The sequence below is a fragment of the Cryptomeria japonica genome, chromosome 10 (genome assembly GCF_030272615.1).
Source record: "Cryptomeria japonica chromosome 10, Sugi_1.0, whole genome shotgun sequence".
NCBI lineage: Eukaryota > Viridiplantae > Streptophyta > Pinopsida > Cupressales > Cupressaceae > Cryptomeria > Cryptomeria japonica.
In genome coordinates this window covers 421,290,951-421,363,039 of record NC_081414.1, presented here as the reverse complement: position 1 = coordinate 421,363,039, position 72,089 = coordinate 421,290,951, and the positions used below count along the sequence as shown (strand labels likewise).

The 72,089-nt window shown below is 36.5% G+C and overlaps 1 protein-coding gene across 1 annotated transcript; it reads right to left on the bottom strand.

The window, feature by feature from the left end:
- Positions 1-16,970: 16,970 nt before the first annotated feature.
- On the bottom strand, positions 16,971-57,919 carry LOC131034121 (serine/threonine protein phosphatase 2A 59 kDa regulatory subunit B' gamma isoform). The gene is made up of 2 exons (XM_057965511.2): positions 55,955-57,919; positions 16,971-17,916 (listed from the first exon to the last, which is right to left on the bottom strand). Exons 1-2 carry the CDS (start codon positions 57,191-57,193, stop codon positions 17,536-17,538), a joined length of 1,620 nt encoding a protein of 539 aa, XP_057821494.1. The 5' UTR covers positions 57,194-57,919; the 3' UTR covers positions 16,971-17,535.
- Positions 57,920-72,089: the final 14,170 nt, after the last annotated feature.

Genomic DNA, 72,089 nt, shown 5'->3' with positions numbered 1-72,089 from the left:
TGTTCTATCTTATCACAATTGAAACATTTCAAAGGTAGTTTTCCTTTATACTTACCTTTGCCTCTCGGTAACCTTCTGGCTAATAGTGCTTCAAACTCTTCCTGTTTTCTGATTTCCTCATACAGTTTGTGTACTTCTTCCATGTTCTTACGAAATCTTTTACTTGCTCCACTGTGATCTCCTTCAGAGTACTTATACTTTCTTTCATTGTAATCATTAGATTCATCAAGATGAAAAGAACTAAATGTAGATTCAACTTTATTTATCGAAGATCCACTATTATCAAAGTTACTTAACTCAAATGCATGTAGCTTACCAATAGTAGCATCTAAAGAAACTGGCATATTAGGTACAGACCTCAATTCATCAATTGCAGAGACTCTGATTGCATAAGCCGGTAGAAGGGTTCTTAACAACTTACTTGTTATATCCTTTTCTTCAATAGTTCCACCTGCTCCTTTGATTTGATTGACAATCTCCTTTAGTCTTGTAGTGTACTAAGTTATGTTCGCACCTTCAGTCATCCTCATAGATTCAAGTTGTCCTCTTAGACTATCTACTTTTGCTCTTTGAATATGTTCATCTCCTCCATATACTGATATGAGCTTATCCCACATAGCCTTTGCATCATTGCAGCCTTCTAGATCATTAAACTCTGAGTCGGCCAATACAGATGTTATTTCAATCATTGCTTGGATATGTTCTTGCTTTTCCTTTATCTATTCCATTGTCAATGGATAGGTGCTCGGTGTGATGAAATCATTCTCCAAATAATATACAGCATATTCTCCAACTCCTGATAGGTGCAGCTTCATCCTTTTCTGCCATGTAGAGAAACTTGACTTGTTTAGCTTCGGTGCATCCCTCTTATACATCTTTGGATCTTTGCCTCAAGTACCTTTAAACTTTTCTTCCGGTGTCCAAAGCTCTGATACCAATCGATAGTTCTGATACTTAATGTAAGTACAGATCCAATAGCCAACAAGATGAGAGGGGGGTGTGAATCATACAAACTTAATCTTCCATAAAAACATTAGATTCAACCTTGGTAACATATACTTCAGTAATATAACCAAAAACTGCTAAACATGCAAACTCAAAAGCATATAAACATCATAAACCTCATAACACCAGATTTAACGTGGAAACCCAAATAGGGAAAAACCACTGTGGGATTTTGGACCCACGAAGAAATATACTCTTCTAGAGTATGCTTGATTAAAAGCAAATCCTATTAAAGATTACAAACACATTGCTAGATGTGACCCGGTTAAGGGATTTCCCTCAGATCTATTAGGATCTTCACCTTGGTAGAAGTGACCTTGTTAAAGGATTTCAAACACTCAATCAGAATGTCACCTTGCTAGAGGGTTTTACTATTAAGACTGTTAGGTCCACTCGGTTAAGAGATTTTCTGTCACTTTCATAAAATAACAATAATAAAAATCTATTTGCAACTTCACATCTAAAATGCTAAAGCAGATTCTTATTTTCTCAATACAATCTAAACATAGAACTAATCTTGTCCATCTATTGGGCTTCTATACTCTGTTATTCAAACAGGTCTTCAAGCTTCTATGCTCGGTAATCACTATGTAGCATCCCTGTGCATACATTTGCCCACGTACATTGTTTATTAATAGTTCCCTATTTATAAACAATTCGCCAACCACTTAATCTCCTTGATCACATTTCCCATGATCAATCATAGCCATCAGATCTTCAAACTTTGACCAGGTTCAATGTATCCTTCGATCTAAAAACGTTTTACCCTGCCTTGGAACTTGCATACATTTATTGGAACTTGTGCTAGGGTATTGTGGTTCAATCTGAGTTGTAGATCTTCATGCCAATTTTCCTTTACCATAGATTCATTAACAAACTTCATGCATGGCATACCAATCATTTAATCAGTTCCAGCTCGTCAGCTTCCTTCATTAAATAACGCATGTAACCATTTAATGTATTCTGTTATAGCTCGGTTACAACTCGGTAGACATTCTGCCTTCATTAACCGATAGTGATAACCTTAGGGTTTACCAACTAGGTTCCTTAGGGTTTACTGACTAGGTTCTTTGCTCGGTAACATAGTATAGTATTAACCTTACAATTTACAACATATGTATGATGTTAAAACAATATAATCATCATGATCTCATCATTGTCTGACTCGGTAATAGTTGCCCATTGAATACCTTATTCATCCCCTTATTCATCATATTCTTTTTGTGTCTTTTACCGACATCTTTATACTCTTCAAATCATACTTCTCAAGATATGGCAACATCATACTGAATTAGAAAATCAATTTCATGACATCAATGACAAAATAATAATATCAAGACAGTAAACATTCTTAATCAGTTATATCCATAATCATCAACAACCTTCTCAATATCCTTATTGAAATGCCAACAATCTCCCATTGTCTGTTATAATGCCAAATGCCAACAGGACCATCATCTGCATCATCCTCAAGGAATAAGGAATCCTCAAAAGATGAAGAGGGAGGAGGAGGCAGTGAGGGAGAAGTTGATGATGGAGAATCCATCTGAGGAAGGCGCTCATCAAACTAGACATCCCACCTAAATAGGACCTCTCTGAAATCAGGATCAAACAACCGATATGCCTTAACATCCCCACAGTAGCCAACAAATATAAGTGGTCAGATCTTCCTCTCCATGGATTTCCTCTGAGCATCTAGAATAAATTCCCAAGCCTCACTACCAAAAACTCAGAATGAAGAAACATCAGGCTTGATATGGGACCACGCCTCCTCAGGAATCATCTATCACAATGCCTTATGAGGCATCCGACTCTAAATATAAGTGGCACAATTAACTGCCTCAGCCGAAAAAGCAGGTTGCATAGAACGTTATTGAAGCTTACAATTTTCCATCTCCCGTAGTGTTTTGTTCTTTCTCTCAGCAACACCATTCTGCTAAGGGGTATGAAGAATGGATAACTAATGTTGGAAACTATGCTATGTGCAGAAATCTATAAAAGCCTGATTCACATACTCTCTCCCATTATCTATGTGTATCCTTCGGATAGAAAGACCAAACTGCTTCTCTACAAATTTATTAAAGACTCAAAATGAATTAAAGACATAAGACTTATACTTAAGAAAGTACACCCATGTACGTCTAGAGAAGTCATCAATGAATGTGAGCACATTCTTGGCCCCTGAAAAAGATGGAGTCAGAAATGACATAAGATCAATGTGTACCAAATCCAAGGGTGCCTTAGCATGTGTGGCTCTACCTGTAGGAAAAGGATCTCGATAATGTTTGCCAAGTGCACAACCTTAACATACACCATCAGTATAGGATATCTGAGGAAGCCCAATCACAAGTGCCTATGTGCTCATCTGTTGTAAGTATTGATAATTGACATGGCCAAAACGCTCATGTCAAAGTCTGCTCACTGAATCAGCATGTGCTACAAGAGAAACACTTGAACCATCCGGACTCTCAAAGCCATCAAAACTGTATAACCGAGAATCAAGATCAGCACTGCCAGTATCCACAACCAAATCAGGATCATGGAGCTCTCTGATAACCACATCATGTGGTGAGAACTCAACTGTTTTACTAGAGTCAGAATGACAAATCTGATAAACAGAGAGGAGGTTTATCGAAATGTCAGGAACCACAAGAACATCTTGAATACAACCACCTATCAATGGAACAATACCTGAATCTGAAACTGAAAGTTGTGCTGAGTCGCCAATTGCAATCTGTAAAGTATCACTGTGAGCAAGTGAGGTAACAAGTTGTTGAGAGTGTGTCAAGTGGTGAGAATCCCATGAATCAATAATCCAAGTGGATGCAAAAGTAATAGCTTGTGCAAAAAGAGCATGTCCTTTCCTTGTAGAAGAGGAAGGAGAAGAAATATGATGTTGTTGCATGGCTTCCTCCAAAGCCTCTAATCGTTTCCAAAATTGGGAAATTGGATGTCCTTCCTTGCCACAAAAACTGCAAAGTTCTTCTGACTTCTTCTTAGTCTTGGAGGAAGACTCGCTAGACTTAGAAGATTTCTCTTGTTTGGGATAGGACTTCGGTTTATAATCAGACTTGGGTGGTGGCTTGGAGGTACTTTGACTGCCAGTTGAATCCTTCTTAGGCTTCGGTTTCTACTTCTTGTTCTCTTTAGATGTTTGTGCAACCAACGCTTTGTTCTTTGATCCTGTGAGAGAGACCAACTAAGATAGATGAGCTTGCTCTCAACTCAAGCGATCACATAACACATCAAATGAAGGCATGGTGAAACGTGCACCCAAGGCATCCATAGTAGAATAAAATGTAGAAGCTAATATCTGATAGGGACTGTGAAGCTTAGAGAGAATCAAGTAGATACACTCGGTGTCTGTCTTATTTTTACCACAGCTGTAGTGGAGAGATCTTGTGGTTTTAAACTTGTTCAGAAAGTCCTCAATGTGAGGAAAGGACTCAGGTAACAAAGAAGAGAGTTATGCCTCAATTTGCAATGCTCTGAACTCATTGATGGTACCAAAAAGATCAGCAAACTTGGACCACATAGATCGAGGAGTGAGAAAACCATCAAGGTGAAAAAGCAAGTTGTCTGAAACATGTAAGGAGATGATACCCATAGCCTCATCCATCTTATTCTTGTGCTGAAGAATCTCAAAAGGACGTTGCAACAGAGGTTGAGCCTCATCCAAACATGACCACAACCCTCTTGATATGAGAAGCCTCATCATACGAGCTTTCTAGAGATGATAGTTTTGTGATGTAAGAAGCTCAACTGAAGAATCTGCCATGTGTACCTGTACCTGTACTTGCTCGTGTTTTTTTTTAACTAAGTGATCTTTCAAACTAGACAGAGGATGAATAAGGGGTTTTTTTTTAGTTTTAGGTGTTCTGATTTTTTGAAGTAAATTATAGAAAGTAGAAAATAACACCCCCCACAAGATGAAAAACCAAACCCCAATACAATCAAAGAGTCAGAAAGAAAAGCAAGAGAAAAAGAAATTTATTTAGACAATATCTTGTGTACCTGGTAAAAATGTTGGAACAATGAACCCCAAATATGAATAGGGCTCTCTAAGACCTTTCTGACGCTTATTCGTTTGCCGAAAAAGGAGTCTGCTTGCCCAAGTTATGGCTCCCGGGGTGTAGAAAAGAGTTTTGACTTTGATGGCAAAAAATAGGTACAAAATGAAAAAATATTCAAACCTCACCTCCAGATCTGGATACTACTCGAAAAGAGATTTCCAACAATATATGATACGTCGAAAAAGGTTTTTGTTCTCCCAAGTTATGGCCAAAAAACCACCCCCTATCAAAGAGGCATGTAAAACAGGGACTGGTGGCTAGGTGGCTGAGCACTAGAGGCTGGCGAGCAGTAGTGGCAGACTGGCGAAGCTGGAGGTGGTGCGCTGGTGGCGGTGGTGGCAACAGTTGGCGGGCGGTGACCGAACCACTAGCGGTCAGCGGCGGTGGTTACCGTTGGCCGCAACAGTTAACGGACCACCGAAGCTATTGTTGGTCGTGGCGGCTAATAAATCGTCGGCGGCAACAGGCTCTACAACGATTAGGGAACCACTTCAGCCTAGGAATGCCATTAAATTGCCTAAAAACTTTTTTTTTGAAATTTTTTTGTGATTTTTTAGGGAAACGTACCCAAAAAAAGACAAAATCAAAAAAAAAACAGAAGTGGACAAACTTTATATGAAAATGGGGGTTTTGGGGCGCTCCGAGCACAAAGTTGAGGTCTGTTTGAGCCCAAAATACCTATTAAAAAAATGACACCCCCATATCCAACAAAAAAAACTTTGAATAATTGAAACCCTCAAAGCTCTAAAAAAACTTCAAAAACCAAGAACAAGAAGCAACAGATCTGAGCTCTGATACCATGAAGAAGTTGAGAAATCCAACTTCTCACAACCCAAGATCACCTATATGCAAGGAAACCTGTCACAAGAGAAGAATGGAGACAAAAAAGCAACAATGGCTCTAAAGAAGGAAATTATCCTTCAAAAAGAGGGAATAAAAAAAGAAATACAATACAATCCTTATAAGAGGAGATTGTGCAACCCTAAATGAAAATGTATTTAATAATTAGAATAATTATTAAATACATACAATGCATAACTAAGAGAATCTTAAGAAGGAATAAAAGGTGGCTTAATTAAACTAATTAAGTGAAATTGACCTTTTACTCTAACAAATATTATTCTTAATTCTTCTACTTGATTATTTATCTTAAAAGTAACTATCTTTCTATAGATTGATTAGTTGGGGATTTTATTAGGGCCTTCTCGTAAGAAATGAATAATATAAAGATTGCATTCATAGACAATAAATTACCATAATAGTCAACTATGAAGCATCTATACAAAAACATGAAGGAACATTAAATTACCATTACAAACATATAAAACAACAAAGTAAAAATACATATAAAATTATAAATGCCACCCCCTACAAACACCACAACCATTACCAAAAATATCATAAATAGAAAAGGAATCAACAAACTCCCTAATGTCAAAATCTTGAATTCTCTACCACATTCAACCCACTAACTTTTTAACCAATATTGTGTTAGGGTTTTTCTTTAGATCCCTTCAGACACTACCAACTATGGGATCAAGTGATGGGAACCTACTTCATGAAATAAATCCTTCATATGGTAAGCTTTGTGGATCTTATTTGCACAAAAAGATTAGAATTGTGAAGTCACTCAAGACCTCTAGACGAGACTTACTATAAATCATCATAAAAGTTGTCAATACATGAACCCTACATTTACACAAAAATCATGAAAAAATAGCAACTTACAATGTGCAAGCTTCAATTCTTCATTGCCCATGGGTATAGATCCTAAAAGAATTGAATAAATTTTCTTGACACGATCACTAATAATTTTATTCAACATTTACCACCACTTCTTCCTTAAAATTCAGCACCTCTATATCCTTGAAATGTGTAGGAAATAAAAAGCATATAATCTATACACTCTAAGTCACATTGGAGATATCTAGTATCAATCACTATGAAATCCTCCCTTATGTAAGCCTTATAATGTAGGGGACATCATTATCAAACACTCAAGACTAACTTTAAAAACTCTCAAGGCAACTATATCATTACAAGTGAAGATTTAAAGTAATATTTTATTCGTGAGTTGAGCTCTTCATAAAGGATCCCTTCCCTTCTAATATTGATGCTTGATTATCATGGTGCTCATTAAACTATAGGCCACCCAAATATAAAAACATAAAATGCAACAAAATACCATTCCATAGAAATTTTCCATAATGGCCAAAAGTCATCACATTATGTAATTTAACAATGTTCTCATGTACACTAGGTGAATGTAGGGAAACACTTTATATAGTAGAATATTACAAAATTTATCTTAGTAGGTCAAGATTAATATTAAATGTTTCTAATACCTTGACTCAAAAAACATAATATATACTTCTAAACATAAATAGAGATATACCAACAAAAGACACAACTAACAAACATAATATCCCCATGGAGATCATCAAAGCTAGATTGAGAAAATAAATTCTTCTACCAGTGATGTCTTAGCTACAAGTTTAGTAGTTCTTGGTATGGATGTTATCAAAGGATTCATTTCACATAATGTCAACATTGACATCTCTTTCATGTTTGTATAATAACTACATTCTCACTAGTGCTAAGGAACTTACCAAGACCATCACACAATATTACATTTGGAATAAGAGCATGACAGATATCGAAGCAATTGTTGACAACATTACCCTTATAAATGTGAGTGCTTTTTTCTCAAAAGACTTGAATGATATGAATTTACATCAATTGATAATTACTCATGACATTAAATATAAATTCATAATATTGGATAAATAAATTGTTAATACTTAAAGTCATGAGATTTTACAACCCACTATTGGATGTTTTGACACACAGTATACCTAAGAACAGATCCTCGGCCCATTTTGTTAATATCCTGCAATCAGGGCATTCCACGAGAACATGTTCCTTTGAGGCATTTTTCCAGGTTCCTTATCTGTGCTTTCACATTTTAGATATCCTTCTGCCAAACAGTTTTTGGAGGCATTCTATCAAACAGTTCACACTCCTTTCTATGCTTACACATTTTGCATACAAGCCTCTGTTTAGGTGGCGGCACTCAAGAGCAACCTCCAAAAACTGTCGTCCACACAGTCACAAGGGCTCACATATCCATTGGGTTTGGCTGTAGTGGGCAGGGGGCTCAAGGTGGGACCTCGGACAGTCACAGGTCAGTGTGTTTGAAGAGTTTTATATTTAAAATAGGCTTTCTTTATTTTTCTGCAAAATCTATGCACCTTTGTCATGGTTCCCTCAATGGATAACATACCAACAACATGCATAGTAAATGGGCAAGAAAACTCAGACTTGATTGAAACAAACCACCTACGGCAAGTGAAAATTGCTTCAATCAAAAAGGGGAAGTGGTTATGGGTCAATGCCAAACAGTATAGAGATATTTTAAAGTGTGGATTTGTCCATCTAAAATGGGAACAAACAAGAGGGAAACGGTCTCTTAATGTAAAAGCAGGTAACAATAAGCACAAGGTTAACTCAAGCAAGTTTTCTATGCAACAATGTGACTGTTGTAGGTCCAAAGACAACAATGACTTCAAGGATTTTGTCATGTACAGTCCCACTACAACTCCTCTCACCTAGTGCTCTGACCTTTATGTGCAAGAATTGATAAATGCCAGGCAGAGGTTAGAGATGTTGGAATTCAAAGAGCAGCAGAGAGACCATTCGCTCTTTGTTTTAATAGCAGCAAATCATACATTAGTGGATGATAATAAAATTTTAAAGGAGCAGATGGCAGCATTACATGAAGCACTTAGAATAGGAAAATTGGAGTGGGAAGACATGAAGGCGGCTTAGCAATCTTTGAAAGTTCAATTAGGTGAAGTTAAAGGAGTGTTAACTTCTAGTGCTCCCGAGGTGATAGGACAAAAGTCCCCACAAGCAGATTTACATGAAGTAAAAGGAAAAGAAGTGGAAAAAAGTAGTTTCCCAAAAGGTTCCAAAACATGGGCCCAAATTAGTGACAAGGCTGCCAATAAAGGGGTAGAGGAAAATGTGCTAGCTGGCAATGGACAAGACAAAGAGCTTAAAGAAAGGCAAGGTAGAGCAGCAAATGTTATTATTAAAGGTGTGAAAGAATTTGGGAGAGATGAGCATACCCTTGCTCTTGCAAGTGATTTTCTTAGAGACATGGGGGTTTGGCAAGGACAAATTTGTCAAGCGTGGAGGGTGGGAAAGATATGTGAGGAGAGAACTAGACCTAATAGTCATCATGTCAAGCATTCGTGACAAGCAAAATCTTTTAAGTAAGAAGCAACACTTTAGAGGTTCTCGCTTCTTCTTGGATGAAGATTTAACTATAAGGCAGCAAGAGGAAAGAAGACTGGAAGTGGCGAAGGTTAGAGCAGCAAGAGATGAGGGTAGAAGAGGATGGTTATACAAGGGTAGAGTCGTTATTGCCCATTTTGGTCCTTATTATAATTCAGCACAGCAAACTCAGAGCAAAGAAATGGCAGAAAATCTTTTTGAAGGAAGCGGAGCAGCAAGACCCACATGGGCAAATAGGAATGAAGACTTGGCATTGAGTCTTGTGGGCCAAAACAAATAGCAATCAATCTCCACCCATGGTCTCTTAAGCGTAGTTTGTTGGAATTGTAGAGGTTGTCCTTGGAGGCATGGTCCTGGGTTAGAACCTATTGTAGAAGGTAGAGACACATGAGCATGAGGGTTGCAGGACTCCGATGTTTGAGGGATATTCGAAAATGGCAGTATGGAATAAGGCAGCGGGAAATGGCAAGGGGTACGGGGGTATAATGGTTTTAGTAAGAGAAAAAGAAGGTCGTATCATTCAACTTGAAAGAGAAGATTCAAATAAACAGTTCCTTTGGCTCTAAATTTGTGAAAATGATAACAACATTAGAATTGTTGCATGTTATTTTGCACCGGAAGTCTCACAAAGTTACAAAAAAAATGGAATAGACCACAAAGACCCCTTTGCAGCCCTAAAGAAAGACATTGCAGTTTTTATCCAGCAAGGGGAAGTCATTTTGGTAGGTGATTTTAACGCTAGGATTGCAAGTGAACAAGCTAGCATTCTTTGTTGTTCAGAAGATTGCAATCCTATTTGGCTCACTGAATTAAGAAAGTATCAATGGACTAGAGTTTCAGAAGACAACAAAGGTTTCAACCACTTTGGAGAGGAATTGCTTAATTTGTGTAGCGCTTTTGATCTAATCATTTGCAATGGTATCAATAGATGGGAAAAGTCTTGAAATTTCACGTGTAATACTTACAATGGGGCAAGCGTTGTGGACTATGCAATTGGCTCTCACAGTTTATGTGAGAAAATGGAGGAAGTTTTGATCAGTGAGCAACACTGGGATTTAAAGTTGGACCACAAACCAATTTACTTAAGTTTTTCTTGGGCTGAAAAACAACGACAGGGGATGAATTCTCAATTTCTTCCTCAATCTCAGTCAAAGGGCAGAATTCTTTTGACCAAAAAAAATGTGATATCTTCAAGATAACTCTCGAGAGGCTTTTTATGAAGGAGAAAATTTCGTGTCATGAACTGCATAGTCATGAGTTAACCAATTTAATTCATAGTGCACTAGCAGAGTGCAAGAGAGCAAAAAATAAGAAATCAGATACAAATTATATTCCGGTCAATGCTTGGTTTGACGAAGAATGTAAAATGGCAAGGAAATCTCTAAAAGAAAAAAATCAGAATTAAGCATTAAAAGTTACAAGCAAATTTTAAAAAGAAAAAAATCTGATTACATGATCACAAGGAGAGAGGAGCTTATTTTCCTTGGTAAAAATAACCCCAAGTTATTTTGGAAAGGGCTTCAACCGCAAAAGAAGCAAACGGTAAATAATATCTCATCTACTCAATGGTTTGACTACGCAAGGCCGCTTTATGAGAAGGTTTCTAAGATTGATCCCCCCCCTTGGTCAATACTGCGGCAAATTTGTTCACCATACAAGAGATAGAGATTGGAATTAAAAAATTGGGTGTTGGAAAAGCAAAAGACTTGTTTGAGCTTCAAGCTGAGTTTCTAAAATGGGGTGTGAAAACTCTCGCTCCGCACATTATGAAAATATTCAATGGCATCATTCAGCGTGGTTTCCCTAAAGATTGGACAACTAGCCTTCCTATTCCTCTTTTCAAGAGTGGTGATGTCAACAACCCATCCAACTACAAGACCATTATGATTAATCCTCTATTTGCAAAACTTTTTGGCAGCATGATAGAAAACAAAATTAACAAATGGGCAAAAGTAGAAGATAAACGTGCAAAGAGACAAGCTGGTTTTATGCCTAAACATTCCAGAGTAGATCACTGCATTACTTTGAGGCATATCATTGAGAAGGTTTGGGAGAAAAAGGAAGAAGCCTTTTGTTGCTTTGTTGATTTCAAAAAGGCTTTTGACACGGTCCCTAGAAATAAGCTTTGGCACAGGATGGAGGAACTTGGGATTCCTTTGCACCTTAGAGCGGTTGTCCATAGGCTTTATGAAGAGGTCAAAGTTAAAATCAAAAACCTCAGCTGGCATCTCTGAGAGCTTTAGGAGTGATATTGGGGTCAAACAAGGGTGCCCCCTATCCCCTACCCTCTTTGGTTTATACATTGACAAGCTTGAAGAGTGGTTGAATTCACAAGATGGCGATGGTATTCACTTGGGAGAGCATGTGATTAGGCTTATCTTCTATGCGGACGATCTCATTTTGATTGATAAATCTATTGTTGGCCTTCAAGACCACCTTTATGTTCTTGAAAGATTCTGCAAAGTGGTTGGGATGCAAGTCAATATCAACAAAACTAAAATCATGATTTTCTCTGACAGAAGAAAACAAAACCAGCATAAGTTTTACTTTGAAGACAAAATCCTTGAAGAAGTCACTGATTACAAATATCTTGGAATTGACTTTGGCAAAAACTTGAGTTGGGATTGTTGTAAATAGAAGAGGACTTTGGGCGGTTGGAAAGCAATCTATGCCCTTCAAAATAGATGTAGAGAAGCAGAGTTGTGGGATTGGAACACTACCCAAACTCTTTTTGGGCTTCTTGTGCTTCTAGTGGTTCTTTATGGTTGTGAATTGTGGGCCAATAATACTTCAGATTTACAATGGAGGCAAATTGAACAAATTCAGAAACGTTTGATTACAAGCAAGTTCAAAACCAAAAGCACGACTCCTTATGATATCATGCTAGCTGAAATTAGGGCTGTCCCAATTGAAGCAATGGCTATGATTCGTCTGGTAAGGTACATAAAAAGAATTCAACAAATGAAAAAAAGCAGATGGCCTAATATTGTTTTCAGCGATATTTTGTGCAAAAGAAAGAAGACTTGGAAGCGGCAAAATAAAACTTGGATGAGTAAATGGAATATATACTTGAATGCTTGTCCCACGACCAGCAAGGAGATTAAGATTTTTGTGATGGATAAGTTTTGTAAGTGCATTTGGGGTAAAGGACTAGAGAGAAAGAAGCAGTATTATATCAATGAGTTCAATCCCACTTTTGACCTTCATCAAAAAGTGTACATTGGTGCTAATATTGCATGGAAAGCTAAAATTCTTATTGCCCAACTTAGAACTAACTCTCATCAACTTCGTTCAAAAACTGGGCATTGGAAAAGGCCAAAAGAAGTGTGGGAAGAAATAGTGTATTTTTTGTACCTCCAGAGAGGTGGAAACTGAAAAACATTTCATTTTGGAATGTGATGCATATAAGGACAGCAGAGACAGTTATGCGAATATCTTGACAGCTGGCTCTTGATATAATTTATTTAATGAAGGGTTAGTGGAGAAGTTGGGGGCGCTCATCATCACCTTACATAGGAAGAGATTCGGAAGCCAATTTGATCTGGCAGTTTGTTCCATAGGCTTTTTTAGTCTCGTGGAGGTTAAAATTTATTATTCTTCTTCTTCTACGTGTCTGCCAGGGAAGTTTCGGCTACATCTCCAAAATTTCTCCACCGTTTATTGTGTGATGGATCTCTATAGCCTGTTCCAAAGCTCCCATTTTCGCAAAGGCTATGAGGATGTTGGCAGACGTTGCTGAGTTTGGCATTACGCCTGCCAATCACAATTGGTTGGAAGTTTCTAAATCCTTTTCAACAAATGTATTTTTGTGCATATCCCCTAATCATACGGGATAAAGGATGACAGCCTAGTTGCTGCTAAGTCGGTTTGCTCGACTCCTTGTTCATTCCACGGGATGGCAGCCAAAAACAGACATTGGAGGTCCTGGAATGGAGAGTATTCTTTCTGTCTCATTGCTACTCAGGGATCTTTGGTGTCGGTTCTCTTCAAACGAGAACAAGCGATGCCCTATTCAAATCGTTGGAAACAATCTCGGCTTCTGCAGAAGCATTCAATGAGACCACATTTCTTTGAGGCATCCGATCAAAAAGTTCACGTGCCTTGTTTTTGCATACACATTTACCAGAGCATTTCCAACTGATATCTAACAATAATCGCCCTTCTATTACGCTTTCTTGGATGTCTACACCCTGTTTGGAAAGCTCCCATTTTAGCATAGGCCAGGAGAACAGTGGGAAATAAAAACTGCCTACGGGCTACGATCGAACATATACGGACATCTACTGAAATTTGCGTGGGATTTTTTTTTGAAATTGAGCGCTAACGGAAACGGGAATGAACGGAAGGAGACCTTGACAAAGGACGTGGGCCCACAACTGCCACCTAAGCGGTCAAAGACTTAGTGTGTGATGTTTAAGCCGAGCCCATTTATGCAGATCAACTCTGTCGAAATCCATCCTCATTCGAGTATTATGCTGCTAAATCGCATCCACATTCCAATTAACGAAATCAACATTTTATTTGAGGTTTGAATTTGAAGTTGTTAAATAGGAATTGGAATTGATTCTAATTTGTGTTTTCAAGTTCGTCTGTTTTCTTATATTTTAATTTTGTTATACTGCTGACTAGCATCCACATTCCAATTGGCGAGATCAACTCTTTATTTGAGGTTTGCATTTGAGATTGTTCAATAGAAATAGGATTTGATTATAGTTTATGTTTTCTAGTTCACTTGTTTTCCTGCTGTTTTTTCGATTTTGTTGCATACACTCACAAACATAAACAATCTTCATTTGATTTTGGCTGGTCTCCTCTTTACTACTTTCATTGGATTCTCACCCATGCTCTCTTGTCTCTCTATGCACTCGCTGCTATTTTCTTGATTATCTACCTGAATCTGTTTCGTATTGCAGGTAGCTCTAATAGTGGCCAATGGAAATAAATAAGTGTTGAGAATCCCCTTTATATTTGCAGTAGGTTAAAGTTGTATAATGTTTTCTAGGCAGATGACAACAGTACTCTGGCTAGAATCCAATTGATAGTTGCGGATGGTCTGTAGCGCACAATTTAACTCAAAAACGTCGAATCTCGGGAAGGACTAAAGATACATTTAACTGGATTCTACACAAAATTCAGAAGGCATCAAAATGTCATATATGGGAGGGCCCGCAGCCACAAGAAGCAACTTGGCTGAAGAAACACCTCACTCCAAGAAAATCGCGAAACTTTTTAGAGTGAATGATTAAAATGCTTTAAGGGAACATTTGAGGCCAATAAAGTTCACTGCAAAAAATGTTAAAAGTACATTCAAGATTTGAAGGCTGGAGAAATGGTGAAGGGAAGAGTTTGTTGATGACTTCCAAGCCGAGTTTGGTGCTCAGACAGACTCCACCACCACCTAAGAGGCAATGTAGCGGCCGCACTCCCAAAACCAGATGTTTAACCATGAAAGATGGCATGTTTTGTTCCAGACCAAGACTTATATGCCAGTGACAAAGGTCCTATTATGTTTTAGGTATGGGTTCTACATCATTTTGGAGAAAGAAATACATAAAATAATGGAAGTTTTCAAAGGGTGATCTGGGAAGTGAAAAACAAAAGATATGTATGACAGATGATTGAAACAAAGCTCCCGTTTGATCAGAGCAAGAAGCACAAAAAAATTATATCTGTTTTTTTCAGCACTTAATATTTTCAAGTCAACGCTATATTTTTCTTCTACCTGTATGATTTGAAGATACAAAAATTCCTTTCACCTGTCAGCAGTGTTGATATATGTATGCCATGCAAAGCTGATTTTATTGTCGAGGTCCTTAATTCACAGATCAAATAATTATTAAATTTCAATATTTAGAACCCAATCACATGACAAGTCCTCCAAATATTATCATTCATCTCAAATTTAACTGTCAAATTTAGTAGATACTGTAGCCAACATGTTTTCCGGACAAAAGTTTTGTCCATTTAAAGGTTTTATACTAGCAGAAGAATACCATAAATCTACATCAAGCATTGCCGAGTTATTTCATAGTTCAAGATACACAAAATAAATGTACCATCCGCATGAATAGTATTAAGGACTCTATCTGCAAATTAATTCTAGACAAACTGTTCCATCGAATAATTTTCTTAGTAGTGAGGCTACATTAAAATATATGTACTGTCCACATGAATTGTTACAAAGAGTTTAACTGCAAATTACTAACAGACCATCAAATGGTTCAACTAATGAATTTTCTTAACAGCAAGGATACAAATCCACTAATGCTCCTCTCTCTATTACAAAGACCGTGAAGTATGCATAATCTTTAGAGCATCATAATTTTATGTTGTGTGCTTAGCCAAGGCAACCATATAGATGTTCAGAACATCGTACAGAGGTTCAAATATTATCTATGGATGGTCATTGGAGCTACACAAATTTTCAGAATAACCGGATTTGTCACATGATGTGGAGTCAACATCATTCCATTACAAACACATCCAAACATGGTTCTTGTTGAATCAAACTTGTCCAAAAAAACAGATAAGTTTAGGAGCAACTACATCTCATACCTGTCCTGAACAAGGCAAATGATGAACCAAACTGATCAGTTGAAATCTTCTATGTCGAACTTTGAGAATGTATCAGTTGAAGGAAACTGTGTCGAGGAAGACAAACATTGAATTTAATTTTTAAATGCAGAGCAGGGTAAAAAGTAGACATCAGTGACCAGTGTGAGGGAGATGCAGAAGAACAGAAGTAGGAGTTTGGTTGATTTGAGATTAGGTGTTTGGTTAATTTGACATAGCCTTTGCAAGTTTTTAACTAACATTTCTTTTTGATAATAATAGATGGAGCCACAGCCCCACTTTTTTCATAAACTGGATTTTTTATGGCGAATTTGTGTGGTTATCTTACTTCTGATACTTATTTTCATTATATGGGTTCATTTAGTTTCCATTCTTGATATGGTCCATGCAATCTGGCCACCATTTGGATAATTAAGCAGACATAATATTAATGCTGACTACATGAGATTCTTAATGAATTCAGAATTAGACATCAGTCCAACCAAGCTAATTACAGATTGTAAACTTTCAACAGATACATTACACAGACCATGCTAAATAAGTGGTTACTTTGAATGCAACCATACAATAAGATGGGTTTCATATATTGCAAGCTGGAGCATTTAAGGAATTATCAACTTGTTTGATCTGTTAAAAGTTGAAATCAACTAAAACAGATGCCAAATAATTCCACACATTCAAAGCTTTGCAACTAGGGGATATGAATTGCCCATGTAGAACTCGCCAATAAATTCTCATTATTATCCGGATAAAGAAATTTAACATTGACGAAATTTAAGATACAAGACATTAAAAATGGCAATAAATGATTGCAAGTTAATGAGCTTTGAGCATAAAAATATGGGAAACAGTAAATCCCACAAATAACTGTCAAATACAAACATTAAAATGGCCGCAAGAAATTGCCTTGCAATAACTGCCTCTAATGTGTGAGCTTGCTTTAAAATGAATTGATAACATCAACAAAGGGCAGGCTAAAAAATCAGCAGAAAGCAAAAAGCTTAATACCTCACAAAGAAATCCAAAAGAATTCCATGTAAATATATTAGCAACAGCAGCGTATGAATCCAAACCAGGATATACGCTTTATACATCATTCTCTACAAACATAAACCCAAAGGTAGCTATAGCTCTCAATATCAAGGTAGAGAACATTTTTGTTATCCCCAGGGCCAAAACAAAGTTACAAGCATAGTTGGAATCTGAAAGGTACAGCCTAAAACCTAAACTTCTATATATTTATCTTCAAGTGATTTACAGACTAACTAGTGACTGCATGAATAACCCCTTTCCAACTAGTTCTTCCTTACCAACGACCTTAAATGTCTCAAAGAGGATATGGAATTGAAGAATGGAAGAGAAATTTCCAATCGTGCACATTATGGTCCAAGCTTCAAACTCCTGGACCTTTTACAGAACACCCTACCTGTAACAAAGACAAGCTCAAGCTCACTGTTCAGAAAAGAGTAACGATACAATCCTGCATGTCATTAGACTTTGAAGAAGAGATGTTGAAAAAGTACCAAATGTTCCCTTCATTACTTCCACTTCCCTGACCAACAAATTAATAAATAATTACAGAAGATCAACTTCCGACAGTAGCTCTCTGGCTGAGAGAAGCATTGCTACCAGCTGGATGTGCTACAAGCACTGCTTCATTACTTACAGCTCTTGAAGCAGCAACTGCTTCCAAGCGTTTCCATGTCATTTCACGCATTTCTTGTACTCGTTTTGCCTTTGCTTCCTCCTCGTGAAACTTACCCTGGCATTCTTGAAATAGCTCTTCATCCATCTCCAGGAACATTTTTCTTACATTCAAAGTTAGATTGTGGACAGCCTGATTCCAATGGTTTGTAGTATTCCTTTCCAATGCAGGAAAAATTTGAGGCAGAATTGCATGCCTGTTTTGTGCAATCAAGCTAACAATATGATCATTGTTCCACAGAAATAAAGCCCGTTCAGCAACCTACAAGAGAAAGCCAAGGCAACAAATCAACAAAAAATGGCAACTTTTGAACTAAAAAATTCAACAGTTCAGCATACTGAATTTACAATCATCAGTAGAAAAAAAAATGACAAGAAAAGGCTGCACGATGATATTCAACATATGGATGTGGACATTACCTTCAACTGAATAGAATTAGTTCAGTTGTTAATTAAATTAAGACATTCCAAAAATAAAATAGTTGAACATGAAAACATGTTAAGAACACAGAAGAAAACCAAAAGAAACCAAGAATATTAATACAAGCCCAAGGATATGGGCATATCACATCAATGTAGTAATAATCAAATTTAATTAAACTAAACTAATAGCAGCCCCTGGTTGCCAGGGGAAATCCAGATGACTTCAAAACATATTGTTCAAAATACTAAGTGGGAATGCCTAGTGCATCTCCCAAAAAAAAAAACCCGCAAAGGAAGTCCAAGAAGGTTGGAAGAAACAAAAGTTCAGAGAGGCATCACGAAAAGCTCCAAAGAAAACCAGCATCCATGAAGGTGTGCTGTGCTGTCCTAACGGAGAAGCATTGTGAAAGTGTGATGAATAAGAATCAAGAATGAATGCCAGCTAAGAAAATCTATGGCAGACAAAAAAGACCCTCTGCATAATTTTTCAAGAAATGCTAGAAGCAGACAGATTTCCAGGCAAAATATATATACATGGGGTGTCAGAAATCAGATTACACTACAAATAGACTAGAATATTCCATCACCATTTTACTTAGACTTGTCTAATTTTTACCAAAACTTGAAACCAATCTTTGATTATTTTATTACAACCCAGGGACTGTAATGTGAAAAGGAAATCGATGTGGCAAATGATCAGTATAAATTATAAAGATTGCAAATAGACTAGAATATTCCATCACCATTTTACTTAGACTTGTCTAATTTTTACCAAAACTTGAAACCAATCTTTGATTATTTTATTACAACCCAGGGACTGTAATGTGAAAAGGAAATCGATGTGGCAAATGATCAGTATAAATTATAAAGATTGCCAAAAGTTTATTTCAAGCAATGAGAACATTAAAAAAAGATTTTAACTATTCGGAGCTTATATTGAATTTGTTAATAAAACCTACAATTTTAAGTAGAAGCATGAGAAAATAACTTTTATCAAAAAAATCAAAATCTCTCACTAGAGAAAAACTGAAAGATGTTCCCATTGAAGTCTTGAAGAAGAGATGGTATGTTTAAAACCTTCTGCCACAATTCTTGTACCATATATGTGTTTTCAATAAAGGAAACCTTTAAGGAGACTGAAAACTTGACGAGTACTTGTTAGGATTCTTTATAATTTCAAGAACAAACATAAAATGCTTGTCCTTAATACCATCATATAATGTGTTTCTCCATTTGATGTGACGTAAATCACTAAATGTGAAATATTATACCTTGAATCTTGTCACATCTTGTGATTCAGACACAATTATAACGAAAAATACTTATATCAATATCCACAAATGGCCAAGTAGATAAATGGTACTCAAATGTACGGCCAGTAACAGGATAAATATATCTAATAAATTAGTAAGAGTTATGAAAAGACAAACTAAGGGGCATTCCATATTCATGCCCAATTGGGTACAAACCAGGGTATACAAATCTGACCATTTATAAAAATGTTTGGATTTTTTGAATTCTCTCTCTCTACTGTAAGTCCACCTTTCTGGAGCATTCCATTCATAACTGTCATAGTAAACCACTCAGGATAACCACACATGGTATCTAAGGGTATCACGCAAACTTGCCCAATTCATATCCTAAGCCAGCCAGCTTGTCAATAATTATTTTTTAAACCACATAATATTTCACATTCCTCCATGGACCATTTATTTTCTGATTGTAATATTTGTTTGTCAGTATTGCTTCCATGACTACATTGACAGATTCACTTGTACAATTCATCCTCATTTCACCTCAATTCCCTCCTGTGAATTATATTTCCCATAGCCATGCCATTAACTTTTCACCATCCAATCTGCTACCATTGCCAATAAAAGGAAATCCAAATTCCTTTTCCCCTACACTCCAACATTGTCATACAGAGTTATGCCCATCGTTTAAATCACAACAATGAAAAAATCACTCAAATCACTCCATACCTTCCCATTTCTTGATAACCACTTCATCTAGAGCCATGCACTCAGGATAACCACATATGGTATCTAAGGATATCACGCAAACTTGCCCAATTCATATCCTAAGCCAGCCAGCTTGTCAATAATTATTTTTTAAACTACACATTATATTTCACATTCCTCCATGGACCATTTATTTTCTGATTGTAATATTTGTTTGTCATTATTGCTTCCATGACTACATTGACAGATTCACTTGTACAATTCATCCTCATTTCACCTCAATTCCCTCCTGTGAATTATATTTCCCGTAGCCATGTCATTAACCTTTCACCATCCAATCTGCTACCATTGCCAATAAAAGGAAATCCAAATTCCTTTTCCCCTACACTCCAACATTGTCATACAGAGTTATGCCTATCGTTTAAATCACAACAATGGAAAAATCACTCTATACCTTCCCATTTCTTGATAAGCACTTCATCTAGAGCCATGCTTCTTGTTAAATCAAGATGTTGGAATGACCACCTGAATCACTGTTAAATGAAAATGACTACGCCTGCTATCAAATTAACAGTCACCTGAATGGGTTCATTGTAATTGGCTAGCGCTTTCCACAATCCATGCTCTTTATAAGTGTCTGTGAATTAATTGTGTATGCTCTTGAATCAACATTTCCGATCACATTTAGTGATCCATCATCAGGGAGAGGAGAGTGAAGAATCAGATTACAGACAGCCTCAAAAGAGAAAGGGGGGAAGATGTGACAGGAGGACCAACGAGTGAGGAACAGCACAACCAATTGGCATCAAGTTAAGCATAGGAGCTAGTTTATGTGCATTCCAATTTGCACCTTCTTGCTCACAAAGATAATGGGTAAAAGGAGCAACGAAGCTGTAGGATGTAGACCTAAAGCAAACTGACTTGGATAATTCTGCTGTTGCACAATCTTCACTCATACTTTTGTTGCAAGTGGCAATGGGATTCCATGTATTTCTTCTTATCTACCTGTTATCAGTGCAGATGATGATGTTGATCTTAATGATGACCCTTACGATACTGATTATTGATTGTATTAGTCTAAAATGAACAAAGATTATTTATCATGGCATTCAAATTTGACAAATTGATATCAAATTAATAGTATTTCAAGTTTTAAAAATTAAAATTTGCAATGTTTACGGTGGTTTTATTTAGCATATGCATGATATATGGTATTATAAACTTAATTCTAATTTTCGGCTACAAGCATATATATTTATAATTTTAAATCTTTTTGTATGGATGTACCCAGAACATAACCAGACCCCCAAAACAAAATCTGTCATACCAATGTATCATATTCACATACCCATACCCAATTTCAAGTTGACAACTTTGCTATTTTGTAATCCTTCCATATGTAAAGACATACTCAAAACTCCTATTTACCACTTTTCAGTGAAGTTAAAATGTTTTCCCAAGCCCAAGAAGAAACCTAATCAAATCTGGAATTCAAGAAGTGGCCTAGTAATTTCAATGCTTCAACCATGGGAGGCATTTGTGCATTCACTGCAGTTTATGACAAATTTGATGCACCGGTTACAATTTCACCACCTAAGCAAAGCCACATTTTGCAAGAGTACAAAAATTACTTTTGTCTACCTTCTAACTTCAACTTTTCTGGTCGTACTCTTGTTTCTTGAGTTCAAATTATTGCTCACAAGATTGCAGATCTTTATTTTTATCACAATTTCATATACCATGGTCTATATGAAACACACCTCCCTCATTAGAGAGGCTTTTGCTCCCACGACATCTTAGCAAGATTTTGAGAGGAGAAGATCCCCCCACTTCATCCTCCTTTGAGGGTGGCATTTTTTCTTCGCTTTCCGCATAGTATTATTGGACACATGCTTCATCCAAATCTTATGGGTTTGCGGTGACTGATCTTCTTTTGATATGAGTGTGGAGCCCTCCAATGTATTTCATTAGCATATCCTCTTCTTCCAAGTCCATGCCTATAATAATTTATAAACCTTTTTCCCACATTTTCTAACAAGGATTTAATTATTTGAAACAATAATAACAAGTTAAATCATTAGGCTTATAATGCGGTGGAGGTTAATCACATGGCCTCAAACTCGCTTCAACAAAATCTTGTGGTGGCTGATCAACATGTACATGTTCCAACTCAACATACTAGTGTTCCTTTTGTGCGTCTTTTTGAACTCTTTGTTGAGGAATACCCTCCCTCTTCACCTTGTTCCATGGATTCGAATGTTAATATTACAAGGACTATTGTACAAAGGCAGAAGAAAGGTCTACCCAATTTTTTTTCCCAATCTCACACTAGAGTGAAGGGTTTAAAATTGAATAGGGCTGGGTCTAGCATCGTCTAGGTTGGACCATAGGGTTCTTTGTTGTAGCTGTGGTGGATGGTAGCTAAGCTGCTACTGTATCTCTCTCTATTTCATTTTGTTGGGTTTGGGTGGTGCCGTATCTCATGGTACTTGTTCCTTTTGCCTAATGGCCAATCTGTTGTACAAGGGTCCAGGCCCTTTGAAAACCTTATTTGACCAATATCAAAAACAAACTGAATCATTAAAATGTTATTCAAAAATTTGAATAGATGTGTAGTGTAACAATTCTTGGAAACTACTTTTGCCTCTCTTGGTGCCTAGTTTTGAAGGTGTAATGATCCGGGGTTAATTATGTAGCAAATATTAAGTAAAATCCTCAACAAATGTATAGTATTTGAGACAATTAAATTTTGAGTTTAAGTATTGTAATTAGAACTTACAAACACTATTTCGCATTTATTGATACCCTAGATTCAAATTGGGTTACAAATATTAAATAGGTTGCAAAATCTTTCTTACACTCAACAGAACTGTGAGACATTACAAACACTGCTATAGCAGCTTTGACAAACTACATATATGACACATATATCCACAACCACCTACATATCAGTCAAGCTCAACCCAATTAATAGCCACCAGTACCACCATGAAAGCTCTGATACAACCTCTATGTAAGATTGTGCTCTGCCCATAGGGGTTTTGACCTCTGATGAATGTGAGCAAAAGGGTTTTCATCCTCTGATTGTCTGTAAATCTAAGGGTTTTTGTCCTCAAAGCTGGGCATTCGAACACAAGGGTTCAAAATGGGGTTTCCAGTTAGGGTTTTTCTGTATTTTTCATAATAATGCCTCTATTCCAACTCTGAATCCTTAATACCCCAGAAAGAACGTTGAAGCCTACATTGAAGTCAACAAACATCAAAAAGTTATGCAAATGTGGACACCCATTCCTATCAAACATCATTTTCCCCCTAATCGTGCCCACATGTGCAGAGCTACACTTGAAAGGTATAGGAATGAAATAACAATGACCAGCAAGAGTTCGGTAATAATGGAGTTAAGTCATGTAGTTTCAAAACCCTACAACCACATTAATGGTAGCTAAGGCCATTTTCTCTAGTCTCGAAACTAGAAGTACAAATGTATCAATGCTCTAAATATTAAATAATGTTTCTGGGCAAAAGGAGCCCCTTACTAGAAGTTACAACATCAAAATTGTGCATTAATGGCACTCTATGACATGCTTGGAGGTAGGTGAGATGAACGGTGAGAAATGGTGGGAGTTTTGCATTTCAAAGGTTGGGATGATGAAGAACTCATACCATAAGGCAAACAAGTGAGGGGAAGTCCAAATGAGAAGTCTTGAAGAGACAAATAGTGGGAGATATAGAGAATTGGGGAAGACTCATATCTAGTAAGACATTTTAGGTAAGCTCACAGCACTAGCTTTGATAGGATATATTGCAAGAAGTCATTAGGTGTCAAAGATCAAGGGTGCACAAAGAGTACTCAAGTAAAGGGATGAGCAAAAGTCCGACTCCTATGAGATGTATGAGCTTATCAATGGGGTTCGACAGTTGAATGTGATGAGAAATTGGTACCCAAGGAGAAGTAGACTACAAGTGATGGGAAGTCCAAACAAGAAGTCCCAAAGAGACGAGTAGTGGGAGATGTCAAGAATTGGGGAAGATTCATACCTAGTATGGCATTTTAGGTAAGCTTGCAGCACTAGCTCCGATAGTATATGTCACAAGAAGTCATTAGGTGTCAAAGATCAAGGGTGCACAAAGAGTACTCAAGTAAAGGGATGACCAAGATTCTGACTCCTATGAGATGTATGAACTTATCGATGGAGTTCGAGAGTTGGCCATGACAAGAAATGGGTACCCAAGGAAAGGAACACTACAATTTTGACTTCAACAAGGTAATTCGACAAAAACATCAAGTTGGGAGTCGGAAGTCAAGGATGACATGAGAAGGGTTCCCAAGGAAGTGAAACTTCAACACTCCAACAAGGGATGAAAGAAAGGCACAACAAGATGGACAAGTTTAAAGGTCCAAAGTTGAAGGGACTTGGAAAAAATCAAACTTAGATAGAGATGCTAGTCAAGGAGCTCCAAAACTCTGATGACTGACAAACACTTAGAATATTGCACATGCCCCAACACTAAAAGGCTTTGAGGACCTTAGAAAGACACAAGCGGCAAGGAGAGGAAGAACATATAAACAAAAATTCAACCAAGAAAGATGCAAGAATTTGGAATTATGCATTTTGGTCCATAGGAAGATTTACAAAAAGGCAAAATGACAAAAGGCCCTTAAGCTAATGGTTGCATGTAAGAAATATCATTTAATAATCTTTTTGTGCCCAAGCCAGGAACCATCCAAGGTATACACCATATCGTTTGCTAGACGTACATCACATGCCCCTCCCCACTGCCTATCTTGCACTACCAACCAAGGAATTCTCATGCCAATCTTTCTAATTACAATGCTATTCAAACATATTCATTTTCTCATATAGCTTGCAAATAATCAACACACCTATTCAAAACAATATCCATTACACAATACTATTTTGCTTAAAACCAATATCTAATCTTCCTTTTTCAAGAAAACATCTTTTACAAGTTTAATAAATATTTTTAAAACTCGGTTAAAATGCCATAAAAATGCCGGTCTTCAAAACTTGGTCAGGTAATCCTACACATTTGCTCATCTACCAGTTTCAAAAACATCCACTTTATCCTTCGATCGTGCCTATGGGGTAGAAATTCTTTAGATAAATTCCTTGATTTCTTCTCAAGTGCCCACAATTGCCTTATTTTTCTTTTCAAAATTAATTGCATAGTTTTCCCACCATACAAAGGTGTCGCTTTCAATTTTGAGGCATACAAAATTAATTCTTTGTGCCTCATTAAATTTATGAACACAGAGATAAACTTCTAATTGATTTTTCCAACAATCCAACTTTTCCACATAACTTTCTCCATTAAAAGTCTTGATTTTCAATTTTAATTTCCACTTTAAATGGAATTGGTTCTTTTCCTTAGAATGGATCATCCACAAAATCTTCTTACCTTCTTCCCCTAAGCGAAATTTTTTATCTAAAGCTTTGACTCATTTTATCTTTTGTCATGTGCTCTTGTTGTTGGCCCAACCATTGTTGGTTTAATATCAATCCTTACATGTGGTTTTTCTAGTGCAGTTACCTATGCATTCAACTCCTCCATTTAAGATTTTTGTGCTCGCTATCATACACACACCCTTTAACAAATCCCGCATAGATCAAAAAGACTTGTACCAAACTAATAAATACATTCTCTAAATTAATAGAATTTAGGAATAACAAATTATGCTAACACACTTTGTTACCCGTATATTCAAATGACAATGTTAGAGAGAAGAAATTGTTGATCAAATTAAGAAATAACAAGCTACAACAAAAATGAATTTCACACAAAAGCTCAAGAATTTGCCCTATAAACCTTCAATGAGGGGGAAAACCAGCTTTTGATAGTGGCAAATGCCTAGTAACTAAATTAATGTAGTAACTTACCAAGTACAGAGAGTAGCTTGGATGCAAGTTGCCCCTTGCTCTTTTAATGGCATACACAATTGTCTCAACCTCTCAATACCCCTATAAACAATTGAATCTTCCTTTCTTTGGTCAATACAACTGTTTTTAAATACTCCCACGTGTAAAGACATACTTCTAATTCCTATTTAAAACTTTTTGGTAACGTTAAAATGTTTTCCTAGGCCCAAGGAGAAACCTCTTCAAATCAGTAAGTCAAAAAGTTGTCTATTCATTTCAAATCCCACTCTACTGCAACAATTATAAATTTGCCACTTCTGACAAAGAAGTTTGTGCTTCTGACAGGGCACATTTACACATTCACTCTAATCTAGACAAGTTGGCAACAACAGATATGCTTTCACCTCCTATGCAAACCAGCAATTTTTTTTAGCACAAAAAATCTGTCTGTCTTCAGAATTCAATTTTCCTATCATATAAGTGTTTCCTGAGTTCAATTTACTATTCACAAGATTACAATCTATGTTTTTATTACAATTTAACATTTCATACTCATGATCCATAAAGATCATGCAAGACAAGGATTTTTTTCCTTTTTTCATGCAAGATAAGGATTTTTATTTTATTTTTTAGTGGGCCAGGGATGGGAGGGGGTCAAGGACAAGAAAGATGTATAGATCAGGAATTAAACTTGAAAAAACTTGCAATTAATCCTGAGAATCACAACTCGCCACATATTCCTTATTGTTTACCAAGTTTTTATAAAAATGGTTCTGAAAAAAAAATTATACATACCTATCTTGTTTTGGCTAGTGTGAACAAATCTGCTTTAGGTTAAGAGTAAAAGTATTTTAATTTTTCTTTTAGTTTCCTTTGGATAGAATTGTTTTAGAAGTTAAATTGTAAACCATAATGATGGTTTTTCATTTGATTGTTCCCTAATGAGGGTTTCGGTAAAAGGGCACAAGGCTCTTTTAAAGTATTCCCTAATGAGGGTTTCAGTAAAAGAACAAAACTCTTTTAAATTATTCCCTAATGAGGATTTCAGTAAAATGGTAGGTCACGATTCACATGACAAACCCCTTTCATGTATGTGAAGAACCCCTACTATTTGAGGGCCTACTATTTGGTTTTTATGCAATCCCTCTTTCGTAAAAATAAAGCAGTTTTGCCCGTTAAGGGGCCTGGCTGGGTTAATCCAGTTTTCAAAGAGCAGATGGAAGTTGTTTGGGAGAAACCAACAGAGGGATGGTGGAAATTTAATTTTGATGGAGCTTCTAAAGGGAACCCTGGACCGTCAGGAGATGGTTTCATTGTTCGTGATTGGAAAGGGGATGTTTTGGCTTTGGGAGTGAAAAAATTGGAGTATGGAACAAATAATGTAGCTGAAGCTCTAGCAGCATTAACGGCTGTTAAAATTGGTAAGAAGTTAGGGGCCCGGAAAATTCATCTAGAAGCCGACTTCCTCATAATCATTCAGGCGATAATTAAAGGGAGAATTGAAGCATGGCACCTTCAAAATCTAATTGTGAAAATATTGGAGGAATTAGCAGCCTTTGAAGATTTCCGTATCAGTCATGTTAGACGCTCTGGGAATATGGAGGCCGACACTTTATGAAAATGGGCATTATCCTTTGGTGAGGTTGGCAAACTAAGAATTGAAGACTTTAGGCAACTATCTTTTGAGGAGTAAATTTGGGGTTATGTGAAGCTTTTGAACTTTTCATTCTCTGAACGCAAATAATGCTCTGTCCCGCAATGTGATGTGAAGATGGGCGGCGGAGAGCAGAGGACATCCTGCATTAGTGACCATTTTTGTAGGGGCAGTTAAACTTAAATGTAGCTTGTCCTCCTTTTTTGATGCCTCAACTTTCTGTTTTCGTGTTGGAGAAGCCTCTGAGACTTCGGCGAAGGGTGGTGACACTATGGATGTAGAGAAACTATGGAGGCAAACTTCACCTTAACGACAAACAAGCAACTCTGCCCTTTCTTTGGGGAGGTGTCGGATAGGAGATTGAGGGGTATGTTTCTGTTCAATGATGAAAGACTGGTGAAGTGTGTGCAACTGATTCTGGGCAAGGTTTTTGGGTTTGTAAGGCATAGATACAGAACAAATATGGATGTTTTCTCCTTAATCATGGCTTGGGGTTTGGAATTGGGTGAGTCGGAATGTACGGTGAGGTGGGTAGTGGAGGCAATTGTCCACAGAGATTTTTTGGTTGGCTTGGACAAATTTCTTGAATGGGCTAAACCGGGTGAAGGCTTTGATGTCCAAGAGGGTGTTGCAAATGATGAGCACAAACGTGGGGGGAAATACACTCCTTTCATTCGCTGGGCGGAGGGGCTTTGCAGAGAACACCGCAGAGCGGAAGCAAGGCATGGCTGGGAGGCTTTGAAAGTTTTGATAATGGAGTTGGAAGCAGTGATTGAGCAGGCGAAGGCAGAAGCAGAGGGTGAGGGTAGCAGGGTGCTTCGTCCGCGAAAGAGGAAGGCGGCAGATGTGCAAACGGGTGGTGCGGAACCGGGGAGCTCGCTTGGAGACAGTTAATGAATTTGCCTATTCTGCATTTGAATTTAAAGTCTTTTTGTTGTTTTATCATGCATTTTGGGGGTGTACCCTTCCTCTGTTTCAAATGTAATTAATTGGGTAGAGCAGGTTGATGATTTTTTGATTAACAGTATGTTAAAATGCAAACCATGTTCAAGCGAATTTTTGACAAAGCTCGATAAATCTGTACTGGGGTGGGGCTGGGATTTCTTGGATTTTGGTTTAAAACTGAAACAGACGGATCTGGTAGGGTGGTTAGCGGGTTGCTCGTGTTCTTTTCTGCAGTTTACTTAGAACTTTACTGTACTTTTCTGAAAATGAAAAAAAGAAATATTATTACCGAGCAAATAAATAAATAAAGCAGTTTTAAATTATGCCATATCAATATTTTCCTGAACACACTATCCTTGACGTGAAATAACAAAATTAGGTTTTTTTCTCTATTTTTAGATATAGTAAATTTTTAATTCCTGAGTTTTTACTCGTTTTTCTTGTTTCAAACCCAAGTAAATGAATTCCATTTACACTTTGACACACCGTGTCAATGAAAAGATAACACCTATAAACCCCTGTAGGAAAGCAAAGCTGCCAGACTATTAAATGCAACATAAATAAAAATAATGGCATACACACAATATAGCATGATTATTACTCTGAGAAACACTTTCAAGAAAAAATTTAGCAAAAACAACACTCATACTATATTATCTCAACTGCTCACACTACAATAAGCTATTTCTTGCTTATTCTTAACCCTAATGCATATGCAAGTATTTATAAGCATGACACTATAGAAAAGGGTTGAGAAATATTATGATAAGAAAAACCACTGTTCCTGGATATGCCAGCCCCACCTCCCCCAATACACATACTGACGTACATACACAATATGGATACAAATGCAATACAGCTTGGGTACTACACTTCCCATACCTAGAATGAGAGTAAACTTGTTGTCATGCAAGATATCTTTGGATTCAGTGACCTAGTTAACTATATCATATCCAACAACATTTTTAAATATAAAAAATTTAAACCATTAAGCATCGAATAAAAACCATCAAACATTAAAAAAAAACCATCATTTTTCTGCAAGAATCTAGTCACAAACAGGGGGAGGCTCTAATTCATTTTTTGTTTTCCTTTTTTATTGTAACTTTTGTTTTCCTCATTTACCATAGCCTAGTTGAGCGCATAACCCAGCACACCCTATATATGTGGCAATAAGACAGGTTCCCCATGGAGCCCTCCAGTTAAGATATAGGGGCAGGATCCTATCTATATAACATCGAGGTCATTTCATTCTTGCACTCAACTGAATAAACACAAACAACCGGTCATGATGGAAAGTTGCTTGCTTTGCCCTTGTCTACAGTGAGCTTTGGATTCAACTAGATTACGATATGTGCAGATGTGAAAATTCCATATGCATATATTCCAATGGTACAAACTTATTAGCCAACTCGACACTTGCAACAAGCTATGATTGGCATCCATTACTAAATTCCAATATTAATATAACAACCAGACTGACAATATAGACTTACTGATTGAGGTCAACATTTAAAGTATTAATATTAATATTATCTTTAGTAATATTAACTTTATTAATAAAGTTTATTGATAATTTTATTAATATGTAATTTATATTTTTGTTAATATTAATATATGTAATGTTTATTATTTATTAAGCTTATTATCAATTATCATTGATACATTATGTCTTTAAATTTAATAAGTTAAAAAAAAATTATATATATAGATATATATACATATGTATATATGTATATATAAAAAAATTAATTTATTATATATAAATACTAAATGTATCAATGATAATTGATAATAAACTTAGTAAATAATATATCCAGCCATATCCATATTATGGGTCTTGAAAATTTACCATATCATTATTGGATTTTGTATCCATGTCCATGCAACTTTACGGTTACCTATAACAGCCCAAAAAATATTTGGGGGACGCATGAACCCATATTCACTAGCAGTTGCCCAGCCTCAAGCCCCACTAGATATAGCAGGGTGTGGAACATGCCATTAAACACAGATCCAACAATCAATGTCATGTGAATGGTATGCTACTATGGTCTAGATGTCTCAAAATGGATTGAGAGGCTTATGTAAACATCCTCATCTCCAAAATGTCCAGGAAATATTCCTTGATGTGACACAATAGATATTCTTAGGTCATCCCTATTGCATTTTTTCAATGTTCCACGAGCGTCGGGGGGATGCGGGGACGTGTCTCCGGGACGGGGGGACCAAGGGTCTAAATTTGGGGACGGCGGCGGGGGGGGTGGCGGGGTGGTGGTGCTCATATACTTATACATATACATATAGTACTTGAAAAACTAGTTTTGAAAAGATGTATAACAGTATAAGAATTAGATTTCAAATGAAACTATAGGAAATACCAAGATTACTTAGATTAGTGATACGTAACTAATTGCTAAAAGTAAATAAAATTTGACAAATGAAATTGTCAAATTGGAGATTTCTCATTTCTATCATATGAATATCGAAAAAGGAAAACGAAAATACGAATATCTGATGCCATTGCAAAGTCTATAATAATAAAGATGATTACATGATTCATCATTACAATGAGTAGCCAAATACAAATACGTGTAGCAATAGCATTACAAAAGAGACTAGAGTCAAATACAAAATGACAAAACTGAAAACTCAAACTGTAGCTAATGGAGGCCTCTAATCATCTGCGAACTCCTCCTCACTGGAACTGCTAGACTCCTGAGGATCAAGGTCCCTCAAGCTCACACCAACTAGCCCTGCATCTGAAGTGGTAGGATCATCCTCATCAATTTGTGAAGGCTCCTCTGGCTCTACATCCCATCGTGCCACTGGACTCTCCTTGTACACAAGTGTCTTGCGGTCAATGAGACGCAAAGCACTGTGTACAGCCACAAGCTTCTCTGCTCTCTTAGAGGTAAGTATGTTCCTCTTAAGAGAGTGGATGAAGCTATATGTAGACCAGTTCCTCTCAGCAGCTGAAGAACTGGAAATCTGGGATAGCAGACGGATGGCTAGAGTGGTGGTCAAAGATTTCGTGCCATGACAATTCCACCATAAAAGTGGGTCCTCCTGTGCCATGTTGTCTATATCCATCTTTGCTGCATCTGAATAACCTCTAAGAGTGGCAAATCTTCCCCACTCAGTGCGCATTGTGCCGGCATCTCTGGAATCAAACATCTTCTCTATGCACTTAAAGAAACCCGCCTTCACCTCATCATCCTGAATCGGTGTCAGTCTACCCGGTCTAGCCTTGTACCACTTAGGATTCAAGGCAAAGGCAGCCATATGCAAAGGAGTGTTCAACTTGTCCCATCTACGCTGAATGATAGGCTAGATTTGCTCATTGTAGAATGCTAAAGAGGGGTCCTTCACTCGCACGACAACCCTTATCTGGTCAAGCATAGAGTCAATGCACTCATACACCTCTCCAAGGTTAGGTGCATCCCCATCCCCATATCTGATCACCTGGAATACTGGAGAAATGATAGAGACAATGTATTTCGCATCAGTCCAAAACACATCACTCTTCACTATCTCCTTCACCCTTCTCCCTTGCTCTTTCTTGGCCTCAGCCCACCTATTCCACTCATTAGTCATAACCATGAGTTGCAATGCCTCTTGCAACTCAATCATTCTCTCCAAGAGAATGAAATAGGATGCATATCTAGTCTCAACTGGTTTCAAGAACTCCTTCGCGAAGGTCCTGAAGAGTGCATGTAAAGTGTGGTGGTTGCAAATAAACATCTGCACATCTCTCGCATCGGTGACCACTCCTCTAATCCAATCTATCTTCCCCATGTCCTTGAGTGCATTGTTCATGGCATGCACACAACATGGGGTCCACCAAATGTGTCTATAGGCTGCCTCAATGAGTCTCCCTGCTGCTCTACACACATGGGCTGCATCTGTCACTACTTGGACCACATTTTGTGGCCCAACCTCCTCAATAGCCTCCCTGAGGATCTGAAACTGGAAATCAGCATCTTTACGATGCCCTGTACAATCAACTGCTCTAAGGAAGTATGGGCCCTCTGCACATGTGACCATGACGTTGATGAGTGGACGATGGCTAATGTTCGTCCACCCATCCATAACTATGCTGCACCCCGATGCCACCCAACATGCCTTCATCTTCTCCATCAAAATATTGATCTTGGAATAGCTTTTATCCAAGATCGAGGTCCTCATTTTCGTCTCCCCTGGTGGCACATAAGATGGTCCTCCCTTGGCCACCATAGCCATCATCTCCCTATAATAAGGAGACCGTGTAACATGAAATGGAATGCCATTGGCAAAGAAGAACTTGCCAATGGATTCATCTATCTCATCTCTCAGCTGCACATTAAACATATCAGTAATGGGGTTGCTCTGTGCTGTCTGCAACTTACGTTTCCCAACCCTGGCAGCAGTAGAAGTGGAAGTGGATGGAGATCCAAACATCATTCCTCCCGTCTGCGAAGCATGAGAAGTATGAAGTGCTGCCCTAGCAGACAAAGTAGTAGGCATTGAAATATTTGTGTCACCTAGAACCCCCCAAATCCTGTTAAACTCAATTTTGTACTGTATATTTTTGGCTTCATTCAAAAACTTACAATGTTTCACGCCTTTTCCTCTCCAAAACAGAAAGTGTGCATTCACCCTACTAATGCTACCGAACCATTCTGTGTCACAAATATTGCACTTCCACTTCCTTGTTCCCCCACTTGAATGTGATGCAGTGCCTTGTACTGATATTCGTGAAGCAAACTGTTTAAGAGGATACTTAGGATCAAAATGACCCCTAGCATATGGTGCCAACAACTCTGAAGGGCAACCTGTACTAGCTGGTGCACTTGCCATAGAGCTAGATTGGGCTCCAGGATCAACCCCATGGTCACCCCCCTCATTTTCAGGTTCACATTCTGAATCATTCTCACTATGAGAATGGATTTCCATGTCATCTTCACTCATGCCTTGGGAGCTCATTGTGAAATTGACACTGCATTTCACAAAATAAAAAATTAGAATAAAAATAAAATCAGCCTAGTTTAACAATATATTTTTAAATTTTTTTCCTATTCATCTCAAAATGAGATTTGATTTTGCCCTCAAGATTCAACATCAAATCTCATTTTGAGTCTTGAGATGAATAGGGAAAAAAAATCCAAAAATGACATAGAACAATGAAAATCAGAAAATATTCAAAATAAAACAAAAAAAAAACAAAAAAAAGTTGAAAAACCCTACCTTGTGCTTGAAAAATCTCTCCAAAATGTAGAAGAATCTTCTTCTTCTTCTTCTTGCTTCTTCTAGCTCCTATCACACTTGCAATCAGCTTTTCTCACCCCTTCAATCAGTCTTCTTCAAGTTTTTCCTCCTCTTTAGCTTGCTGGAAAAAAAAATCAGTTTACCAAAATGAGAGTTAAATCTAAAAAAAACATGCTTTTGTGTTGTTTTGGGGGGTTGGGTGGGGCCCACGTCCAATTAGGGTTACCCCTTAATCCCCCCAAAAGGCACATGTTTTTTAAAATGTGGCTTTTTTAGTTTGTTTAGGCGTGGGGACGCGGGAGACGCCCAGACGTTTCCGAGGAGACGTCTCCACATCTCCCTAGGAGATGCGGAGACGGGGAGACGTCTCCACGACCCGGCGGCGATTCGGTGGCGGTGGCGGGACGGCGGGGGACGTCGCGTCCCCGTCCCCGAGACGTCCCTGACGGGGGGGACGGGGGGACGCGTCCCCGTGGAACGCTGCATTTTTTGCATTCCTGGGACAGGTAGAGGACTTTAGGAAATGCTGGGTACACTTCCTGGTCCCCCAATGCCACATCCCTTGTGAAACACTTGTCTAAGAAGCTAAGATTATAAGGAGTCCCCCTGTTCAGAATTGGAGGTGACCATCACAGTGAGCTTCATACCTCAATTTGGTCATCCCCTTGACTTCATAAGTTGCACTGTTTATCAATCGATGGCCACCCCATATGTCTGCATAACCATTGGGTTCCTCCTGTGTCACATATCCTAATGTTTAAATTAGGGTGATTGTGTAGAATCCCAAAATATTCCCAAGGTACCTTTGTCCAATTACATAGTTGCATGAATCCAAAATAGGATGCTATGGTGATTAGTTTTAAAATAGAAAAGCGTTTAATTCAAAACAATAGCAAAAGTAAACTGAAGCTCAACCCTGAGAAGATTATGATACATTACTTAAAATAGCATTAGCCTAAGATGCAAAGCACGGGTCACAAAAGCAACTGAGAAGAAAGAAGGCATGCCTTCAGCTTGACATATAGATAGGAATTAAAGTGCAAAAATACATAAGTTTTTGTGACAAGATTCACACAACCATCCAAATCTAATTTTCACGTAACTTCTATGGTTAGATATCATGAAGACATGTAGATTTTAGGGTCTAAAGTCTAAACAACTCAGCTTGCAAACATCAAATATTGGTGATCTCTTTTCAGGTGTGAAATGACAAAGATGCGCATAGATGCCTTTTGGAATGTTTGCAGGATGCAACAGCATTCTTATAGTTTCTTGGTCTGTTACAAACTTTTTCTCTAACCGAACAGGTCTGGTTTGGTCTGGGCAAATTTTATTGTTTAGTTTTTTATTTTTCTTCAAATTTAAAGAAAGAAAAAAAAGATATAAATTTACCCAATTTAGTGATTTCCTTTTCAAAAATGCCAGATCTGTGACATATCAGATTCTTACAACAATTTGTCCAAAGATAGCAATTTGACATCCAAGAAATGCCATGAAATTTTTCAGAATCAAACAAATGACTTTGGCTTGATCTGAAATCGAGGACACTATTTGTCCACCATGAACAAAATTTTAAAAACGAGAAACAAAATTCAGTTTCTGACTGGACTCTCTGCAGCAGCTATATCGTGTGGGCTGTAGCTACATTGTTTGCTGCTGAATCACATTTCTTCAGGTTTCTTCCAAATTCCAGTTGTGACACCAATGGCAACAGCTTCTCCTTTTGTTGGAAATTAGGTTACCAGTCCAGATTAGAAGTTGGGTGATAAAAGTACAAGTAGGGATGTTACTGACGTAGTTTTAACTTATATGATTATAATTTTATGATGGTATTGTTATATGTTATTGTTTAACCAAAAAAAATTGAAGTTTCCTATATATGTCCGGAGGGTTATGGTGTAATGGTAAAGAAGTGCATTCTTCAAAGCCCCAGATTCAAATCCTCACCCCACAATAAAGTAGACCATAACCAGGAAGACATGCTATGAACATTAACGTTGACAGAGCTTTTAGTTGTATTCCTGGGCCCATCTCTGCTTCCCGAATTGGGGTAAATATTTAAAGTGTGTTAAATAAACTTCAAGTTGATGCTGTTGACGAAGGATACTCTCTTTTAAGGTGTGAGAAAACACTGCAAAATGTGTTGTGTTGTGCCTATAACTTTCCCTTGTTTGGGGTTTCATTTTAATCTCTCTGACCAAAAGGAGTTATCTAGTTGTTACCTTTTAACTGCTAACTTTTCTCTATGATGCCTGGAACTGTTATCCTTTTCAGGCCCCATGGCAGGGAGCTCAAAAGAATTTTACTGCCAACTTTTCTCCATGATGCCTGGAACTGTTGTCCTCTACAGAACCCATAAAAAAAGCTTCAGAAAAAGGGATAAGAAAAGAGGACTAGGTATTAGAATATTTAATTATATTTTAGTCACCTATATTTAGTTCCTTGTTTAATAGTCATTTAGCTTTTTAGTTAATTAGCTTTTAAGCTTTATTTGGCATTTAGCTTTTTCTTTTTAGTTAATTAGCTTTTAAGCTTTATTTAGTGTTTAGCTTTTTGGTAGTTCACTTTAAACGACTTGTTCTTAATTTAGAACATCGTCTTGTAATCTCTATATATACGCTTGTATACTGTTGAATAGATTATCTGATTATTGAATCATTCATTCAATTTATTTTTCATCGTATCAAAGCATAGAAATTAAAAATTTCGAAAACTTTTGTTATTAAAATTTTTCGAAGTTTTTATTGAAGAGATTTTTTTTTAAACTGTTTTTTTTACAGATTTTTTTCTCTTCCTGGGCAGTTTTTTTTTTTTGTAGGTTGAAAATTTTCCTAGGGTTTCTGCAATTTTCGACTAAGGTTTTGACCCTTCTGTTCAAGTCGAAATTTTATTTTGATTGCAGATTCTTGGTAGGTTTTTCAAGAGCTGTCGTCAGATTTTTTTGGGTGCATCGTTTTCCGTGCCTCAATTTTTTAGCCGTCAGATTTGCATTCTGTTTTCATATTCTTGGTGGGTTTTTCGAGAGCTTTTCTGGGTTGGTCTCAGATTTTTCTGGGTGCCTCGTTTTCCATGCCTCAATTTTTGTGCCAGCAAATTTTTTCTTGAAATTTATAAATAGTTCACAATTTCTGCTATTTCTGTGGACGTTGGGATTTTTGTTGTTTTTTGGGCACCATTTATGCTGTTTTAAGTGTGCAGAAAATTTTAATTTTTGGGTTTCTTCCAAACCTTGAAATTTGTGCCAGAATTCTCCACCAGGGTTTCAGATTTTTTGTGCAGCTGCTTCTATTCTGATTTTTTAATCAGATTCTTCTGTCTCACACTTTCACTAGGTTGACCTCGTTCAACCTCCATTTTTGTGATGGCATCTTTGACTAACATCATGTTGGAACATAGACAAGTTCAACAACTGTCACAACCCCTGGAAACAGTGCATGTTCACGATATCTGAATATCGTTGCCTTGATCAAATTGATTTAGGTCAGACCTCGTCTTACAAGTCCCAGGGTTTTCACGATTTTTTCTTGAAAAATTGTCTGTCGGTTTTCTGATTTTTTCCTCAAAAAATCATGGGAGGGTTTTCACGATTTTTTCCTCAAAAATTGTTCGCAGGGTTTATAATTTTCCCTTAAAAATTATCTCATCTGTAATCCGCGATATTCGCGTAAGATTTTAGTTATCTGGGTTTTACCCTTTTTTTTCCACAAAAACGATGATTTGTAACCCCTCAGATTTCTTGGTTTTTCGATTTTCTCCTCAAAATCGTAAATTCTCTTTTTGAGGGTTCGTATTTCAGGGTTTGACCGTTTTTTCCTCAAAGGCGTGCTTTGTTGCAGTTAGTTTGGGTCGCACCTGCCAGGGCGAACATCTACAACCGTGGTATCTTGCAGTCAGTTTTGGAGTTGATACTCTTCTGCAAAAGGGTTTGTCGATTTTCCTCAAAATCATGGTTTCAGTTTTCAGTTTGGTTACCCAACGTTAGGTTGGATGGATTTTGGTATTCTTGGTCATTAACACTTTTCAGATCCAGGGAGGGTCTCCACTGCAGCAGAGTGTTCTTTTCATTTGTGATCAAAAGACCTGCAGTGTCTTCTGTAGGGTAGTTAGTAGATAGAATGACCATTAAGGGAGGGTATTAGAATATTTAATTATATTTTAGTCACCTATATTTAGTTCCTTGTTTAATAGTCATTTAGCTTTTTAGTTAATTAGCTTTTAAGCTTTATTTAGCATTTAGCTTTTTCTTTTTAGTTAATTAGCTTTTAAGCTTTATTTAGTGTTTAGCTTTTTGGTAGTTCACTTTAAACGACTTGTTCTTAATTTAGAACATCGTCTTGTAATCTCTATATATACGCTTGTATACTGTTGAATAGATTATCCGATTATTGAATCATTCATTCAATTTATTTTTCACTAGGCTGGCGTCAGCCAGGGCCACCATGCTGGCCAGGAACAGAAAATGGCTGCCAAACTAGTGGGTAAAGGTTGATACAGCATGGGCAAAAAGGGCCCAAATGCTGCAAACTTGACAGACAGATTTCATCATCACATGCATGACCTTAGTAGACACAACTATAATCATGCCTGGCTAAAAATATAAAATGGGGATGGTACTGGGGAGTGAAGATGCTGCACCTATGTAGGAGATTCTGCAACAAATTATTAAAGACCTGAGGGAATCAATGACAGGAGCAATAACTATGATGTGCATCATCCCCTGTGCGAAACAACTATGGTGGATGTGGCTTGTACATCACTAATCACAACTTCATGATTTTAGATTGGAACAGCAAGTTCAACCTTGGCGAAACCAGAAACAATGTGAACGAAAGATGTTCATTTCACACATCACAAGTGCGTGGAGATAGTTGACAGTGCCCTGTGCCTTATCCTGCCTCCTCAATTTTCTGAAGAGGACTCTAATGCTGACGGGGGAGTGGCTCCTGGCCTAGTTAAGCTTACTGAAATGCAGAAGAAAAAAATTTGTAGAGCTCTGTATTTATAATTTAAGAATTACTCTTTCAATGGCAAAATAAATTTAATAGAGCTCTGTACTTAATTTAGGTATAACTCTTTGAATGGCAAATTTTCCACTAGCTGTAGCAGCTAATTTTGTTTGCTCTCCATCATCTGTCCTGGAACCCAGTTGAGAAATAAAAATAATGAAAAGCACTGTTTTCCAACCTCCCTTAGTTTATAATTCTGTGGGGTAAGTATTTAACATATGATGGAGCAACAGTGAGGGAGAGTCTTAAAGGTGGTCAAACTCTTGTGCTTTGTATTTGTCCGTTGAGAGATCATTAGTTAGTATGAATGAGAAAGCATCTATGAAATCCAATAACTATTGCTTTCTTTAATTTCTGCTTGATGCAAAGCTTTTTGGTAATAGAATTGAGAGTTAAAAGTATCTTGATAATTCTGCTTTTGTTTTGCTCTTCTTTTTAAGTATTAAATCCCCCCATGATGACCCTATTGAGAGGACTTCAGGTAGTAAAAAGAGAGAAGAAAGAAGAATGAGAGAGAGAAATAATATAAGGCACCCTTCTTCAGTGTTTTATGTCTTCTAGTGGTTTCTGCTGGGTGATGAAAATCTATTTGAACCTTGTGTAATTGTATTGATGACATTAAAAGGATTTCTTGTCCATGTTTGTGTCTAAGAATTGAAGAGGAAATGGAATGATGTACAGAATCCTGACCCTTCTCTCTGCAAAATTCTGGAGGGTAAATATTTACAGGCACAATCTCTGGAACTTCTACAGAACAAATGGCAATTGGAATAGTAACAACGTGACTTTCATAAACTAGATCTCCTGATCTATGCCTACACAAGTAGGAAGAACAGGCCACGGTACGATGAAATATTAAAAACATACAACCGGCATTCAAAGTGACGAGTCTTTACCATAGGTCAAATTTCCCATCAAATCCAGAATTTTCATGCATACAGAATCAATCCAATCTTAACCAGATTATTTTTATTAGTTTTTATTAAAATGTTTCAATTCTCTGCAAAAACTCATCAAAGCCAGCTTTTGCTGCTCCACCAGCAACTAAAATTTTACATATTTTCCAGAGTTCAAGATTTTATCCGTCTCGCAAAAATCCAGATTTCCAAATTTGGCAACTAAGATATTTATTATTTACCCAAACAGTTTGTTCATGAAGATGTTTGATGCAGAATTGATTTGATAAAGCACATTTACAGTAATAGATTTGTCACGAGCTTCATTAAAATACCTTAACAAAAGACAGAATAGGGCTTCTGCAATAAGAAAAAACATACGCCAGAATGCTAATAAAGAAAGAAATTGTAAATTGCACTACAAGAGTTACCTAATAGAGGATAATAATAATAATTATAATGGGTAGTAAAATTGTGGGTCATTTTCTGGTCAAAGAAGGTCTAGAGATATATCAAAAAGTTCTGTTACATGTTCTGTAACTTTTAACTGAAATTCAAAGAAAATATGATTTGCACTTTAGGAAGGATAGACGAACTTACCAAAACAGATAAATTTATTCTTTGTAGGCTAAGACTTAATATACAGAGCATACATTATTCTTTGTTTCTAACCTCATGTTCCCATGCGGCTGCTTAACTCTATTTTCTGCTTAAATTTAAGCAGTTAAGTGTTCCCATGCAACTTTAAAATTGTGAAAAAAAGGATAATTTAGAATCTTTCCCTATTTTGGTGGAGCAGCTATTGTTTAGGAATTAAAAATAAGCCATGGAAGAAAAGGGGGGGCTGGAAATAAGCAGTGACTGCTTATTAACAAAAATGCCACGTGGCTCCACAATTTGCTCTCCCTCTTTTTTTAAGATTTTATTTCTATTTTTGTTTTCAAATTTTAAGTGCACAAATTAGCATTAATACTATTAATGCAAAGTTAAGGTGTCTTTGTTTAAAAATAAGCAGCAAAGATAAATATTCATGGGGCTAGCTGCTCCACAAATTATTCCTAAAAATATTGAGCAGCAGCTGCTAGCCAAAATAAGCTAAGCAGCCGCATGGGAACATGCCCTAAGACTTGAAGAGGAAATGGATTACGTACAGAACCCTGCCCCTTCTCTCTACAAAATTCTGGGATATCAAAATTTATAGGCACAATCTCTGGAAATTACACAGAACAAATTGGCAAAGGAATGGAGAATGGCAGTCGGAATAGTAACAAGTTGACTTTCATAAACTGGAACTCTTGACCTATGCCTAAACAAGTTGGGAGACCAGACCATGGTACAATAAAATATTAAAAACATATAACTAGCATTCAAAGTGACATGTATTTACCATAGGTCAAATTTCCCATCAAATCCAGAATTTTCATGCATACAGAATCAATCCAATCTTATCCAGACATTTTTTATTATTTTTCATTTTTGAAAACTAAAAATTCTCATTCTCTGCAAAACCTCATCCAAGCCAATTTTCACTGGTCAGCCAACAAATAAAATTTTACATATTTTTCAGAGTTTCAGAATTTATCACTCACACAAAAATCCAGATTATCAAATTTGGTAATTATGGTACTTTACTACTTACTATTTACCCAAATAGTTTGTTCATGAAGATGTTTGATGCAGAATTGATTTACTGCTAATCCTTGATAAAGCATATTTACAGTAATAGAAATATCATGAGCTTCATTGAAATACCTTAGCTAATAAAGACAGAATAAGACTTCTGCAGTAAGGAAAAAATGTATAGCCAGAGGACTAATAAAGAAAGAAATCATAAATTACACTACAAGAGTTATCTAATAGACGATAATAATAATTATAATGGGTAGTGAAAATGTGGGTCATTTTCTGGTCAAAGAAGGTCTAGAGATACATCAAAAACTGCTGCTACAGGTTCTGTAACGTATAACCGAAATTCAAAGAATGAATGATTTGCACTTTAGGAAGGACAGACGAACTTACCAAACAGATAAAGTTTTATTCTTTGTAGGTTAAAACTTAATATATAGAGCATACATTTATTCTTTGTGTCTAAGACTTGAAGAGGAAATGAATTGATGCACAGAACCCTGCTCCTTATCTCTGCAAAATTCTGCGAGATCAAAATTTATAGGCACTCTCTAACTTCTACAGAACAAATTTGCAAAGTTATGGGGAATGGCAGTTGGAGTAGTAACAAGGTGACTTTCATAAACTGGAAATCCTGATATATGCAAGTTGGAAGTACAGGCCATGGTACAATAAAATATTAAGAACATATAACCAACATTACAAGTGACATGTATTTAACATAGGTCAAATTTCCCATCAAATCCAGAATTTTCATGCATACAGAATCAATCCAATCTCATCCATACATAATATATTATTTTTTATTTTTTTTAAAATAAAAATAAAAAATTCTCTGCATAACCTCCTCCAAGCCAATTTTCACTACTCGGGCAGCAACAAAAATTTTACATATTTTCCAGAGTTCCAGATTTTACCCACCTTGCAAAAATTTTAAAATTCAGATTTCCAGATTTGGTAGCTATGGTATTTATTATTTACCCAAATAGCTTGTTCATGAAGGTGTTAGATGCAGAATTGATCTACTATTAGTCCTTGATAAAGCACATTTACAGTAAAAGGTTTGTCGTGAGCTTCATTGAACTACCTTAGATAAAGACAGAAAAGGGCTTCTGCAATAAGAAAAAACATATAGCAGAGGACTAATAAAGAAAGAAATTGTAAATTGCACTACAATAGTTATCTAATAGAGGATAATAATAATTATAATGGTAAAAATGTGGGTCATTTTATGGTCAAAGAAGGTCAAGAGATATATCAAATAGTGGTGCTACAGCTCCTGTAACTTATACCAAAATTCAAAGACTGTATGATTTGCACTTTAGGAAAGAAAGACAAACTTACCAGAACAGAAAAATTTATTCTTTGTACGTTAAACTATATGAATCGTCATTAAAAATAGTATGAAAAAACATATAGTTGGACATCAAGTTTGAAAGATAAATATGGAAGGAAATTCCCGAAGCTCTGGGCATGCATATATATACTACTGGTCAATATCATAAATCTAAAATAAAGACAGAAAGAAAGCCAAATCAAGATGGATGTAATGTCCCCTTTTTAGCAGTCATGAGGTGATTTTTCGTTAGCCCATCTTGCCATGGTTCCAGGGGATAACCTGGACTTTTCAGGGATCGGTGAGGGGTTTGGCCTAAGCAATTTCAATTTCAGGCCAATTGGAGGTGTTTTGATGGGTTTTCCGGATACTTACTATTTATAGTGAGTCAGTTATGGCTCAGTGACTGGTAATTTTTGAAGCAATTTCGGTTGTCAGTATTTTGGTGCATTTAATTCTTCACCTGGATTGCAAACTTAATGGGCCATTAATTAATTGGGCAACAAATCAAAAGTTCCTAAAGTTAAATTTAAATATTTAACTTTAGTGATTTATTTAATGTTGGGACTAATGATTAATGGGAAAAATTAAAAAGTCCCCCTTCTTTTTGGAGACAGACTTTCTTTTATCCCACATTTGTGGTGTCTTGGGAAGTGTGCCCAGCTGAAGTTATAAATAAGAGCATTAAATGCAGATTTGATCATCTGGGAATTTGTGTTATTTCTTGGAGTTAGGATTTCTGGAGAAATCTGGAAATTGTTCTCAGGCATTGGAGGACGTACACCCTCTTGTGCAACATTTTCCACGCCTGTGAAGGACCAGGTTTGGGAGATTTAAAGAAAAAATTGGTACTGTGAGAAAATGGGCGAAGTTATTTCAGTTTGATGATGCATTCACAGCTGGGTAGAAGTCACAGTACAAAGGTATTAATCGAGTTTTCCAGCACTAAAGATTGTTGTTGCAGACCCGTTAGTGACCAGAAGGGAGGTGCGATTTAAGCTTAGAATGGCTTAGTTATAACAGACCGACATGTCAGCCACAGGAAAGTTCGCAGCCCTTAGTTTGGTGAAGTAACCTTCAACTTCAGCGCTGAAGTAAGACGTTTCCAGCCAGCACGATTTGATCAGTAAAACTCCCTCTCTCATTCGTTGGTGGTCTCAGCTGGTTGCCCTGCAGAAGACGTGGGAGTTGAACTAGAGTTACGGCAGAAATCACTAAGAAAGCAGGCCGGGTACTATTGAAGGAGTCATATAGACTGCTGGAGGTGCTACAAGCTGGGCATATAGAATGACTCCAGAGCTCATTCCCATTTGCTGGTGGTAAACCAGTTTGCTGGGCGCATTTTAAGAGGAGTCACATTGTTTCAGCAGGTCGTAGCTGAAGAATTAGTGAAGGCAGATTTGTTGAAGAGAGTTCGTGTTTTTTGGCTAACAAAGGAGGTGCCGTCTTCAAGCAAAACCAAGTTATTCAGGCTCATAAGTTGTGTGTTTAAGAAACTGTGTATTTGAATATTCTGAGAAAGTACTTTAAGTTTGAACTGAAATATTTTGGAGTACGAATATTTGTTGGCTATACTGGCATTCCATACTTAATTGCATGTGTCTATGAACCATATATCAATGTTAGAATGTTATGTATGCTTCAATCTATAAACCACAAAACGCACCAGGGTATCAACAAAACTGCAGTTCACTGCATTAAGGAAAAAATCAGTTAGATGGAATGCGTGGTAACTGTTTGACAAAATTCTTCCGGTCAGTTCAGAGAGAGATTGTTGCAAATAGGAGTAGCCTATTACAATGGAGGACTTTCACAGAATTCAAATACCAACAAAATAATTCACGTTTGTGATTAAACTGCCACCTGCTGAAATTTTGTAAAATTTTATTAAAAAATAAAATATGTTATACCACAGGTCAGCACTTTCAAATTTGATATATCACTTTAAACCCTTGACGTAGCTAGATATTTATTTAAATAGTTTCAACTTTCAAGGTAAAAAATTAATTGTCCTAATTATGCAAAACAAATACATACTGCAGTACAAAGTTAGCACCTCCCAAATCATACACCTGGCAAAGAGTGTACCTGAGTAACTTGACAGATTTGGAGTCTAAGTCACAAGGTTCAAATTCAAGTTCGAGTTCAGCAACAATAAAATTCGAGTGAAGTTCGGCAAGGTACAAAAATTGAAAAAAAAACTCGACATTATATTTGTCTTATATAAAAAAAAAGCAAAATATCCACAAATTATAAAAATAGCTAAATAGGTTTAAAATTATAGATTTGAAATAAAATAAGCAATCACTATATATATTATTATATATTATTATATATTATATATAAACAGAATAAAAATATTAAATTCTATTAAAAAAACATAAAAACAAAATAAAACACTAAACTTTATTTTTTTTAAACTTAAAATAAAAAACATAACTTCAAAAAAAAAAAAATTTATTCTATTTAAAAAACATATAATTAATAAATAAATTAAAGCATATGATTTTTACTACTTTCATCATAAAAATATAAGATCATTGTTTGAGATTTTCTAAAATACTTTTTTCCCTTTGTTCAATTGTTTTTCAAGCTTCTCGACCTGAAATGCATTTGTTACTCTGCAGACACAACTTGTGCCCTATCACATCTTCAAATCATGAACCTGTCATGCCCTATCACATCTTCAGACCTCCGACATATGACGTTTTCAAGCCTCCACGCATTTGATGTGCCCTACCCACAGAAATAGAAATTCCTCTACAACAGACTTTCAATAGAAATGCTCCGTTAAAATACATTTTAGTAAAACTAAAGTCACACTTTTACTGTACGAATTTGAGACAAATTTCCACGAATTTTATTAATTTTTTATAAGTTTGTCAAATTTCAAACTTGAAGCCGAAAAATTTGGTGAACCTTGTGACTTAGTTTGGAGTAACATACATAATAATTCCATAACTTGTCTCATAAGAAACTTTGAGATAATGTAATGACCCATTGTATGATTTCAATGTGTCTGTAAATTTTGCCTAAATTTGATAATTTGGGATCTATTTTTCTTTGAAATTGCAAATGTACCTAAAATTGGGAAAAGGAGCAATGAAATTCCCCAATGCTCAACTTATGAAGATATAGTTGAGTGCTCAGACTGCTCAGTTGAAGCAACCACTCAGGAATCAGTTGTCCAGATAAGTTCCATGTTCAATGAAGAAAGTGCCATGAGAAGAGAGAACAAGAAAATCAAGTATTTATGAACTCTAGCGGTTAGAAGATTTACCAAACATCATGCTAGTGTAAGAATGTGATTCCATCAAGACAAAATTCAAGTCAAGATTATAACACACCAAAAACATATCAACTTAGTAGCAAATATAGACTTTCAAACAGCAGACAGTAACACAATAAGCGTTAAAAAATAAAAGATAAGAGGAGCTCATTTGACTGAGCATTTTCCATTTTCTGCTCCTTCACAAACAATGTCTCTGAGTACTTAACTTTTCATGATTCTAATTCAAAATAACACTTGTGAACTACATAAATCACCCAAATCCATTCTAACATCACACAAATAAACACGTAAAATTTGACCTTCATTTTGTGGAGCCTGACGCTTTTCAAAACTTGCTAGACCATTGGATGCACTCAATTTCTGAGTTCTGACTGATTATCTAGCAAGCATGTTAAATTACCCTTTCATAGACCTACATATGACATGTTAAGTTGCTAACCATCCATGAGGCTAATGTGATCTTGAAATCTACATATACTCATTGTTGATGAACCATCATCCTTTGGGTGTTCACCCAGCTTGACACACATCCAGCCAAACAACAAGCTTGGACCTTCCATGAGTCAAGTTAACCCTAATCCTAACAGGCTCAATTATAATCATCCCAAATTCCTAATTTGTAGCAGTCTTATGATTGTGATCATGTTCTCAACATAGTCTCTAGGTAAGTGAATAACTTATATAATATCAGAGAAGAGGCTTAGATTTACTGCAAATTGCATGGCATAGGCTACAGCCATGAGTGATCCCAACCTTGGAATTGAATTTATCTACATTGTCCTAGATATTTGTATTGGAGAAAAGTAAGATGCTTATAGTATAGAACTCCAGTGTGTGCCAAAACTAGATCACAGAAAATCTGTAAATCACTTCAACAGAATAAATTGCGAAAATAAACGCTCAGTTGATCCATAGAGCAGGTTCTTTTCTATCTAAGCAGTTTTAGATTGTAATTGGATGTATTTATGTATTTATGTATTTTGGCCACTTGTGAACATATATTATTTCTCTTTCACTCTTGCAATCTTCTTTTCAATCAGAAAATACTAAAAACACAAGGATAATATTCCAATAAGACTCTATTACAACAAAAGAGACCAAAATATGTCTAACCTCTACTTTTATCCATTCTCCATGACAAAGTATACACCATTGGAACTCATTATAATTTGTAATACCATGTACACTGAGTAAATTATATGCTATAAGCCTCAATACAGACCACCATTTACATTACATCCATTTTTATAGAGGGCATTTGTGCGAATGGCATGCAAAACCTAGACAAAAATCACGTACTACTTAGTGACCACCATTAGACACATATAACCACAGCATTATTCATTTAAAATGTGCTTTTTTGACACCAACATCTTATACCCTCAATTCATCCTTCAATCATTACCTTAAATGGGCAGATTAGGGTTATGCAATAGTTTCCAGAGTAAGTTTTTAACACAAAAGACATGTTTTGCCTTCAGAATGAAACATAATTCAAACATAACAGGATTAAGTATAAAAAACGGAAAATATGTAGTACTATTTCATTATTACATTGATTAAAATACCCCTTCAAAATAAAAAATAAAGTGAAAGACGCATTTCTAAGTTTCTAGGATAAGTGTGATGCATGATTTGAGCATTACTACGTGCACACAGAAATAGCATGTATGAAGGGAGAGATAGAAAATCTTTCAAAAAATTCATTGCAAAATACTCTCAGCATTAAAGATGCACCCTGAACAAGATCATTTCAAGATTTTCAAGCATATTCAAGGGTTCAATGTGACTATTGCAACTTCAGCCAACACACAAGATGAGACTCTACCATCACGGAGCGGCTTTTCGCAGATGACCGGTCCCCATTAAAACCAGCATTTTCGTTTCTGAGAAATGAAGAACTGGCACATTTGAAATATTTAATTTCCAGGCAAGCAAAAATATGAGATAAGTGGTGTAGTATCTATTGGAAATAAGACAGGATGACCACATAGCACAGATCTATATACAATATTCCTATTTAGAAGGGCAATACCCGTGTTATTCTCCCTAACACAAATCTTTCTTCCTACAATACCCTTTCTTATCTCTTATAAAAGAGGATTACAGATCTATCAAGATAATTCGATGGTATAATCCACATTCAAAATGTGGACAAAAATCACCATTCTAGATATGGTAAATTATGTAGATCCAGATAAATCTACAAATTCCATAGTAAATCTATTCTAGTTTACTCTCTTTTCCTTTTTGCAATATATATATATATATATATTGGATTGCGATTGACGAGGCTCGAACCTGCAGATGTGTCATACTAATATGGTAGAACTGCATCCTTCATGTTGAAAGCATCATATAAATGGCATGCTATAGAGAGGAATAAGACACTTTTGTAACACTTCATAATGAAATATTGTGTAAAACAGCACTTCAAAATAAACTGTTAACATGAGAGATGAATATCTTACATGAGTAAGACAAAATTCATACATGTCATTCTTAAGTGGGCACAGAAATAGCATATCATAAGGAGGAAAAGAAATCTTCTATGCTATTTCAGTATATAATAGCCTGAAATAAACCCTTCTAAGGTTTTGGGATCAACAACCATTGTAAAGCACATAACCAAAGTTCAGGAAAACTGCATACTTTCTACATTTTTCAATGAGACTAATTCGAAGTCACCTACATCTTACGATTATCATTGGATCTTTATAAACACTACATCATACTCATTTCTCAAGTAGTTGAATCATCCTCTTTAACACCAGATCGTACGTCTGAAATAATCATAATGTATCTTCCAATCACAATACAGGTACAAAGAGAATATGCTGGTATGGTTTATCTGAGATGAATACACAATTGATCAGGCCATTTCTCAATTTCCTAACACTTGTTTTCAATCAGGTTATTACTCCTTTTTCCTTTGAGCACCATCTAAACTCTTTCTGGAATTCAAAGTGGTCATCTCAAAACTACACATTGAAATTTTTCCTTTCATAAGTGGACCATCTCAATACATCTAGGACACAATTCGGCTTTTAAACTAAAGCTCTCAAAAAAATAATGTTTACAAATGCTGCGATCATTCTTTTGCAACTGATTATTCTCTTTGCATGTGGATACAATAGTTGGCATCAACCGTACCAGAAAAATATGTATCATTTATAAATATAAATAATTTTCACTTCATGGTTGGGTGTATGTAGAGTAGTGATACTGGAAAGGTACGGCATCCCATACATTATAGATGAGAAAGGTACCAATACATAAAAAACTATTTGTGTAAAAGACAACAAACTATGTAGAATGTCCAAACAGAAATTCTCAGACAAGGCTTCCAATTTCGAGTGTAAAGATGAGTGATAAATGTGACATGATAAGCGTTTTCCTCTCTCTGTGAACTGTTTTTCTTTTTGCGTTTTTGTCTGTTTGAACATTTCCATTTTCATTTCTTTTTTGGCATGATATAAATCTCAAATTTTGTATTCACCATATACAATTGTTTGCTGACCACACTCAACCATATCCAAATACGGATGCATGCATGGGCTGTATCTGGGGCATATAGAGTACATGGACAGGACAACATGCATCCATATATATTTCTTTTATTCTTTTCAGTTTCTGGTCTGACTCTCCTAACCCACCCCCATGCTGCATTTAATGGCAGGAAGTGACAAAAGGAATTTGTAAAGAAATCTCTCTCTATGTTCTTGTATTTTCATTATGTCAAGCCATTTGATGAAAAGTTTACTGCTAATAATGTGATTACCTTTTTTAGATAAACTCACTGAGTGCTTTTCCAGCTCATTTTTTTTTGCTTCATCCAAGTATCTCTCAAAATTGGTATGAGAGTAAGATGATCTTGCTATGTTACCTTTCCCATTCTTCTGTGCAAGCCATATTTTTAGTCTATGGTTTCATTATACTGAATGGTATTTGTTTAAGAGATGTTACAAGATTTTTCATCTTGTAGAATCAATCACTATTTACCCCCATGGAAAGTCTTTTGTAAAATCCGTGGATAATGCCTTATACTGTGAGTTGTGTAATATGTTAAGATGACCATGTCTATAAATTGTAATTTTTTTCATAGGTATTAGCTCTCAGATGTTAAACTTCATATTACTTCTTCTATCAGCTTTATAACCGCTCTGTCCCATTTCTCAACATATCCTTATTAATATTTATTGCACATAAGCAAGGATAAATTTCTAAGAAAAAATATTAGAGAACCAATCTGTAAAGAGGGTTATAAAACCCAAAGAATTGGAGGGGAAACTCCTAATAAAACATAATTCATATGGTTAGATAACAGCCATATTTCCTACTAAGCAAAAATATGGTTGAGTTCTGCAGAAAACCCTAATGGATGCGGTGATGTTTAGCTTCCATAATAATTATGTCAAATAAGGCAAGAGGCAGTAAATCTGGGCACTTAAAGATAAGGACATGTGCCAAAACAGGAAAAATCAATTTGGCCCATTATCCAATGATAACCCATCTTGTTGACCAAGCAGTGTGAAAGTAAACTAGACATACCATTGGAAGCTTGTCAGGTAAATATTTGCACCAACTGGCATGGCATTGATGCCATGCAACCAGCCATGTTGATCTATGGTTATACAGTACTGTACTGCAAAAACATAATCAAATCGAGATCGCTCAAACTTCCCCACCATTTAGAGTTTAATGGGCAAGTTTGCATATGCTGTCACTGTGATTAAGATGGATCTAAACTGAAGAAGATAAAAAGCTGAAAGATAATGAACAAGGGTTTCTGGGAGAAATAATAACTGCTTGAGAACTTGAGTCAATAGAACATGAAACAAAGGACAAACTCAACAATAGTCTGCCAATAGAGTACAATAACAATAGATGATAAAAAGGTCTTATACCTCCAGAAAGGCAGAAGCAGAGACACCACAATGGACTAAGGCTAATATGTTGCAACAACCAAATACTGAGGGCCATAATTACCAGGTCCAAAAAAGTCAATTCTTTCAGGAAGCCAAAAAACTTTCTCAAAAAGCCGAAAACTTGGTCAAATTTATATAGGAATTGAAAAATCCAGACCAATCGGATAATTCCATCTGGTCTAAAAAATCTGGTCCAGATGGGTCTAGCCACTATGCCAAGGACCCACAACAAGTAAAAAGCTACAACTAAAGGAACCAATGTACTGAGAAAGTAAACATTATCATATTGCTGATGATGAAGTATAATATGAATATCAACATTTGAAGCAAGATAGAAGAGATAGAAAGATTGATATTCTAAAAGCTTATGTTCAAGAATTTAGGAAATAATATAGAGCTTTTGCCAAAAGAGTTTGACCTCATAATTGGCAAAGCTTCAGACTTGAAAGATGAGCATAGTGAAAAAATACTGCACAAAGTGTAGTAGAAAAAATAAACAACATTTGAAAAGTTACAGACTTAATTTATAATAGACTCGGAATACAGAAAAGATGATTAAAATGCAACCAACTGTTTTAATAAACATTTTTACGACTGCACATAAACAGTAAAATAAACCCATTGGTACATGGCAGAAGAAAACTAATGAAATTGGTAAAATTTTGCAGATACCTACCTCAAATTAAAAGTTAGGGAGTTCTGGACGCAAAATATAGGCATGCTACCAGATCTCTAATAAAAAGTAAAAACCAATTTAGGGTAGTTAAAAGCTCCTGGAATAGCAAAGCACCATCTGGACTTACTGAAGGGTGCCCAAATAGAGAAATGATATAAAATAAATCCAACTACTCTAAACTTATTTTAAGTAATGACAACATGGTGCTCCATGGTCATTGATGACTTATAAATGATGAAGCAAGAAAAAATCTGACATCTGAATGCACGATGGAACTCAAAGAGGCAAGAGGCATCGGTGATTGTGATTTAATGTTTAACATCTGGATGTTCTTTAATTTAGCAAACCTGTATTAAAAATAAGATTTAAACACAGGCATCTCCAGTTGGATTTGTATCAAAATTTAATTCACGGCATGAACATGTTAAAAAGCATTGGATGACTATATAGACTCAGAAAACACTTAAGACATTAACAAGATTCAAAATCCATAAGCCACCATAGTTAACCATAAAGAACATCAAAGTTAAAATTTTCAAACTGACAAAGTTGTGATTCACCCGTTGTATGGAAATGAATGAAATTCAGCAACACCCTGAATTAACAAGGCTATTGTATACTATCCTCAATCTCGAGCTCTGAAGCACATAGTAGATATTAAAAAAGCATTGATGGTGATGGATTAACGAATGATTAGTTCTCGCTCAACCTTATAAGCTTGTAGTAATCTTTCAGTTAGTTTATGCTAGCCATTATACACTAGAATTTATTCTGAAAATGATTCAGTCGAGTGCTAAGGTGGAGCACGAGTGGGATAAACCATACCAAAATTAACAGCAAAGCATTGTTGAGATGATGTCATATACTTTGAAATTTAAGTTTCCAAGAACACATATTATATTGTAGCCAAAGTTCTCCAAACAGTTGAGAGACATTGAAAGCCATTTTTTCTATATCTATAGATATGATCAGCCCAGGGTTACCAGGAGACGCATCTCCAGACCCGTGGGATGCATCTTGGGTACCGGAACGCATCTCCAGTCCCGTGGGATTCATCTTGGGTACCGGAACGCATCTCCAGTACCAAACGTTTCTGGAGTCACTGTGAAACTTCTGGGCACTCTACGTGAAGTCTCCTGCTGTCTCCTTTCACCTCCCACTGCAACTGAGGCGTCTCCCAACAGGAAAGGAGAAAATTTAATAAAAAAATTGCTAAAACATGTGCTAAAAACCCTAAAACGTAAAAAAAAATACATAAAATAAAATGCGGGGGAGGCAATCAAGTGGCTTCGTATTTACAGCTCGATTTGTAAGTTTTTTAATAAATAATCTTAAATTTATAGTCTACTTAGCTTAAATTAAGGACCTTCATATCAAACAGCTGTAGCTTAATAAACAACTTGAATTATTTATTAAGAATCATTTAAAATCACTACTATAGGTTTGAAAGTTTGATGTGTATGATAATTTAAAAACACTATATTATATATAGTGGGTTGTTAATTATAAACTATGTTTATACATATTTAAAAATAATAATAACACACAAGTTTATAATTTATTTGAGATAGGTAACATTATTTGACAGCAAATCTATCTAATATTCAAATCTAATCATTTAAAATACTCATATTTAACATATTTTAATTACTTATTAACTTATTTTCAAAGGTCTGTGTCATGATATTTTCTGGAAATTATTAGCATCTCCAAGTACCCCACCCCCCGCCGTCTCCTATTTTTTTTAAATTAGCCATACCAGTACCGGTACCAGTTTCCGGAGTCTACAAGTACTTCCATCTCCTGGTAATTATGGATCAGCCATTGTAATCAATTAGACAAAGATCCAAACTATTACCACTACTGAGTCAGCATATCTACATCGATAAAAAGTCTGCTTAGTTTCTAAGCAACAGACAGCAAAAATGTTTTTCCTGGGAATCAAAACATACAGAAAAGGGTGCAACATGCACATTAGTTTATAGGCTATTGCCATCTTGATTGCCTTCACAAGAGCCAAACCCTTCTGCAGCCAATGGTTAACATTATTCAAATGAATTTAAAAAGTAGGTTGATCCTATGAACGGGCACAATTAATTTTGCTTCTATACCGCAGTCAAAACTGAAGATTTTTTTTATTGTTATTTATGAACAACGTGGAAATACAATTTGCCAGAATGGAGAAGGGCTCCCACATAAAAGTGTCATCCAATTAAATGTTTGAAGGGATGACCCCCTCTTCCTGTACTCAAGGAGAAACAGAATAAGGGAATCAGAAATATCTAACATGTTTCAAATTATCGAAAACACTGCTCCTGAACTACAGTTTCTCATTTGGAAGTGACAAACTAAATCAAGAAAGATGAAGGAAACAAACCCAAGTGAAAAATCAGCATTTGGTTATATTATCTACGCTAGGAAATAATCCCACAATTATCTACATAATGTGTTTCCTTTATCATATAGACGCATATAATTTATAAATACATTATATAATATAATTTATAAATCTCCATAAGACACAATAAAGTTTCAAAATTGAGTAAAATTCCACACCCAACTCACTGGGTGCCCTAGCCAGGTTCAAGCCCTGGGAAAATTGATGAAAAAGATACCCCTTAGGAGTGTTATGTAAGCCAAAGGTTATCAAACAAAGCGCAATTTGCAAAATCATTAATATTTGGCTTAGATGGCACTTCCTATATAATTTTTAATACAAATATTATATAATATATTTTTGTATTCAATATGCTTGTATATCAATGTGTAGCACGTCGTACATAAATATACGTAGGCCAATCCACAAATCCTAAATACTAGACAATTATGTGGTTGAGGAGGTTTGTTGCACCTGCAGATATGCTTCATGTAACTTTGGTCTAAAACATATAATTGTCTTGTCAACTGCTAAGACCAATCAGGGCATTATGCATGAAGATAAATGCTTTGAAAACTGAACAGACAAGAGAAAACGTTGTATGAAATATGTAAGAGAATGATATCAAAAATCAGAAGGAAAAAAATCAGTGCAAGGAACACGACATGACAGCATATGGCAAATAAGTTAATAACTCTACCTTGAAAACAAGTCATGCTCGTTTGCATGCAGTTGAGAATAAAACACATTTATGCAAGCAATTTGATGCAAAAATAAATAAGCACTTCCATCAGCACAAAGTCTGATCAAGTGAATAGCTCTTAAGTTTGTAAATTGTGCCATGTGATGGAGAGTAAAAAGAACAAAAAGAAAAACCCACAGGCATTTCACCTGCCAATGCCTTCAGTATGTTTCTGAATTCCCCATAATTTACTCAGCATTCACTTTACAATAAAACTGAATTTTCTAGAAAGAACTTGAAAAATGTGCTCTGCACATGACCTTCCTAAAACTGCAATAGGAATATTTTGGCCAGAGCTAGAGCAATCTTTGTACACGCTTCATTGATTTTTAAGATGACAACCATATTCAAAACTCATATTGACTTTGTATACTATTGATTATTCCTTTAAAATCTGATTGCATATCCACCAAATATTGTGGGCATCTTGTGAATTGATTGGGAAATCTACTTTCGACATGACTCTCAGCACTGACATAAATTTATTTTGATTCATGTATAATCTATTTGACCTCTGTACAACTACAACATCCATATCATTTTCAGGTTTTTCAAACTGCTCGTGTCTTCTACTTTCCTCTTTGTATGTACCGTAAACAATCAAAAGTTACTCATGGATGCTGAGGTGTTGAACTTTCAAGACATGGTTAATGACCAAAGTAAAGTAATACTAATCAATATAATGAGATCGATTATATGTGATTGGTATATAGTAACTTCAAAGAATCGAGTAAGGAACATCAGAAACTAGTTTCACTGATTATCTATACAGACTGTGCCATGCCCATAGAAGTAAATTACTTCCTTCACTCCATTCCTTTGAGTCTATGGGATGTCAAAACTGTGGCTTTTCAATGGTTAAAATGACTAGCAATTTGTTTTCACCAAACAACATGCAATATACAAAATTATAATGCAAACGACATTAGCATTTGCAAAGCTATAAAACGGCTGGTGATATATGCAACTGTAGAGCACTGAAAAAATAAACTCTCCAACTCTTGTCAAAAAGGTAAATTATTCAAAGGTTTCCCATTACTCCTGAAACAGTTAGGTGCAGTGAAATGTAAAAAGTTTTTCTAAGTCAAAAAGATGTCAGTTCTATGTATATTCCAGATCCATCCACAACTGCAGATAAGAATTATTTATCATACAAAGAAAACTCAAATGTTTGTTATACATATCTCCATACTTCCCTATATTTTAAAGATGCTACGCAAAGATTTGAGATCGTAAAATGTTATTAAGTAAACATTAGAAGCATCACGCGCCAAATCATCTGTATCAAATTCTATCGTGTTGAATACGTTACCTGAAAGTGAGAACTATTGAGGCAACGCCCGATTTGCCGAAACAAAGGTACCATACACCTCTGAAATTCAGCTGCTTGGGTAGCTTCTAGGACTTCCTCTAATTCTCCTAAAAACATCACCTCCTTCTGGCTGTTTGTAATAGGCCAGTACTTGAGTAATCCCCTGATGACGGTATCTGCTAATTTAAAGTCTTTCTCTACAAACTGGGTGATACAGTAAGATAGCTGCTGGTGGTACATAGAGACACACTTGGGTTTATGGAGAGGAATGAGTGCCCTCACAAGAAAGAGCTTATGCTCTTCCTTCAATGGCAATGCGAAGCCATTGATAATACTGCCTAAAATCTCCAGCAACTCTGCTATTCCATTATGCCTTTCCGTCTCAAATATAAACCTATAAAAGATGTTATTAATGGCTTTCCTGATGAACGGTCTGTGCACCATAAACTTCCCATATATTCGGTGCAGGATGGTCTTAAGGTATTCCCTTTCTCGGGGATCCTCGGAATCGAAGAGATCCAACAGTCTGAGAACAAAAGAATGATCGATGTATCTCTTGGCCAGCTTGGCATCTGTATCAGTGGAAGCCACAAATCTTAATAGGAATTCATAGACAATCTGCAAGTGGGGCCATGCAGGCTCCATGGTGGGCTCTTCCTCTTCTGGATCAAAGCCCTCCATGCCTGAGTTTTCATGGGAGGAAGGGGGTGGGCTTCTGAACAAATTAACAGTCACCATCTTGCTGATTTCCTCCATCATCGGCTCAGTGAACTTAGCACTGCCAGATGTTATGTAATCCACCAGTTCCAGAAGCGTCTGCCGTTTGATGTCCTTTTCTCTAATATTCTTATTAGGGTCGCTGAAATCAAAAACAACACAGCAATGATTTAACTTACTGATAAAAAGGTTCTGTCTTTCCGAAGTGGGTACATCTCTGAAGGATGCCAGGGCCTCATAGGTAGTTCCATTTGCTGGGTAAATTGTTGACGCCATCTTCTTGCCTGCATTGGGCCATGATGCAACACTGCTACTGTTATTGTTGTTGCCGCTGCTGCTGCTGCCATTGGCGTTACTGTAAGCTGACAAAGACCCGCTTCTTCCCGGTAATGAGGGCGCTGGAGCGCCAATATTTGCCACACCCACATCGTAATTATTGTTGGTATGAGAGTTGATGCTGCTGTTGTTGTTATCTGATTTGGAAGGCTTTCTGGGAAGCCTGCCCAGTATCTGTTTGATCATTTCTAATCCTTAAACTGATTACCCACTCTCACTTACTGGTACAGAAAAATGGACTCAAAGCATGAGATCCGATAAATCCAGACTTTTAGAAACTATTGATAGCATTCCTGCAGTGACATTGGAGGCCATTGTTTGTACCCTCGTCCATCAATTCATCTCCTCTAACGTCATCCAATGCGGTGGTGACTGGTGACTGGTGACCGATGACCCCTCTGCTTTACAAGGTCAATCCTAGTTAATCCTCCAGAACTTTTTTATGAAATCACAATATCTTGCTATTTCTCATGCAATTTCAGCAATACCACCACCAAACACCCAACACCTACATGATGGGCAGAGAAATAAATGGCAGAGGTCTACCAGACCTGACCCGTAAATACCCAAATGAAAAAAAGAGAAAATAACAGTTCGTACATACACCGAAGTGTTTTGCTTTCCTTGTACTTTATGAAGCCCATCTCCTAAATTGCACTCACCAACAGTAATTATTAATAATAATCATTTAATTTGTTTTTTTATTGCTTGTCACTTTGCTATCATCCATTATTTTTTAAACAACGCTCTCATCCACATTAATTGAACAATTCCTGCTCTGCAGTTATCGTATCTATCTCTATCTCACATTTACTGCACACATTTTTAGGGCAATGGGTGAAATGTGAAATGTGAAATGTGAATGGTTCCTGGGCTCTCTTCACAGGCTCTCTTAAATTGATACAGCAGATGATAAGTTAGTCAAACTCAACTTGTTCCCAACATTTGTTCTCCCTTCGTAACCAAATAAATTGGTTTTCATGATTTTAATCAAATAAATTGTTTTTGCTATGAGTAATTCACTTTAATTGCAAAGGACAGGCCCATACACAATACTTCAGCAGAGCACAAGACACTAAACTCATGGCCCCATGTAGCTGCTGGGTCCTTATTTTTAAAGGAACATATAATTTTATGGAAAAACTTGAAGGTATCGAAGAATACAGGATTTTCTATTAAAAGAGTGAACTAATTACAATTGAGGAATTAGAATTTTAGCTGCAGTAAATAAGGGAATTAACTAAAAATGTATTACATGTTTTATTTATTTATTTTTTAACTTATTTTAAAAAATATTTCATGTGGATATACATTTATATGAGTTGAATTGAATTGAATTGAATGAATTGAATAATATTTAGGAGACACTAGGTTTAAGGGACAAGAGATCTCGCATTAATCCCCTTTCATGTTTCTTTCTATGTAGACTTTTCTATTATGCATCTTGATTAAGAAACTTGCAATAGTGTGAAGTCTAATCTCCTCAAAAATCTCATTCAAACTATCTAAATTATTTTTCAAATTAAAAAAATTGTCAAATGAATGTATGAAATTATTCTTGTAAAAGTTCAAATAAATAAAATCACGCTACATATATGTAGACCAACTAGCATATCTATGTTCGAAGGAATGTAAATCACAAAAGATATAATATTTCTTCATTATTCCATTTTTTAAAATATTGTATTATTATATTGTAAATTAAATCATTATTAGCTCTTGTCATATGCATAGAACTATTGGCAAGGGTTGTTCTTTAACTAGTTACTAATAAAAAACAAATTAACAAATCAAAATTTTTATAAAAAAACTATTAATCTTTATTAAAGTATATCTAGATGCAAATTTTTTAATTAAAAATATTGAGAAAATTAATTATCTTCAATTTAATTAGTTCGCGATATGGAGAACTTTCTATTTTGAATCTTTTTTAAAGATTGCAATAGTTAAAAATGTTGGCCCAAATGGTTAAATTGAATAATTTCCAATTTTAATCAAGAAAAATGATTGAGTTTTAATTCTTTGGAAAATATTAATGAATTTTTTCACTTATTTTAATATTTAAATACTTATATTTTTGTAATATTTCATAGTAAATTATTTTTTCATGGTTTTCTAGATATCATTTTTTATTAGGTAAATGGAAGAATATTGTATAGAAATTGAACTGAGTGATAGACTTATAAAGCACTAAGAGGGGGGTGAATCAGTGACAGCAAAAACAATACTACTTTAAACACTGACTGGTTGAGATACTTAACAAGTTTACTAAACACTATGCATGCAATTCAAAATGATATTAAAGCATCCACAATAAGTAAAACATCCACCATAACACAAGTGTTTATACGTGGAAAACCCAAATGGGAAAAACCACAGTGAGATGGGACTCACAAGTTAACTATTTGCAGTAATAGATAACCGATCGGTTAAGGTCTACAAAAGTTCTCTGCTAGGAGCGAATCCTGTTAAAGATCCCAAAGCTCTGTTAGGAGCTATACCCTGTTAAAGGTAGTACCCTGTTAGGAGTAACCTCAGTAGAGGATTTCTGAATCCAAACTAATGGATCACCTTGTTAAAGGATTTGTACAATGAAGCTTATTAGAGTTTGCCCGGTTAGGGGATTTGGTTGTTGTAGTGATTAGAAAACAACAGGTGGTGTGATCTAGAAGTAGCACAACTTGCTTGAATAGATCCTTTTCTGCTCAATCAAAACTGCATCACCAACATATCTTGCAATGCCTTCAACAACTTAACACTTCTATCTTCGCATACATCATATCTACAAAATAGTTCATCATAATGTCATTATATAGACATTAGATTTTATGTCGACTTAGAAATCATATCACAATTTCCTAGGTGCAATGTATCTGGACAATCTAACATAACTCATCACAAATTACCGCCAAAATTTGTCGGTTAGGAGTAACTCATCACGACTGGTGATAACTCATCACACAAACAATGAATACCGGTTGGAATACCGATACCGGTTAGGAGTTAACCACTATCAATACATAAACCGATTGTCCTTTGTCGCTTCTTTGATGGTCTCCACTAAATCTCCAAGTTGATGTCAAGCCATTCCTGCATATACCGATTGTCAACATGTACCAGTTTGACACTCTCTAAACCATCATAAACTAAACTTCCAATACCAGTTGCAATACAAGTAACTTAGAAGCAATACTGGTTTGTCTAAGATTACAATGACAATGTGAACATATGTGTTTGTACATGTTCCATCAATGACAACACATGAAGTCATACATTACAATCATCATCAAGCCAATAATCTCCCCCTTTGGCATTGATGGCAACACTTAGAAAATTTTACAACTTTACAACTAAGTGTGCTTACAAAAATTGTACAAAAACATATTTCAACTCCCCCTTAACAACACATACAAAATTTTCACAACACACATACATATTTCTACTCCCCCTTGGACAATAATGCCAAATTGAAAAGTAAAATATATATATAGCAAAATTTGTATCAAAAGTTTACATATACAAAAACTTAGAAGTCTGTACTAAGGAGTGTTCACTTCAATTTTCAAGAAAATATTACTGAAAGTGAGCTTCATTTGAGAAAAATCATTTTCCCATGTTTCCAGTAAGGTTTCAGTATTCTCTATGGTTGTCATAACCTGTGCAGAAAATTCTTCCATTGCATCAAATGTACTCATCTCTAGAGTAGCTAAAACCGCTTATGCATTCTTATAAGCTTGTTGCAAGATGTCCACCTTAGGTCTCAATAATTTATTTAACTCCTTCAGGGATCGAAGTCTCTTTGCCTGTTCAAAATCATACAGATCTAACCGATTTTGCAAATCATCCACTGATTTGCCAAAGGCTAAGACAGAATCCTGTAACGGTATGTAGGCATTACATATCTTTTCTAGTTCCAATTCTGTCTCTTGTCACCTCTTAACTAAATCGATAGAAAAAAATGAAATATTGGATGTGTATGCTAGAATTTTGCCTCCTGTCTCAATAGCTTTTCTCAAAAGATCTTTATTCAAGGATAAAGCAATCTTCCTTGTATCAATATCTTTCATTATATGTTCTCCTATTTTCTTCATGTAGTTTTTCTTAGCCAAAGTCTGAGTTGCTTCCTCAAGGGACTTGAGTTGGTCAGAAGCATCAGCAACCAACTAGCCAAGTTTGCCAATAGGAATTGACAAGTTCCCTATAGCAGTCTCTGGTAGAAGACTTGACAAAATTTCTACAGCAGTTTGGATGGTTTCTGCTTCCTTCCTTTGTTCTTTAAGCCTCTTCTTCTGAGCTCTGGATTGCATCACAGTTGCAATCTCCAATAATTTTGATGCACTCATATTGTCAACATCTATAGGCCCTTTGATGCCTAATGAGTCATCATCATCATCATCATTTTGTTGCTTAACTAATGCCTTTTCTGGTTCAGTAGATTTCTCCTTCTCAGTTTTCTCTTGATCTTTCTCCTTTTACTATTCAGAGGACTTTTCTGCAAATCTTTCAACGGATTTCTCCTAGGTAGCTTGTGAAACCGGTGGCAGTTGTGTTTTCAATTGTTGATCTTTTATCGGTGGGGGTAGAATATCCACACTTGGTTGAGTTGCCAGTACTTCCACTGCTTTAACAAATGAATTAGTTGGTGGCTTCTTATCTGGTTCAATGATATTCCCAGACAAATCAATGGTATCTTGTACATCATCAACAAAAATTACCGGTTGGCAAGTAGTGTCATCCTTCTTTTTGCTATCTAATGAGTCTCAACTTCAACAGATTGCATATTTCCACTTATTAACCTTAATCTCCTTGACTTAAAAGGAATTTGTGTTTTGTTGTTATCAAGCAATGCAATTAACTCATCTTTAGACAAATCAGGAAAATATTGAATAAACACATTATCAATAATTTATTTTTCTTTCTTCACAGCTTTTTCCCATTTATTCAAAAGAATAGAATATAAAGTATCGGAAATATCTTTCTTAAGATCAAGAGGTAATCGATTGTAATGACACAAATGGTTGATTACCTATTGAACAATTTGTTTCTTTCGCTCTTCATCAAATGAATCAAAACATTCTTTAGCATTATCAAACCTATTCCTTCCTAATGTCTTTACCGTTATCTTAAAATCAGTCATAGGCTTGTAAGACAAAGCTTTAATGGGAATATTCTGAGAGGTAGCTTCAACTGGTTTGGCCTTCTTGCCAATTGCCTTCACTTTCTTTGGCTCCTCCTCAATGTCAGTGTCATTAGATTCTGCTTGAGGAATCAGTTGTCGGCCTCTCTTCTTTGTTGCAGTCTACTTCTTTATGTATACCTTTGGTGTTGGTTCCTTTTTAACTTGTACACTTTGTGTCACTCTCATACTTGTTGACACTGGGAGTTCTTACTCATCCTTCTTCTTTTTCCCTTTACCACTACTGGGTGGAGCACTACTGGTTCCAACTTTTGCAGTTTGCTCCTCAACAGTATCCAGTCTTTTCTTCTTCTTGTCCACTGGAGATGCCAACAGTTTATTGGCATAACCAATCAATAAGTCATAATTGACTTCATAGCTCATGTCTTCCATTTCATCTTCTCTGGGTTCAATAGCTTTCATCGGACAAAAATTAGTGGTGACTATGAAAATGATGTTCTTGGCAAAGTTTTTCACCGTGCATCTTCAGGTAGCCTAACCCTCATACTCATTTTCTTTTGAAATTAATTGAAGTACATGTTCATTGCAGTAGAGAAAGTGTTCTTAACAACCTTAATGTTGTTCTTGATCTGAGTAGTTACCGGTAGGTCTTTTTACCATTCTATATCACCAATTCCTGGTAGGAAATTCTGAAAGTAAAAGAATAAACCAATCAATAACTAACCAAATTTGAACTTCTAACTATTGTCCTTCTTAATTGATTGTAGATTCAACATCAATTGACTCCTTATGGCCTCACATAGGTCATAATCTATGTTCTCATCAATCATTCTATGGGTTGTATGCATTGTTGTAGATGACACACTATTCATTCTACTAGAATAGAATATCATGTAACCTATAACCATAGTAGCCAATTTAATCGTTGGGTCCTTAATGTTATTAATAGAAAATGCACGCCCATCAGAGGTAGACGAGGTTAAAGTGGTTACAGTCTCTTTAGAAATTCACCTCAGCTTGGGAACTTCACCGGTTGACCAAAAACCAATCACAGCATGGATAGCTTCCTTGGTTATAGCGTGTGTCCTTTCCAGATACATGTTTTTTCCATGAACATGACTTAGAATGATTCCGATGTGTTATTCTTCAAAATCCTCAAGAAAATAAGTTGCATAATGAAAATCCTTCTCATAAACCCTGATATACTCGGGTTGAATCTTTTTGCTCTTATCGCAAAGGGATTTCAATTGAGAATAAATTGATAGTGATCCTAAATCTTCGATTTTACAATCAATATAACTAGATAAATCACCTTTTGTGATAACACCTTCGGGAACTTGAAATAAAGCATTGTAAGACACTATTTGTTCTGATTCCACAACCTCCATAGGTTCTGATGTGATCATTAGCCTCTGTACTTGCTTAGATGATGAAGCCATTCAAACAAACTTGATTCAAAAAGGGATTTACAAAGAAATACCTTAATTCTCACGCATTACCTCGGTTACTAGTTGATTACTCAAATGCACACCAGTTCCACCTTCACTAATCTTTGAATCGGCTTCAATCACGTAGTTTACAACACAAATTCATCCACAACTAGCTAGCAAATCTCTCTTCGCTTTGCAAGTGCTCAAGAATTCTCTTTCAAATGCATTTAGGGTAAAAATAACATAATAAAACTTATTTTTATCCTTTTTACCTACTGCATTAATTGCTCGACCGCTAGGGTTACAAACCCTAATACACCGCTTGACGGTATATCCAATATTAATAGGTGTAAAACCGGTTGACAAACTTTCAAAAAACCGATTGACAAAGATATCAAGTTCTCTCACAGAATGACTAAAAAATGCAAGCTTTCTTACCACTCATCTTTCAAGGGGTCCGAAAGTAGATTTACCGCTATGCTCCCCTTAGCCCTGTAGAAAGGCTCAATTCACCGGTCTAGGATTCTCCACACTGGGTGAAGGATTGGGTTCTTTTGTAGGCATATCATCACTCTTCTTTTTCCAGATTCGATTCATCTCTTCTCTGGTTTCCTCAACATTTACCTTTTGCTTAACCTTCTGGCCTACAGGATGATTAACCGGTTTGTTCTTTCTGGTTTTACAGAACTTTGCCACGTGTCCCAATTTGTGACAATGATAACAAGTCATTCCAGATGATCTCCAAGGTCCCGCATTGCCTCTTCCAGTTCTCCTTCTGCAATTCAAAGCCACATGACCATAATTGTTACAAATGGTGCAAATGACATTAGTTACCTTTTCCATCTCAAATGGACTAAACCAGTTGACATAGGGTTTATGCCAGTTCAAGTTACCCCGGTTGTCATAGGTTCTCCTCTAGTTACCATTAGGTCTTGGATTCATGTGAGGTACTAGATTATTGTCTCCATATCTGCATTCAACTGATCTATGTCCATACATGTTGCATGTAAAACTATGACTTTCAAATCTCTTAGATACATACCTGACATTTGCATTGTAGCCTGTATTCTCATTGGGTTTGTTTCTACACACATTTGCAGTATGTCCAGGTTTATGACAGACAAAGCGAACAGGTTTAAAAACTTTCTTACTGGTAGGCTTGTTAGCCTTAGGAGCAGTTTTTTCCTTGTGAATGTTGCTCTTTATATCGGAAGACTCTTGTTTATCATATGTGTTAAAGCCTAGTCCAGATGTATCACCTTTCATCCTCTGAGATTGGATCTACCCATCCAGCATAGAAGAACTTTTATTGAACTTTTCCAGCTTTCCATTAGCCTCAATGAGTTCTCTAATGAATAATGATGAACAGTAAATACTCAACAGATACTAAGAGGGGGGGGGGGTGTGAATTGGTATGGACAAAAACTTCTTCAACAACTTAAACTGCAAAGACTGCACTAACTGGTAAACAACATCACCGATCTAAATCAAGGCACTACCAGTAAAACACAGTATGACTGTAAAAGACATAAACCGATAACACTTAGATCTTCACAAAACCTAATATCTCATTTCCACTTCACCCACATGCTTAAACAAGTAATACATCATGAATATAATGACCACTGGATCAGCTTGCATTACCACTTAAAAGAAAACACTAAAACATCACATGAAAAAGCATCGCGCATAACACACTGATTTTTCACGTGGAAACCCAACCAGGAAAAACCACGATGGGGATGAATACCCACAAGTTGTTCTTGAACTCTTCTGAAGTTCGCTCTGTTAGGATCCTAGTCCAGTTAAAGACTTTACAACAAGTTCTGCTAGGAACCGATCCTACTAGGGATCGCCTGGTTAAGGAATGGCTAAATACCCGGTTAAAGGTTAAAACCCTGCTAAAGGTTACCTCGCAAGAGGATTTGAAGAACTCAATGATTTTGAGTCACCCTGTTAAAGGATTTACAAAAAGCCTGTTAAAGCTACCCGGTAAAGGGATTTTCCATCTGTTGAAATGGTTAGAAGTCAACAAGTAATACACTGATCTAATAAGAACATTTAATGCCAAGGCAGATCCACTTCAGTTCCTTTACATCTTTAATTACACTCTGCAGGTATCTACTCACTTCTCTAGTCTGGCAAGAATCACCTCACATACAATCATTTGCCAACAACTTCAAATAAAATCATCATCGACCTTATAGACAATAATTAGGTCGATAGCCAAAACTTAAAACCCTAAGCATCTAGGTTAACAATACAGTCGGTCCAATCCTGACCGTTCAAACACATTGCATAGAGTAAAACAGTCTTGAACAAATCTCAAGTCGTTCTCCATCGTTCGTTCTTCACCGCTTCTGGAAGTTGATAACCCATCACGCGCTCTCCACTGTTTACTAAGATTTTGCTCATTCCCGAGGTGGATAGGATCAATCTTCTTCATGCAAGATCATCAAGGATATTCTTCACACGCACAAGGCTGACATGGCAATGCGATCTAATCTTCATTAAAATGCTAACTCATCACAGGATGTCGTCGGTTGAATCACACAGACTTAGAATGCATCAACTAGAAACCCTGAAGCTGAGACTACCAACCGGTAGTCATATCAAATGAAACCTCGATACAAACTTTGCATATACCGGTTCACACCAACATATCAGTTCACTTTGTCAATTCACTTACTTCAATATACCAGTTCATACTTCAGCATATTGATATCATCTTCAGTATACTAGTTCATACTTCAACATATTGACATCAATGACAACATACAATCCCATCATGTCATCAAACTCTACACATATGCCAACAATCTCCCCCTTTGGCATTGATGGCAATACACAAAGATATCTCTACATCTTCTTCCATATTATACGTCGTCAATGCTGCAGATATCTTCTCTGCTTCACATCTTCTCCCCCTTTGACAACAATGCCAAAGTGGAGGCACAAGCTTCCAAGTTCCACTGTGTTGCTCCCCCTGAGGAGTAGCATCCTTCAACACATCAATCCTGAAAAGATTTGACAATGCAATACCTAACTGATGTGGAGCACATACCTTTAGTTCACCTCTTGAAGGGGCAACACCTTCACCTCTTAAATAGGTAAATATAGCCTTCGATAGAGGCTTGGTGAATATATCTGCTAACTGCTCTTTACTGGAAACATGTTTCAATACAACCTCTTTGTTCTGAACTTTCTCCCTCAAGAAATGATACTTGAGCTCGAAGTGCTTGGTTCTAGCATGCAATACTGGATTCTTGAAAATATTAATTGCACTTGTGTTGTCACAAAATATACTCACTGGTTCAAATACAGGGACTTTGAAACCACTTAATACATGCTTCATCCAATTGTTTGAGTGTAGTTCATAAATGCTGCTACATATTCTGCTTTTGCTGCGGATGGAGAGATACAACTTTGCTTTTTGCTCATCCACGAGACTAGTCTACCACCAAGAAAGAATGCACCACCGATTGTGCTCTTTCGGTCGTCCACAATACTAGCCCAATCGACATCAGTAAACACTTTGAGATTGAAATCATTACTGTATGGATACCACAATCCATAATCTATAGTTCCCTTTAGATATCTAAGAATTTGCTTGACTGCTACCAAGTGAGATTCTCTTGGACTTTTCTAAAAACGTGCAGCAATGCCCACTACTTGTGCTATGTATGGTTTGTTGTGTACTACACAATGCAACTTACCAATCATTGAACGGTATTCCTTCTCATTCACCAACACTGAGTCATCTTCTTTTGACAATTTACAACCGATCATCATCGGTGTACCAACCAATTTGTTGTCTTCCATGCCAAAGGTCTTCTGCACCTCTTTGACATACTTGGACTGAATGATAAAGATACCATCTTTCATTTGTTGAATCTGTAGTCCAATGAAAAACTTAATCTCTCCGATTAGTGACATCTCGAATTCCTTCTTCATTTCATCTGCAAACGCATGGCTCATCTTGTCATCTCCACCAAAAATTATGTCATCAACAAACACTTTTCAGATCAAAATTCGATCTCCTTCTATCTTCAAATAGATATTGATATCTTCACTTGTTCTTTCAAATCCAATCTTCACAAGATGGGAGTGTAAACATTCATACCATGCTCTGGGTGCTTGCTTCAATCCATACAAGGCTTTATGTAGACTACACACCATATCACTGTCTTCTAATAGGGAAAACCCATCTGGTTGCTCTATATACACTTCCTCTTCAAGTATTCCATTCAGGAATGCAGATTTTACATCCATCTGATACACTTTGAATCCCTTGAAGGCTGCATATGCAAGAAGCATTCGAACTCCTTCCAATCTAGCTACTAGAGCAAAGGTTTCTCCATAGTCTTCTCCTTCTTCTTGAGCATATCCCTTACATACCAATCTTTCTTTGTTTCTTACCATTGTAACATCTTCATTCAGCTTGTTTCTAAAAACCCATTTGGTGCCAATAACATTTTTGTGCTTCGGTCTTGGTACCAAAGACCATGTACCATTCTTTTCTATCTAGTCAAGTTCCTCTTCCATAGCCTTAATCCAGTCTTCATCTTTGTGTGCCTCTTTAAATGTTTTGGGCTCAAATTTAGAAATCATGCAAGAATTCTCTCTGACCTTTCTTCTTGTAAGTATTCATGCATCCTTATCCCCTATGATCTACTTTGGATCATGATGCAACTTTACATACCTAGAAATGATCTTAACTTATTCCTCTTGCTTTTCCTCTTCATCCGTATCTTCATCTTCATCTACATCAGCATCTACTGGTGTAGGAGCACTGTTACCTGTACTAGGTTATTTTGCAACGTGTTCCTAGAAGGTTACATCTGGTTCATCTAACGCTCGCTCGATGTTGGTTTCCTCAGGTTTCTCAAAGGTTTCATCAACTCTAACATTGATACTTTCAACAATTCTCCGAGTCCTATTGTTAAAACACTTGAGAGCTTTGCTCTTGGTGGAATACCCTAGGAATATTCCCTCATCATATTTTGCATCAAACTTGCTCTGGTGTTCACTTCTTTTGATACAACACTTGCTACCAAACACTCTAAAGTAGCTTACTACTGGAGTTTTACCAGTCCAATACTTATAAGGAGTTTTATCCTTCCCTTTCTTGATGAGTACCTAGTTCATAGTGTAGACTGCAGTGCTCACTGCTTCTCTCTAAAAAGTGTGAGCAACTTTCCCTTGAATCAACATTGTTCTGGAAGCTTCAACTACAGTCTGGTTGTTTCTTTCTGCTAGGCCATTTTGTTGTGGAGTCCGAGGGGCAGACAGTTGCCTCTTAATGTCGTTCTCTTCACAGTACTTATTGAATTCTCCAGAAGTGAACTCACCTCCTTGGTCGGGTCTAAGGCATTTAATCCTCTTACCACTTTCCTTTTCAACCAGTGCTCTAAAGGCTTTAAACTTTCCAAAGCTTCAAACTTGTCTTTCAAGAATGTGACCCACATCATTCTTGAGCAATCATTAGTAAGAATCATAAAGTACCTATCTCCCTGAACACTCCTAGATTTCATAGGACCACACAAATCAGTATGCACAAGATCAAGTAAATTATCTGCTGTGAAATATTTACCTTTGAAGGTTGAGGAAGACATTTTCCCCAGTTGACATTCTCTGCACAAAGGATTCTCTAGTTTGTTCAGCACAGGCAATCCTCTAACTGCCTTGATCTTACTGGCCTTCACAATATTATCAAAATTTACATGGCAGAGTCTCCTATGCCATATCCAACTATCATCAAACTTAGCCATTAGACATTGACTGATATTTGTATTTAACTGAAATAAGTTACCTTTGGTCTGCATACCGGTAGCCATTAGTTCACCACTCTTTCCTTTTATTTTGCACACTCCATCTTTGAATTCCAGAGTGAGTCCTTTATCATTCAGTTGGGCAACACTCAAAAGGTTATGCTTGAGACCTTCTACCCAATACACATTATCAGCACTGCTTTTTCCATTTAGAGAGATGGACCCTTTGCCTTTTACCATACATGGTTCGTCATTACCAAATTGGACTACACCTCCATCATACTCTTCCAGAGACAGAAACTTACTCCGGTCACTAGTCATGTGGTGAGAACATCCACTATCAATAATCCAATCATTAGAATTATCAAAGCGGGAGACAAGAGCCTTCTTGTCTGACACATCTTCCTTAACGGCTACAAACACTATGTCTTCACTTTCTTCATCTTCTGATTCATCATCAATGACACCTTCATCAACTGCAACAATACAGTTTCTCCTATTTCCTCCTTTGAACTTTTTGAACTTCTCCGGTTTGTCCTTATTATCGCTATTGGGACAGTTTATAGCAATGTGCCCTATCCTGTTACAAGAAAAACATTTCAAAGGGAGCTCACCTCTATATTTTCCAGTTCCCTTAGGAAGTCTCTTGGCAAGAAGAACTTCAAAATCCATCAGGATCTCCTCATCATCCATATCTCTGCTTTGTATGGGTTCACAACTGGTACTAACCTCTTTTCCCTTTCTAGATAGTGCAGCAGATGCTCTAAAGGTTGATTCAGTCTTTTGAACACTGTCATCATAACTGTTTAACTCATATGCGGTCAACTTAGTACTGATGGAGTCAAGGGATACCTTTGTCTTGTCAATAGATCTCAACTCCTGAATAGCGGCAACCCTTATCGCATAGACCGGTAATAAGGTTCTCAAAACTTTGCTAACAACGGTGGAATCATCCATTGTACCTCCTGTACTCTTGATGTCTCCAACAACAGTTTTAATTCTTATCCCATATTGTTGAATGGTCTCTCCTTCAACCATCTGCATGTCTTCAAATTTTCCCCTAAGGCTCTCTTCCTTAGCTTGCTTCACATGCTCATCAACTGTTGGCCTCAATGGAAATCAATGCTATAGAATTAATTTTGGGCCCCATGAGTATTACAAATTTTAAGTACATTTCATCTGACAAAATACAAAGAGGGCTATTAAATTAATTTTAATTAATGCCAGTAACTAAATAAAGAAGTGTTTACCCTTTATACTCATTAATGATTTCCACCTTAGGCCTCTACTTTTCTTTAAGAATTTACTTTTTAAATTGAAATTATTTGCAATAGTAATTAATGCATACTTGTATTATTTTCTAAGATTCACCAAGATTTTCTACCAGAAAATTTTGTTGTAAAAAAATTCTCCAATAAATTTAATACTTTTCTTTTAAAAAATGAAAGATTCGCCGATAAAAATTATTTTTTTAACCAAAAATAAATAAAAAATCGCCAATATTTTATATCTTTCTTTGAGGGGGGGTTTCTTATAGTTAACACTACTGGGGAGGTCCCCTTCTCCCTACAACTGGACCCCCCTCTTGATATCACTATCGCTCCACATGCTCCTGGTACTACTTCTAGGACCCCACTGTCTGCAGGGCTTTCAGAAAAGATTGACAAGAATGGTGTTCCTTGTGGATTTTCATCTTCGGTACTGATGGAATCTGGTCAGAGGGATGAGGACAAATGTAAGGATAACCTTGAAGCTAGTAAGAAGAAACCTCCCTCTTCTAGACCAGAAAATGTTATTGGTCAGAAGAATGCAGAGGATGGCAAAAAGGATTCCAAATCCAGCTGGAAAGGTGCTCTACTTGGTTCCACTAATACGACCCTAAAAATGGCTTTGGCTAACTTTACCCAAACCGAGGAGGGAATGGAGATCAAGCTCCCTGATAGTCTCATGGATAAAATTGTTTCATCCCTTCACCCAGCCTTTTGTTGGATGTTTCATCTCCTTCAGACCATCTATTGACATGGTTAGGCGATGGGCTAAGGCAAGATGGAAGTTAAAGGGAAGTGTTGAGATCTCGGCTATGCTAGGAGGTCTCTTCCTTTTCAATTTTACTACAGAGGAGGACCTGATCTTCATCCTTTTTAGCTCTTGGGCCTATGAAAAGCATATTCTAACTCTTGCTAAATGGAAGCCTGGTTTCGACCCCTCAGCTGAACTCAACCATATGGCTCCTATTTGGGTTAGGCTTCCTGGCCTTCCGTTGGAATTTTGGGATGAACAGATCTTCCGCTGGATTGGAAACTCATTTGGCAGCTATGATACGGAGAATTCGGTCACCCTTACTAAATCCAAGTTAGTTTATGCTCGTTTGTGTTAATGTTGCTATTAACAAAGCGCTTCCCAACTTTGTATCCCTCAACTCAAGGTGGGGAAAATGGTCCCAGGCCATTGTCTATGAAAATGCTACTCTTTTTGTCAGTAATGTGCCAAGCAAGAGCATATGATTGCTGATTGTAAGGCCCCGACGGCTGCTGAACCCAAGCTTAAAAAGAAGGCTATTGTGGATGATCCTATCAGCCCAAGTGCACCCTCTTCTTCAGCCCCTTTGGGACTGTCCAATGTGAGTGAGATCTCTAAAGACTACCCCCACACTGATAAGATCTTGGATATTATTAAAACCCCTGTCGATCTAGTGAAGAAATCTAGTCTAGTGGCGTTTCTGAAAGATGGAGAAATTCTCTCGA

Bases quoted from the DNA above. Each gene is read 5' to 3' on its own strand.
- LOC131034121 (XM_057965511.2), bottom strand. From the start codon at position 57,193: ATGATCAAACAGATACTGGGCAGGCTTCCCAGAAAGCCTTCCAAATCA. The intron at 17,917-55,954 runs GTAACGTATTCA...TTTCTCTTGTAG, and splicing joins TCAATAGTTCTCACTTTCAG to GTTGCTGAACGGGCTTTATT.